The sequence below is a fragment of the Phoca vitulina genome, unplaced genomic scaffold (assembly GCF_004348235.1).
Source record: "Phoca vitulina isolate PV1807 unplaced genomic scaffold, GSC_HSeal_1.0 scaffold33, whole genome shotgun sequence".
NCBI lineage: Eukaryota > Metazoa > Chordata > Mammalia > Carnivora > Phocidae > Phoca > Phoca vitulina.
This window is the reverse complement of record NW_022589736.1, coordinates 6207441-6279529: the sequence shown is the minus strand read 5'-3', so window position 1 is coordinate 6279529 and position 72089 is coordinate 6207441. Positions and strand designations below refer to the sequence as shown.

The 72089-nt window shown below is 42.5% G+C and overlaps 1 long non-coding RNA gene across 1 annotated transcript; it reads right to left on the bottom strand.

Annotated features, from left to right (window-relative positions):
• Positions 1 to 21436: 21436 nt before the first annotated feature.
• Positions 21437 to 43573, bottom strand: LOC116645359. Its single transcript, XR_004301949.1, has 5 exons — positions 43501 to 43573; positions 43371 to 43406; positions 24199 to 24318; positions 22967 to 23052; positions 21437 to 21554 (listed from the first exon to the last, which is right to left on the bottom strand). It is a non-coding gene; the product is annotated as an uncharacterized LOC116645359 (long non-coding RNA).
• Positions 43574 to 72089: the final 28516 nt, after the last annotated feature.

The following is a 72089-nucleotide window of genomic DNA, read 5'->3' as shown; positions in this document are numbered from 1 at the left end:
ATTCTGTCTCTCCTGGACTCAGTTTGAATGTCGTTGCAGGTCATGACTCATACATTCCTTAGGAACTTGTTTTTCATGATGATGCAGATTCTAGGCAGGTAGAGAGAAAGGCAGCTAGACCTGGAAGAATAATTGACCTTTAGCTCCAGTCTTCATGAGTCACTGTGGAACTCCCAGTGGTGACATCCTGGTAGATCTCTGAATATTTAGGTAAATAATATCATTCTTCAAATATGGCAGAAATTCCTAAACTGAGACCACACTCCATACAATGACCCACAGGAATGTTTTCACCTGTGCCCCTCCGAGGATGACTTGCAGAGCTGCCTGGTTGATTCCCACCGTGCCTAAGATGAGGTTTCACATAGGGTAGGAAACTAATATACATTCCTCAACCATACTTTAATCGGATGGTGCTGAACAGATCACTTCTAACTTCAGTTTTTGGTCTGAGTGCCAGTCCATTTGTCACATGGGTCTTACTTTCACCTAACACTCAACATGCATTATTTACTTGTATCCAAATTCATGTCATCTTTGCTCAGATATCTCACAGGGAGTTAAAAGATCATGGGCCCGTAACTTGAACTTCTCATATCTGCAAAATAATGCCACTTCTCAGTCTTCTCATCTCGGCAAGTAGCACACCTGCGCCCACCTGTTCAGGGAAGAAAACCAGCCAGCTTTGAGGGTGGCCACTTCTCAGACTCCACACTCATTGGCGAGAACCATCAAGACAATCTTCTATGTGTATGTGGAATGGGAATATTTCTCACTGCCTAGGGCCACCATTCGGGGACAAGCCTGTGCCATCTCTGACTTAACTTCTGCAGGGGTGGCTCAGAGCTAGAATTCCTGCTTCCATCTGGGCCCTACAATCCCCACACCCCTTGACACCTATAGAGCCCCATAAAATACAAACAGAGAGGTCACCTCCTCAGAGAATCTCCCTGCCTCTCCTCTTAGGTATGCTCACCTCTCTCCCTCCATACCCTGTTATTCACTGATTGGGCTGTGTCCATTTTCAGTGACATGCAGTGCTTCCAATATTACATACGAAGGCAGAGACTTCATCCGACTTGCCTGCCACTACACCCCCAATAGCTGTCATGCCACTACACCCCCAATAGCTGTCATGTAGCCACCACTTAACAAATATTTATTGAGTTAACAAATGATGTAACTCCTTCTAAACTGGGTTCATCTTTGTGACCCAACAGTCTCGGGCCCTGCCAGCACCCACACAAACCCTGCCACATAGATCATGGTGCTGTCCGCGAATGCCAGCAGCTTGACCTGTCTGGTGGCTCTGCGCACATTTGTACTTCCCCGAGAATGGTTTTCTCTTCTCTCTAGAAATCCATCTCCTCTGCCCTCCACCCAGACCCCACTCTAATTCCACTTCTATGGGAAAATCCTTCACCAATCATACTGGGCCACGGAGATTCTGTCCTTCTCTGACATCTTCCCCTCTATTAAAATCCCCTATTTCTGCTCATGAGTCACATGATATTTTAATTCAGTGTTCTTTAAAAACTATTTTCTACTAAGCCTGAATCGTCAGTAAAAGCTGCGTCAAAGGCTGGAGCCCATTCATCCACTTCTAAGAAATCCAGGAGAAAAGTATTTATGGTGAAGAGTTATTAATTACTTTAAAGTAGCAGAAATCCCTCCCTGTCTTTTAAATACTCAGAAGTTAACTGGAGACCAGGGAGCTGTCATTACAAAGGTGTCTGAAGCAGCATGATATTGCTGTCATTTAAGAATTTCTTTCTACTTCTGTTTTGCTATGAACCATAGAGAGGAATCAGGGGAAATAACAAGAGAAGGGACTTTCCACGAAGAGGGTTTTTAGAAAAGGCTCAGGCCCTCCTTCTCCTTGCCCAGTGACCCCTAATGGCCCCTGCCCTTTGCCAACACTGACTGGAAAGTGCGTTTCCACTTCAGAAAGTCACTGAAGGCACTCATGGCTTGTTGGATAAACTGGAGCTTATGATGATTTTACAATATACAGATTCCTAAACCCAGAGAAGTGTTCCACTAGTCTCAACATATGCTTGGAGTATCTGAATACATTCTCAAATTGAAAAAAAAAAAAAAAAACCAACAACACAACAAAACAGCAATGAAAAGTAAAGCTACTGTGCATTGCTATAAATTAATTCTAAAACAGTGGGACCATCTGTTCAAGATTTTGATGCCATGCAACTCAAGAGTAGACAATAAGCCAAAAAGTCCAGGACATCCAACTAGCAGGTTGGGGGTGGTGAAATAAAATCCAGAGTTTGGTATTGACACATGAACTTGAAGATGCCCGTGCGGTGGAAATTCCAGGTAAGTAGCTAAATATACCAAATTGGAATTCAGGGCACATTTGGGTACTGACAAAAAATGGAAGGACTGTCAATCTTATATGGTATCTAAGACCATGGGGAATGATGGCAGGGTAGGTGGGAAAGGCTTAACAAACACAAGATAAAGGAAGAAAGCAATTCCAGAGGAGGGAAGGGCAATCTGATTCCATTTACAGTAGGTGAAGGAAAGTTGGGGGCAAAGGAGAAGACATCATGCAAGAGTCTAGCTCAATTGACCCTCTGAATGTAAGTGATGTTTACATTCCTTAATGTGAGTAAGCCATCTTTTCTCTAGAAGGTGCTTGAGCAAATAGTTTAACATGGTTCTCCTCTTTCAAGACAAACATCTGCCAGTGTTAAAACTCTATTGATCATACAGACACCTGTTGGTTTGTTTGCTTCCAAAATGGGAATGGGTTCACCAGCAATACCCACCTTGTTCTTCAGGAATTTGTACCCTAACCCTATGAAGAGATGAGTGCCTACAAAATCATTTCAAATCTCGCCACTTTTTTCCTACCAAAATTTAAGCCCCATTCCTGAGGAAAATTGGTCTTTACAAAAATCTTCTAGGCTTCCCAAATCTAGGACTCATTGCCTCAAGTGTACCGAGCTGTTGGCTGCTAAGCAGGCTGATAGGCAAAACAATAACACGTTCTGTAACTTGAATTTTTTATTAGCCTACTGGCCATCCAGTTGAGTCAATATTCAAGTTCCCATAGTATACACATCATTTTAAGTACATGCCAACCCAATTTCCATATGTAACATTTTCTTCTTTTCTTCCTCAATCACTGCTATCTTCTAAAGGAAATTTAGTCAACACTAATAAAAATGGAAATCTCCTTTGGAAGAGAGATGAAAGATTTTTCACAGGGGTTTAAATTAAAATTAATAATCAATTAACTAGAGACTATGTAGTGATGTGAAGTCACTCAAGTTTGTAGATATGAGACAATGCATGGAAAGTGCAGACCTCAGAAGTGTAAAATAGGACATACAGGTACAATAGTTAGATGGGGGCATGTGTGGGCTTTGTGGGCCCTGATGTCCATACAGTTTAGGGGTCCATTTTATAGACAAGAATACAAAATACAGATATCAAAAGTCAGGATGTATTTGGAAAAACAAAATGAAATAAATGATAGATGTTGTAATACTGACAAATACCATGATCATCACAATTCCAGGAGAACACATAATATTGGATTAATTAGCTACCCAACATATCTAACACACTTTCATACATTTTCCCCTCCGTATTCTTTGACTGCCTCATCATTGGCAATGATTTTGTGACATCATCCTCCAGAAGTGGAAGGATAATTCGGTCTTCTCTTCAGCAAAACAAGACCAGTTTTGTTTTTGTTTTTTGTTTTTTATCAGTCATACCTGGAAGAATCCCTTCCAGCTTCACAACTCTTTGTTGATGAAATCAGGAAATGTTTTAGATTTCTTGTCAAACTTGAGAAACCTCTATCGACTTCTTTCATCTATAAACTCTAAAAATGGCATCTTATGTTTTCCTGCAGAGTAACTAATTGTAAATCACTACCTGATACTTCTGTTAGAAACTTACCTCCTCCTTTTAGTACATTTCTGTTTCAATATGACAAAAAAATGTTATACAACCTACTTCTCAGCATGAGAATCATCTCCACTGATGTCACTGCTCGTATTTATTGTTTTTGTTTAATATTCTATTGATTTTTGTCTCAATCCCCCCACCCCAGTCCTTTTGACTAGATGACTAGAAAAGGTACCTTTTAGATTCACAAAACCAGAAGTTGGGAATTTCTTGCTTCATTGAAACATTCTAAAATGGCTTTCCAAATTGCTATTAAAATGGCATATTCCCAACTTAACTTCCCTTTAACCCAGTCTCAAAAATTCCTTTAGCCTCCCACCACCAGCTGACACCACAAAACTACAACAGGAGACACTGGAGGCAGAAGAGACAGTGGTCTTCACCAGTGTGGTTACATCCCTTTAGAAAAATATTCATAAGATATGACAACATTGTCATTGCAGAGGTCTGAAGTTTCTCTAGCTGCATGGAAAATGCACAGATTCCCTTTCACAAAACACAGAAAATTTAAATTACCAAATTTCTTCTACCTAGAGACAAGGAAGGCTTGAAAGATGCCACAGAACTCCATTGAAATTCTGGATCCTTACCACTTCTTTTTTAGACCTACAGTAAATCAAGCCAACTGCCACATTACTCATCAGAAAAGGATCATTTACATGACATGCAGTTTTAGAAGCACCTTTCCTCCAGCATTTTCCAAATTTGCATTATTTGTGGCTTAAAGCAAATGCATAATTCACTCATATACTGATTCACCCATTTTTTCCTTCTCTATGCCTTACTTGCACTAGATTCTGGCAGACGGAAACAAAGACAGGACATGCTTTCTCCCTGAGGGTCAGACTTTAGCCAGGGTGACAGGAAAGTCAACCATGGACAAAACATCAGAACAGGTGTGTAGAGGAGTCAGCACGGCACAAGTCATGTACAAGTGGAGTCTTGGGGGAGGGTGTCCACCCTGGGCCTGTCACCCAAAGTAAGATGTCTAAGCCATGCACTAACAGACAAAAAAGACAACGATAGTCAAACAGTAGGATGTGAGGGCAGGGAAGGGATAATTGCTGAAAGCCTTATAGGAGGAACAACATTAATAGTTGGTGTTTATCATATAACTGATTTATTGGGTAATTTGCCCACCATCACATGCTAGTAAACCACACAGCCAGGACAAAAACCAGACAGGCTGGCTAGAGAGCCATTTCACTGCTTCTCAGAAATACAGGTAATGCTAATAACAGGAGTAGTGGCAATATAGCTATAGATAAACTTCTATTTCACTCCATTTTTTCTTCTATAGAAATTTATAATACCATTGTATTCGACATGGATGGAGCTAGAGGGTATTATGCTAAGCAAAATAAGTCAGTCAGAGAAAGACAAATACCATATGATTTCACTCATATGAATGTGGAATTTAAGAAGCAAAACAGATGAACATATTGGAGGGGGGAAAGGAAAAGAAAAAAGAGAGAGGGAAACAAACCATAAGAGACTCTTAAATATAGAGAACAAACTGAGGGTTGATGGAAGGAGGTGGGTGGGGGATGGGCTAGATGTGTGATGGGTATTACGGAGAAACTTGTTGTGATGAGCACTGAGTGTTATATGTAAGTGATGAATCACTAAATTCTATACCTGAAACCAATTTCACCATATATGTTAACTAACTAGAATTTAAATAAAAACTTGAAATTAAAAAAAGAAGTGCTAAAGAATAATAATACCAATAATACCATTGTATTACCTAACAATTTTTACTTTTCTCAAAGATACATTATCTCCTTTGAGGTAAATTATGACAATCTTGTAAGAAGATATAACAATGAATTTTTTGATCTGCTTCTAGACAAGAAATAAAACTCTTGGCAAGAAAAGTATCCTACACCAAGTGGTATCAGAAAAACCACACCCAGGTCCTCAAGCTTCTTGATTCTTAGCCAATTTGTCAAACTCATTTTTCTGGTTATCCACTTCCGTGTACCATATTACCCCAATACTCAGGGGCTGAAAGTGAGCATTTCATCTTGCTCACTTATTTTTTGGGTCACCAATTTGGAAAAGGCTTGGTTGGGTATTTCTAGCTCAAGGTCTCTCCTGTGGCAGCAGTCAGATCGAGGATGGAGCCAGAAAAGCTGATGGAACATCAGGGCTGGCCAGACCCCTCCCTAGTCTGTCTCTGTCTCTGTATCTTCCCCTTTCCACCCCTCTTCATATAGCTCAGGGTCTCCCCATGTGGTCTCTCAAAGCAGATATTCCAGAGAGCAGGTGGAAACTTCCTTATCTTTTCTGTGCTAGCCCCAGATGCCACATAGCATCATTTCTGCATTTTCTGTTGGTTATGAGTGAGACGTCAACCCTTTCCAATTCAACAGGAAAAGATGTGGTCCCACCTACCTATTTCCACCACCCCAGTGCAACACCTCTCTAGGTTCCAGTTGGGGTGGTTTCATCAATCCTAAGGCTTTGAAGAGAAGGAAAAGAGAGAAAAAAGAGAAGGAGGGAATGATAGGAAGGTAAGAAATGAGATAAAACAAAGGGAGAAAGCAGGAATGGAGGAATGGGTCAACTGTCCAAAGGAAGTGGTGTACACTGAAAAGGTGAAACAGCTACTGACGGACAACCCCAGTGGACACCATCTGCAGGTCACTTGATTTCATTTTCACTTATCTTTATGGTGTCAAGTGGTAGCAACAAATTATGTAATTTATATTTCCCTTTTAGAAATTTCTGTTCAGGAAGTGCCTGGGAAGCTCAGTCAGTTGAGCATCTGCCTTCAGCTCAGGTCATGATCTCAGGGTCCTGGGATCAGGTCCTGCATCAGGTTCCCTGCTTGGTGGGGAGTCTGCTTCTCCCTCTCTCTGCTCATGCTCTCTCTCTGTCTCTCTCAAATAAATAAATAAAATCTAAAACCAACCAAACAAACAAAAAATTCTGTTCCTAAATGTCATTTCAATAGTGAACAAAAGTCAACAAACCTTTTTTTTTTTTTTACAAATTTTTCTACTATTTTTTTCTCGAATTTACTACACTTGTAAAAATTCCTGAAAGTAGAACTAGAACCAATAATCCTAAAATTTGTATGGAACCACAAAAGACCTCAAATACCCAAAACAATCTCGAAAAAGAAAAGAAAAGCTGAAAACATCACAGTTCTGGACTTCAAGTTATATTACAAAGCTGTAGTGATCAAAACAGTGTTGGACTGTTTGGGCATAAAATTGGACACATAGATCGATAGAACAGAATAGAAAACCCAGAAATAAACCCACAATTATATGGTCAATTAATCTTCACCAAAGCAGGAAAGAATATGCAATGGGAAAAAGACAGTCGCTTCAACGAACAGTGTGGGGAAAACTGGACAGCCACATGCAAAAGAATGAAACCAGATCACTCTCTTTCACCATACACAAAAATGAATTCAAATGGATTAAAGACTTAAATGTGAGATCTGAAACCATCAAAATCCTAGAAGAGAACACAGGCAGTGACTTCTCTGGCATTGGCCATAGCAACCTCTTTCTAGCTATGTCTCCTGAGGCAAGCGAAACAAAAGCAAAAATAACTATTGGGTCTATGCAAAAATAAAAAGCTTCTGCACAGTGAAGGAAACAGTCAATGAAACTAAAAGACAACTTTCCGAATGGGAGAAGATATTTGCAAATGACATATCTGATAAAGAATAGTATCCAAGATATATAAAGAACTTATACAGCTCAACACCCAAACAATAAATAATGTCATTAAAAAATGGGCAGAAGACATGAACAGACATTTCTCTAAAGAGGATATACAGATGGACACCAGACACATGAAAAGATGCTCAACATCACTGATCATCAGGGAAATGCAAATCAAAACTGCAATGAAATATCACCTCACACTTGTCAGAATGGCTAAAACCAACAACACAAGAAACAACAGGTGTTGGTGAGGATCTGGAGAAAGGGGAACACTTTGCACTGTTGGTGAGAATGCAAACTGGTGTAACCACTCTGGAAAACAGTATGGAGTTTCCTCAAGAAGTTAAAAATAGAACTACCCTATGATCTGGCAATCACACTACTGGGTACCTACCCAAAGAAAATGAAAACACTAATTAGAAGGGATATGTGTACCCTTATGTTTATAGCAGCATTATCAACAATAACCAAATTATGGAAGCAGTCCAAGTGTCCATCAACTGATGAATGGATAAAGAAAATGTGGTATATATACAATGGAATATTACTCAGCCATATAAAAGAACGAAATCTTGTCATTGCAATGGTATAAATGGAGCTAGAGAGTATTATGCTACGTAAAATAAATCAGTCAGAGAAAGGCAAATACCATGTGATTTCACTGTAAATACCATATGTGGAATTTAAGAAACAAAACAAATGAAAAAGGAAAAAACAGAGAGAGACACAAACCAAGAAACAGATTCTTAACTACAGAGAACACAGTGATGGTCACCAGAGAGGAGGTGGGTGGGGTGGTGGGGGAAATAGGTGATGGGGGTTAAAGAGCACACTCAAGATGAGGAATAAATAAATAAATAAATAAATAAATAAATAAATAAGATTTTTTTTTAAAGACCCTATAAGTGAATCACTTCACCTTTAGTCCAGATCTGAAAATCAGTAAATATGACTTACAACCAACTCTTCCCCATGTTTTCACAGTAATTCCTTACAAATTTTTAATTTTAGGTACAGCAATATCTCAACAGAAAGCCAGCTGGTGGGCGCTGCAGGATGGGCTTGGCCTGTGCAAAGGAGTGGGACAAGCAACCCTAACATGCTGATTTCTGAGGTGGAAACACTCCACTGCCAGAATGCACCATCAGATTGGGTGAATCCTTGTTTCAGGCAAGAACAAAGTCGTAAAAGAATGTTATTTCTCTTTGAAATACTAAGATAGGCATCAAAAAAGGTAGTTCAAATGGATGACTTGTTCTCTTATGTAGGATAATTGGTTGGTATCAATTCAGTTGGCAGGAAGAAATATGCAAGTACTGATTAAGCTACTCCATTTTTATGATTCTACCCAAAACCATCAACCAAAAATGAATTAGGGCACAAATTAGCAAGGGAATCACACGAATCATGTTTTCCCCCACCCTTGTTATAAATGAATTTTGCAAACTATATATTTTAAATATTTGAAAACTCATCAATACGTGTATGTATTCTATTCTACAGAAATCCTTTTAAAAACCTGAAAGCATCATTATTCTTATTTATGTTGTGTTACAGGCAGCAGTCTCCATGTGAGAAGAGAAAACCCTCCAATGGGTAAGTGATAATCCCTGGAGAAAGCAGGAACTGAAAAGAAGCATACCTTTTGCAAACTGCTTTAGCAAAAATGACAATGTCAGTTAACATATCAAATGGCATTTCTGAAATGTCAGAAGGAAGGGGAAATGTCTTTGCCCATGGAATTGAGAAATAACACAGCAGAGCGGAGGAGCTTGGCAGGAAAGATCCATGAGGAAGCCACTGGGCCATTCTGGAAATGCGAGGGCCTAGACGTTGCTAGAAGGGTTTAGCAGTTCATACCTGCTCCAGCAGAGTGTCCCTCGAGGGAGGTGGTGCTGGAGGGCAGTTCTAGGAGTTCTCCTGGGGTCCCTGATGGAACTCTGGAGCACAGCGAGAGACAGGCCGTTGAGAGCACATGAAGAGGAACCGCCTCCCTGGAAACCTGAAACCTTTATGCAGATGTAGAGGCCTGGGACAACCAAACAGGTGTCAAGTAAATCCACGCAGGGACTCGCACTCCAGCAACTAATTCCTCATCAGCACTTCACGTGGGCTGAAGAAAGCAGTGACAATGGATCAGCTTGTTTTCACTACCTGTTAGCAACCCAGTCTAGAGCTTACCAGACAAAGACGCTTGAATGACAACTTGTATTTTTCATTCCAAACCTGAAAACTGGCAAGTAAACTTTATCTCACACCATCGAAGAATGATTCACAGGACAGCACACTGAAGACAGTGGAACAAATATGGTAGAGGTTATATAAAAATCCAGTCAGTCCTTTGAAAATCATAATCGGGGCGCCTGGGTGGCTCAGTCGTTAAGTGTCTGCCTTCGGCTCAGGTCATGATCCCAGGGTCCTGGGATCGAGTCCCACATCGGGCTCCCTGCTCTGCAGGAAGCCTGCTTCTCCCTCTCCCACTCCCCCTGCTTGTGTTCCTGCTCTCGCTATGTCTCTCTCTGTCAAGAAAATAAATAAAATCTTTAAAAAAAAAAAAAAAAAAAGAAAATCATAATCGTCTCCAAACCCAGAAACCACTCACTAGTGATTTCTCTCCCTGCCTTGTCTTCAAATATTCAGTCATTGTCTTTAAAGACATTCAGCTGGAAAATTCCAGTGGGCAGGACAGATCTGCCCACATGTTTATTGGAATTGACAATAATGGAAGAGATTTCAAACTGTAAAGCCCATAACTTACCAAGGAGGCAGTATCTTTAATGGAGAGGGAGATTGGAAGCCAGGAGCCCTGGACTGCATTTGGGCTCTATCAGTTACTAACCATGTGGCCTGGGGCAAGTTTCTCACCCCCATGAGTTTCCCATCTATAAACTAGAGATGATAAATCCTCCTTTCACTCAGAGTTGCCCTGAGATTGCAATAAGTTCATACCTGGGGAAAAAAAATCCATTGTAAAATGCAAAGTCCCATGTAAATATCATCGGCCTGACATGGACATAATGACTTCTAGCAACGAGTTCCTCTGTCAGGTGTGAAAGGCAATGCCAACAATCCCAGCTTGCTGCTAGGAGAAGACAAGGGAAGGAATCATATTTAACTGTGACAGGGTTAAGGGAAATCAATGCTATTAATAAAATACTATTTGCCACTTAATAGGATTATATCTACCAAAACTCCCAAAGCTAAGATTTGATGAATAAAATGCTATGAAGAGTAGAAGTTGCAAATAAAAATGCCTCCATGGACCAAGAAAGCCACATAAGAAGAAACGTGGGCTGGGAGTAAGAAACACAGACACAAAAACACAGGAACAACTGGAAAGAAGCACTTGGTCTCAGCAGGTGCAGCTCTAGGGTGTGCTAGAGACCTTGGGGAAATGGGGGCAGATATCCCTTAATGAAGGCAGGGTTGCGTCAGGGAAATTTGCATCTAGTCTTGCTGGATTTCCCTCATTTTGGAGGAGAGGATGGAAATCTAAAGGTGTTACAGAATCTTCCCATTTTTTTAAAGTTGGCTCATATTTTGCTCCAAAAAATACCACATAGATCAAAATGGGAGCCCAGGAAACACATGTGCCATTAGGTCTGCTTGCCAATAGCACCGTCTGAAGTGAGAAGACAAGAGGCAGAAAGTGGAGGGGTTGGAGGTTGAGCAGATACCTGATTGATGTCAAAATTCATTGAAATTGTTAATTTGCTAATGTGGAATGTGGACGCTCTCAAAGAAGGCAGTCATAAGAAAAGTGAAAGTTGATGTCATGGCCAGGTCATTTGTGGGAAATGACCACTGAGATCATCTGGCCTCATGTGAAACTGACCTTTTCATTTTTTCCCCCTCATGCTGAACATTCCTGAGGCCAACATGCTGGAGACGAAACCAAAACATCCCCCTCCGGCCAGAGAGCCCTTGATTACAAACAGGGTGCACATGATGGATGGCCAGGGACAAGGTGGCTTGGTGGTAAAAGCTTGTCCCAAGTCGATCAGCTGAGTGCAGGAAACAGCACCGCACCCTTTAGAACACAGACTACTAGAGAAACGTGAAGCCTGAAATTCAACTCAGTCCTGTAGCTTTTATAGAAGTATTTTTATGACATCTTAGATAACACACAAAAGGAACAATATGTACAAAAACAAGCACCACCATTTAAAAAAAAATAAATAAATAAAGGCAGCCTCCTGGAAACAAAGACTAGTTTTGATCTTGGAAAGAAATTCTCATTAGTTTGTTCACTGCATGAGAATCTTAATTTCTCAAGCCAATAGGTCCCAAACAACTTAGGCATCTACAGCTGAATAACATTATAGAAAATTGAATTTATCAACCTGTTTTAATTTAAAATTGGACATAGAACTAGGTTGTATATGTTGGGGGGCAGGGGGACTAACAAGCAATTAGAAGCTATTAGTCCGGACTTTTTATTAGTTATAGACTTATTGGTATTTTTGTTTCATGATAAAAAAATATATACATTTTGGTTGGTCCAAAATAACCGATTCAATCAGTAAACTCACAGGATACAAAATCAACGTACAGAAATCCGTTGCATGTCTACACACTGATAATGAAGCAGCACAAAGAGAAATTAAAAAAAACAATCCACTTACAACCGCACCCAAAATAATAAGATACCTAGAAATAAACCTAATCAAAGAAGTGAAAGACCTGTACTCTGAAAACTATAAAACTATAAAACACTGATGAAATTGAAGAGGACACACACCCACACACACACACACAAATGGAAAGGTATTCCATGCTCATGGATTGGAAGAACAATATTGTTAAAATGTCCACAGTACCCAAAGCAATCTACACATTTAATACAATCCCTATCAAAATACCAACAGCATTTTTCAGAGAACTAGAACAAACAATCCTAAAATATGTATGGAACCACAAAAGACCTCAAATACCCAAAACAATCTTGAAAAAGAAAAGAAAAGCTGAAAACATCACAGTTCTGGACTTCAAGTTATATTACAAAGCTGTAGTGATCAAAACAGTGTTGGACTGTTTGGGCATAAAAATGGACACATAGATCAATAGAACAGAATAGAAAACCCAGAAATAAACCCACAATTATATGGTCAATTAATCTTCACCAAAGCAGGAAAGAATATGCAATGGGAAAAAGACAGTCTCTTCAACAAACAGTGTGGGGAAAACTGGACAGCCACATGCTGAAGAATGAAACCAGATCACTCTCTTTCACCATACACAAAAATGAATTCAAATGGATTAAAGACTTAAATGTGAGATCTGAAACCATCAAAATCCTAGAAGAGAACACAGGCAGTGACTTCTCTGGCATTGGCCATAGCAACCTCTTTCTAGCTATGTCTCCTGAGGCAAGGGAAACAAAAGCAAAAATGAACTATCGGGACTACATCAAAATAAAAAGCTTCTGCACAGTGAAGGAAACAATCAACAAAATGAAAAGACAACCTACTGATTGGAAGAAGTTATTTGCATATGACATATCCAATAAGGGGTTAACATATAAAGAACTTATACAACTCAACACAAAAGAAAACTAAACATAACATTAAAAATGGGCAGAGGACCTGAACAGATATTTTTCCAAAGACATCCAGATGGCTAACAGACACATGAAAAGATGCTCAGCATCACTGATCATCAGGGAAATGCAAATCAAAACTGCAATGAAATACCACCTCACACCTGTCAGAATGGCTAAAACCAACAACACAAGAAACAGCAGGTGTTGGTGAGGATCTGGAGAAAAGGGAAACCTTGTGCACTGTTGATGGGAATGCAAACTGGTGCAACCACTCTGGAAAACAGTATGGAGGTTCCTTAAAAAGTTAAAAATAGAACTACCTCATGATCCAGCAATCACACTACTGGGTATTTACCCAAAGAATACAAGAACACTAATTCAAAAGGATACATGCACTCCTATGTTTATAGCAACATTATTTATAATAGCCAAGATATGGAAGCAGCCCAAGTGTCCAACTATTGACGAATGGATAAAGAAGAGGTGGTGTACATATACAATGAAATATTATTGGGCTATAAAAAAGATTGAAATCTTGCCATTTGCAATAACATGGATGGAGCTAGAAAGTATTATGCTAAGTGAAGTAATTCAGTCAGAGAAAGACAAATACCATATTTTTTCACTCATATGTGGAATTTAAAAAGCAAAACAAACAAGCAAAGGAAAAAAAAATGAGAAACACAAACCAAGAAACAGATTCTTAACTACAGAGAACACACTGATGGTCACCAGAGGGTGGGCGTGGGAGGATGGGGGAAATGGGTGATGGCAATTAAGGAGAGCACTTGTGATGAGCATGGGGTGATGTATGGAAGTGTTGAATCACTATATTGTACACCTGAAACTAATATAAACACTGTATGTTAATGAACTGGAATTTAAATAAAAACTTAAAATTAAAAAAAAACTGATTCGATTGACAATACTAGTAAACCAAGAATTTTCTTACATAGCTTCAGTGAGATCAGCTATGGATCCAGCAATAAAAAAGGAATTATGATATTTTTTCCTCTTACCAAAAGAAATTCAGTATTTCAGATTGCAGATATACATTCACAGTATATGCATATTTTTCCATCCCTTTGTCCACCCATAAACTCGCTGACCACTGTGCTGCTGGGTTCATCAATGTCATAGTGTACATTGAGAGTGTCTTAGCACCTTTGGTCTCAAAGCAGAGAACTATGCTGGGAGATAAGTTCCCTGGAAAACAGCTCCCTATCTTGTTGCTCCAATTTGCTCACTTACTTAAGTCACACATATTTATAGAGCAATCAACGTGCCAAGCACAATGATAAGCACAGAGCCTGCAAAGCAGGCCACCCATGACCTTGCCCACAGGGACATATGCACTCTGCCTGGCTCTCTGACTGTCGTTAAGTAGCTGCTTACTTGGTTAATTCCGGGAGGATTGAATAAAAATATGGCTGGATCCTTAGTGACTAGCAGATGCATGTGTCATCCATTTGATAAATAAGTGAATCAGTAGCACTGGGAACAGAATGGGGAGGGCTGGGGACATTTCCAAGTGTTTGAGGAGACAGGTATGCATCTGGGGCAACCCCAGGCCTTGGAGATTCGTCCAACCCAATCCCAGAACTTCCATGACAATACGGACCTCAGACAGGGACATGTGAAGCTCAGATTTGCCAGGAAATTCTCCTTCCTGGGAAGGATGGATTTGTTTTAATTTATTACTTGACCCACCTGCCTTGAGTTCACAGGAGTCTCAGGAAATGTCTGGAAATTTGAGACAATGGACAAAATAAGATGGGAAGCAGCAAACCCCTTGGAGGATGGGACAATTGTCTGGCCATAATGGCTCCCCAGCAAATAATGTGAGGTGTTTCGCTGATTGTCTGGTTCCCCCAGGTAGTTCTGAGGACTGGATTGCCCCCATAATAAAGGAAGGCACCCTGGAATTTACAGATAAGCAGAAGGGGGCTGAGTCCCCTCCGGCCCCATACAGTTCATTGTACATTAACTAGTAAAAATGAGTCATTTCATTCCCCAATTATGTACTCAAGGAGGAACTTTGTTCTGATTCCTCATCTGTTGCTGGACTTTGTTATTAAAACGAGGTGACCCTGTTTACATCTTTAGTCACATTGCTTTCTATCTTGCCTTTCAAACGCCGTGCACAGTTCATTGCAGCTCAGAGTTCCCTGTGACGTCACTAATAACCGACCTATTTATCTGTACCCTCCGCTGCTCATCTGAAAGTTGAGGCTTAAAGAGAGGACCAGAAATCATTATACAATTAGTAATCGGAAAAACCCAGAGAGAGATAGAGAGAGAGATGGGGGAAAATCCTCTGTGAACCATGCGACAGGGAGAAATCCCTTGGAAAGTTAGAAAATGCCTTCTGTAGAGCTGGTTGGGTATCTCTGTGTGTGGTCAGAAAGGGCCTGCAGTCAAGAACCTCCCAGGCAAGTTACTTCAGGATCAGGGTGGGCTTTACCCACCAGTCAACCCAAACAGGACCTCCTCTGCAACAATCTCCCATTAACCATTCACACCCCAAGGTCAAATTCTTCTTCTGGGTCTCTGGAAGTTCCTCATTTCCAAGCAATTACAAAGGGGACCCCTGTGTCTCCTGAGGGCAGGCAGTTCCAGGCACTGTCCTCATCACTAAAGAGAAAGGAATCTCGGGTCACTGAAATCTCTGAAAAACAAAAGCAACACTAATTTTTGGAAAACGCCTGTACCAAGGTACATAAAGATAAATATGACAGAAAAAAAAAATCAGTAGGTATTTCAAGAAAAACGAAAAGAGTCTAAGACCCTTTTCCGCAAGGAATTGCAAAGAAGGCAGACGGCTGAGGTTCCTGGTCTCCTGGTCGCTGCCGAACTCTGTGCAGGACGCGGTCCTACCGCAGGAGGGGCGGGGCTTCCAGGTAGCCTAACCTGGCGGTCCTGCGCTTGGGCAGGTATAGGCACAGGGTCTTCAGGCTCTGCCCCTGATGAGGGGTGACAATCCCAAGCAGTCCTCCTGAGCCCGGAAAGGAGTCAGTCCCTGCAGGTGGCCGTCAGTCAGCCACCTCCTGGTCACCGGCCAAGCCCCCAGCCTCACGGCAGGACGCTCCTGTTAGCTTCCTTCCCCGCTCCCTTGTTCCATTCTATATCTGGTTCTTCCTTCTCTGCCCCTCCTGAACCCAATTATTTGGACTTTCCCCACGTTACATAGTCTCTGATCTTTCCCTGATTTGCATGCATATTAGAACCACATTCCAACATTGCAGCCATTTTTATTAAAGAATATCAGGGATTCCTTTGCAAGACAATCACCTTAGAAAATCAAAGACTTACTGTGAATTGAAGAAAATCCATCTAAAACCATCTTTTGCATCCTCAAAGCTAAACCCCTTGTCAATCCTTCCAAACCCCAGACCAGTGTTACACCCCTCAGCCAAAACAGTGTTAATAAACTGCCATTCATGTGGAAAGACTTATTCTATTTCTTGTTTAACATCAGGGACATCTCATAGACCACCAGGCATTTTGTCAGAAAGCAGCTGCAGGATTCAAAGTGGGAGCAGTGACTGGTCCTTATGATTTTTATTTTTTTTATTTTTTTTATTTTTTTAAAGATTTTATTTATTTTTTTGACAGAGACAGCGAGAGCAGGAATGCAAGCAGGGGGGAGTGGGAGAGGCAGAAGCAGGCTTCCTGCCGAGCAGGGAACCCGACGTGGGGCTCGATCCCAGGACCCTGGGATCATGACCTGAGCCGAAGGCAGACGCTTAACGACTGAGCCACCCAGGTGCCCCCCTTATGATTTTTATTAAGGGAAAACGAATCAGTGTGTGTGTTGACATTGCTCCCCATGAAAATGTTCACAGTCTAAGTGGACATCAGCCGAGCATCTCATCTCCACTCCTGCCCGGCTCTGTGATGCCGAGTTGACTGGCACGCCGCAGCCTGGGCAGACCTGGCCAGAGAGGCACTCGCCGGAGCTCACAGGCTTGGAGAAGAATGAGACCCCCGACCCCCAGGCTTCCTGTGGGCTGCCTCTGGGCTTCTTGACTTCTGTCTCTACAGCTATGGTACCAACAATGATGCTTCTCGAGCAGCCTCTGGGCCCAGCGTGGAGTCTCCCAGCCTTTGGAACCATGACACCAGCCCCAGTCCCACAGACACCCTTCTGGAGACCTGGGTCCGGGCTCCAGGAGCCCCGACTCGGAGCTCTTCCCTTCATTCCCTTGGCCCTGGGGGTGCGACAGCTCCCTACGGGGACCTCAGTTCTGTGGTTTTCCCTCTCAATTGCCCCGTTGGCCATCTTATCATGGTGCCAGCCCTTCATGGTGCATACTCGCTGTCCAAATAATTGGAATGCTATCTGCCTCCGAGTGGATCCTTTAAAGATACCTTAAAAACTATGATTACCATTCAGAAAAGCCATTGTTTGAGAAGTGGGGTCCCAGGCTTCATGCACAAAATTTTCTCTCAAAATTGTCCTTAACCAACAGCTTCATGAAGTACATGGCCAAAAAATGGACTGACCAATAAAATCCACAGCAGAATGTTCCTAACTGACCAGTCAAATTCCCATTGAGTGGATGCCGGCCGCACTGCCCGGCTGCCCCCTCAGCACCACCCCCAGCCCCAGGCTGGCCCTCCTGGAATGGCCCTCCGCTAGTGAGAGCCAAGAGGCTCCAGATACACCAGCCCCTGGGAGCAGCCAGGATCCAATGACGGGCCCATGCGGGCCACAAAGTGGTGCACCCGTAGTTTGTCTGGAAACATCTCTGAGGTGCCGTGCCTGTTTCAGAGCAACTCGTGGGATCCGCTGAGCTCCCCCGCCCCCCCCCCCAGTGCAGTAACTGCATTGTGGATCACCTCTCCCCTGCCTGCCCTGCCTCACTCACCCCCTACTAGGTGCTGCTCATCTCTTCACAAGCCTGTCTCCTAGTCAGCTTCCTTTGGACTAGTGTCCCCAGGGCTTGGCACTTCTTGGCTAACGACCTCAAGGAGGCTCTGTGGTAATCCTCGTTAGACAAAGGCTAACGCCAAACCTAAATGCTGCTCCTCAGACCGGGGTTCCCTCTCCAGGAGAAAGACAATGACAGGGGTCATCAAAACGACCAAGAAAGCACAGGGAGCACTGAGGGAGGGGAGCCTCAGGGCTGTCAACCATCGCGAAGACTCACACAAGCAAAATGTGACTGAAGAGCAAACAATCTATAAGACTTCGAATAAAAATACAGATGTTTGATGTTAAAAGTTATCAGAAGAACAGACAGAAGTCCTGAGGGCATCCCCACAGTCTCCACCTGCCACACAGCAGGACCACAGACAGGGAAAAGGTCCGGGTGGGGACACGGAAGGACGGAGGACAGGAAGGTGGGACCCGAGGAGGAGCGCTAGACGGAAATGCTGTCACGTTATTCTAGATTTATAAGCTGTCTACAGAAGAAACAGCCCTACGGATTGGTGCCAGGGACCGAGCGTTTGTGTCTCCCCAAAATGACTTTGGTGAAGCCCCGACCTGCAGTATGCTCGCATTTGGAGATAGGCTCTTTATGGAAGCAAATTTAAATGAGGTTATATGGGCAGGGCCCCAGTCCACGAAGAGGAACATAGAGCCACACTCATGCTCTCTGAGCACACATGGAAGAAAGGCCAGGTGAGGGCACAGAAGACAGCCGACTGTGAACCAGACCCCGAATCTGCCCGTGCTCTGATCTCGGACTTCCCGCCTCCAGAACTATGAGAAAACAAATTTGTTGTTCAGACCACCTGATCTGTGGTGTTTTATGGCAGCCAACGTGGCTAAAACCATTGGTTGAATGGTTACTGCTGGAATTCTGTTGATAGAGTGAAACCCAGAGTTTAAAAATTATTTAACGTCCAAGCTGTCTTGGACTTTATCTTAAAATTCCTGATCTTCACAACCCTTTCTGAACGAAGAGTACCTGACGGATGACTCCGTTCTTTCTAGAATTTGAGATCCTCACGTGACTTAGAAGCTTCAGGCTGGCTAAATGTTTGCCAACATTACAGGATCAAACTGTAGTAAGTTTATAATCAGCTTTGGCAAAATAAGAAGCAGCTCATTAAACTTTTGTAAATGACTAATGGTCTCAATGGCAGTTATAGGAAACATGATTCATTTTCCAATAATCACTAACATGTATTGATTACTGTGTATAAGGCACGGCACTAATCACTTAATGTACACTGTTATGCTTATTCCTACAATAGCCTTTTGGAATAGGTACTATTATATCCCGATTACAAAGATGAGTAAATAATCTGAGGCACAAAGAATCGAGGGAACTTTCTCCTAATCAAACAGCTCAGGAAGTGTTGAGCCTGGATTCAAACCCGGGCATCTGACAGCTGAGTTAGTGTCCTTAATCATGTTCCTGGGATGTCTCCAGCTGGAACATTGGATGTTCCAATGAGTCTCCCCAGCTTCTCCTTCCAATGCTGCTGTGCATTTTCCTGATAATTATCATGATGTATTTATATAGGGAAAACACTCTGAGCATTACCTTGCATAAATAAACTATGGAAAAGCCCCACAAAATAATGGAGAATTTCTTTGTGAGTGCCCCTTCATGATTACCCAGAACAAGCAGAAAAGAATGGCTTAATAACCTCCCTAAGTGAAAACCATCCATCCAACGGAATGTTTGGTTTTGGTGATTTGGAATGGTGGCTTGGCTTCACTTCCAACTTCTTCCTAAGTTTTCCTTCTTCTTTGTTCTGGAAAACAGTACTTCTGTGATAGTACCATGTAACAAAAGCAATCATACAACTGGATACAATTGATTTTTAATCAATACGCTTAGAGGAAAAATATACATGCCTTTCACATAGAAGTATATACACTCATTTGTATGTGTATGTTATGGGCATAGATTCTGTTTTTCTCCATTGAGATACTCTGCTCTTTTATTTGAAAAAATTTCTTGGGGTGCCTGGGTGGCTCAGTTGGTCCTGGGATTGAGCCCTGAGCAGGGAGCCTGCTTCTCCCTCTCCCTCTGTCCCTGCCCCCCACTGATGCTCTCTCTCTCTCTCTGTCGCTCTGCTCTCTCTTTCTCAAATAAATAAATAAAATATTTAAAAAAAAAGAAAAAGTTTCTTTATGTACCCTAATCTTCCATATGCCAGTCTATGATCAGACCACCCTAAGAAGGGTAATCTGTTTGAATTGGACATTCAAATTATAGTAATTATAGGCTTTTAGAGAATATTTGCATTATTTCCTTCTACTGTACTGTCAGGATTTCCCCTCAATTATCTGAAATCATCATCTATGAAAGGACCCTCCTTCGAAGAAAAAGATTATGTATATACATGTGTAAAACATTCTATCTTAACACAGGCATAGAGAGTTGGGGACAGTGTGTTCTGTTGTCGTCCTGCTTGTTATAAACAATGAAATGAGATTATGAATAGTGAGATAAGAGCCAGGAATAATAGCAGTACGTAATATTCATTGAACCCTTGGCATGTGCCAGGTAGTAAGTGCTTAATTGTCATGAGCTCTTATGCTCCTCATGGTGTGGGTATGAGACTGTTTTCATGCACATTTTTTATATGTTTATGTGATTTTTCATTGACAGGGTATTTTCCGGGGCAGGCAAGCCACTGTGGGAAAGCGGCTGCCTTCTTTCCCAAAGGGAATTGATTTTGTTACACTTGTATTGTTATTTTGGAGAAGGGCAAACAGATTCGTCATGATTTATTATGAGGTCAATGTCAGTTGGGTGAATATATTTAGCATATGAATAAAAGTGAAAATAATTCTGTTTGCATATATTTATTAGAAACCATAATCCACTGGTTCTTAGAAGCTCATACAGTCCTTGACAATGAGATCATAAGCAAGGAAAACGCGAGTGACAAAATCCCCTAGAAAGCCCTGGTGGATTTTTTTTAGATCTTTCAGATACAATTTCCTTTTAAAATATAATCTCAGAGAAGAGTGAAATGCCATTAAAAGGTTCCTTTTCAAGAAACTGTGCTATTAACATATAATAAGTAAAATGCCAACAGGGTTCTGACATACAAGAGAACAGAAACCAAACATAATATTGTCTAAGAAAACTTCACTGGATATGTTACACTGTCAGCATAACAAAAAGAAATGAGAACACACTTTCTCAGAGAATTTTGAAACAATAATTATATTGTAATTTTTGATGGTTACATAAAACAGTCAGCTTCTAAACTCATTCATAAGTAAATCCCTGATCAGGGTATTAAATGATTTCTGATAACCAATTCTGATAAATGTTATGTATTTTTCCTGATAGAACTGAATCGTGTTGATCCTTAGGCTCATAGGAGATTCAAATCCGCTGAACAAAATTTGGTTGATGACAGTTTGAATTGATGCAATTTTGCGTCTTCCCGGGTTCGTTTCACTTCTGCAAAACAGAAGGGTGCCACATTTGTTCACTGAAAAGGACCCAGGAGATTCCAGGCAGCCCAGCCTCTCCGTCTTACAAGAAGACGTTCAGAGAAAATAGATGATTTGGATCCTGTCCTAGAATAAGAACCCCAAATAGACCCAGGCCAAAGTAGTTTGAGGACCCAATGGTATGGGAACTGGCCCCTAACTAGGGTCTTAACAAATTTGAGAAAAGCTCCAATGTGGGGAGTTTAGATCCTTCTCATTCAAAGTGAGGTTCCCGGACCAGCCAGTTGGGTGTCACCTGAAACCTGTCAGCCATGCAGAAACTCGGGCCCCACCCAGACCTGCTGAACCCAAATCTGCATTTCTGCAAGGTCCCCAGATGCCCTGCTGTGCCTGGAGGCCAAGGGACGCTGGGGTAAGGTTTGCTGCAGGGATGGAGGGCCGGAAGGACCCCTTCTCTGGGGGTTCCCTTACCGCAGATCTGCTGCTCACCGGGCACGCACACTGAGGAGGCACGCTCTGGCAAGTCTGAATGTTTACCTCCGCTGAGCAGAAAACCTAAAGCTACCTGCTGCAGATAGACCAGAGACAGGATGGCGGTGGGGAAAGGCTGACGAAGCCCCATGGCCAGTGCTGAGCCCCCACAGCTACCTCCCCTGCTTCAGGCTCTCTCTGACCCCACACTTCAAATTATCAAAAGGAAGAAGGGAAAATGAGTAACGTGTAACAAGTTTACGCTTAGCAAGTGTTACCATGCTAATCTCCCCACAACGCTGTGGAGTGGGTGGTATTTTCCCAATTTTACAGATGAGGAAGGTAGGGGCTCAGAGAAGCCCGGTAACAGGGACCGCAAATCTGGCAGCGAGGAGACACTTGAGCTGGGATCCACTCACTCAGAGGTCTGACTGTCCCAGACTGACACCCCAGGGCGCAGCAGGTCCAAACTGTGACATCAACTTCGGCTCATCATGGACTCCTCAAAGCAGAGCAAACTATTTCCCATTTATAAATTATTATATGCCCCCGCCATATCAATTCCTTTTCATGCGAACATCAGGAAGGGAAAGTCATTTAAATATGTTCTTAAAGGATGACAGAATCAAACAGAAAGTGAGAGGCAGGCCTCGGAAGTGCCTGGTTAAGTGGGGCAGAGCGCAGGACGCCAAGACCCAGACCTGCAGGGCCCGGCAGCCCACTTCAAACGTCTGACTGGAAAATTGTCAGTAGAGCACCTCTCACTTCTGTTAAGTAAAAGAACTAGCCCCACATTGGCGATCTTCTCCTTCAGTGCTCATGGGAGCCTCAGGAGCTGGAGCAAAGGCATAGTCCCATTTCTGCAAAGAGTCCAAAAGATCTGCTCCCAAGAGAAGAAATGAAGGGTAACGGTAGGCAAATGTAAAGACAGAAAGCACAAAAACCTACTCGCTTGTCTCTCTCTTTTTTTCAATCGGAGAAAAAGGAAGTAGTAAAATTCCCTTGAAGTCTATTTTGCAGCTGTTCCTCCAGGGCTACAAAATAAAAGGCAAAACGCATAGAAATTACTTAAAATGCAAAAATGGCAAAGGGAAATATTGCTGCGGGTAGGTTATAAATGACTTCAGAGATTTGGGGAAGCTAAATCACCCAGGCCAACTGAAAAACCGTCACTTTAATCTGAAGATGGTAAACCTCTCCCTGGATATTGCTCATGTATCGGAACACCCTCTTATTAAATTACAGTGTTTTATAACTAGCGAATAAAATTGGTATCATGTTTACTATGCAAAATCCCCACTATTTTTCAAATGGATGTGTGTTTTAATATGAAATTGAAATTTAATATCAAAAGCACCAGGCAATAAAACCAACCCACCTAGTTTCAAACCCTGCTTAAATTATTTTTTGAATTTTGTATCTAATAACATAGTACAATAACACTGAAACAAGATTAACACTGTGATACTATTTGTTTAGGAAACCTAGAGTGTTGCTATGGAAACAGACATTCTGCATAACTATGGAAACAGTGACAGTATTGTAAATAAACATACTGGAAAGGGAACCATGTAAACTTAACATACAAATTCTAAGAAGAATAGAGAGTGAGGAGGTGGAGGGACGAGGAATTCTTTTTTTTTTTTTTTTTTTGGTAAAACAAGCATACTTACATATTTTTTATCTCCTGGTAGGACTTTTAAGCTAAGTTTTCAAAACCTTGATTGTGGTTTCTATAATCTTCTGTTAGTTCCTTTTTCCTCATTAACTGTGCAAATCGTAACCTATGGGTATTTTTTTTTTATATATATTTTTGTAACCTATTTATACTTAATGATAAAATGCACTGAAACCTGTGTTTGACTCAACTTTACTTTGGTAACATTTTAGAAGCCAAATGACTTTTCCTAAAAATGTTAGAATGGAAAAAAAATGCAGAAAGCATATGTTTAACTTATTGCATTCTGAGGTCCTAAAATAATGCTTTTTAAGGCCCTGTACATAATATTTAACTCCCTCAATTTTTTTTTTTAATTTGGCTATTAAGAGAAAATTAGGTTTTTTTTAATGCTATGACTGTTTGAAACCATTGTTGGAATACACATTTTTTTCCTTCCTTTATGATTGAGTCCCAGGCTACCTCCCGTCCTAATGGAAGGTTGTGACCGTGTGTCACTCACCTTTTCAACTCTCCTGATATCGAGTAGACCACAACACGCCCAGGAAGTGCTCACACACTGTGGCATGAATGGATCCATAAAGTTATAAAAGCAATGGGATATTGCACGACAATATATCACCTGAAAAAGAACAGAATGCCCCACGATGCCAACTCCCTGGTAGTGATTTGGCAAGTTTGCTGGGTCGTGAACATGCGGAAACTGACCTGATCTCATTTAACAGGCAAGTGATGGTGATAACAGGAGCCCCATAAAGTAAGGGGAGCATCTTGGAGAGAGGGAAGGAAGTTGGGGCGGAGCCATGAACCCATGAATGCAGGTAGAAGGCACAGTCCTTGTTCACTGAGACCACCAGGTATCCCTGCACTGTCCTTACCTGTGTGCTTCCCACTGTTGCCACTGAGAGGTCAGATGGTGTCGAATATAACCATCCTCCTGGAGCCCAAGGTCACGCTCACGCCCACACGGTTAGTTTCCAATTCTTGAGATTTGGGCAGATGAATACGTCATGTGCAAACACCTACTACGTATCCTGCCATGTTTTTAAAACCCTACGATAATGTTTTTTTTGCTTGTTTTAATTTGGAATTGTCATTTTTGAAGATCCCTAAGAGGGCAGCAAATAAATAAAGGTTTTAGATAAGCACTTTGGACCAGATCATTGGTTTTCAAATTATGTTTCAGGGAAAGGGAGGGCTGGGGGGCTCTCTGCATCACCTACAAACTGCCTCCTTCAAACTGCGCCTCGAAGGACCGTCTCCGTGGCTCACAGAAAATATCAAACAAAAATAAGCTTGAAAACCACCAGACAGAAAATTCCTTCCAGCTTCAGACTTCTGTGATTCTCTGGTTACTTCTCAATATAGAATCATAGAACAACCACTAAAAAAGTGGTTTTAGTCCAAGAAGCTCTTTAAAATAGAGCCAAGAGTCCGTTCCCTGGGACAACATAGTTAACAACATCAGACATCTACAGCGTATCTACCAGGTGCCAAGAGCACTGCATGGTGGGGACAAATAATAGTGAGCAAGGCCCCCGTGTTGGTGCTGGGAACCCCCATGAGCTGCCGAGAGTCAGCGCCGAGTCTGTGGGCGAAAGCCTGTGAAGGTACAGGGGGCGGACGCTCGGGAGGACCCCCGCCTATTTCAGGCTCTGCCGTTGCCATCCTGAGTTCTTAATTATTTTATCTTTGAACTCCTGCTCTTCAGTGAGGTCTGATGGGATACTGAAGCACAAACAGGAGCAGACGCAGGGTGGGAGAAGCACTGAGGGCCTTATGCACAAAGGTATGACGTTAGTGAGCTCAGGCTATAGTAACAACAGACCACAGACAGGAGGTTTATAAACAACAGACATGCATTCCTCACAGCTCTGGAGGCTGGAGGTCCCAGATCAAGGTGCCGGCAGATCACAGGTCAGGTGACTGCATAGAGCTCTCTTGGCCTGCCCATAGCCTTCTCAATGAGGGCGGGGAGGGAGCTATCCGCTGTCCCCTCCCGTCCTATCAGGGCACCACTCTATGCCCTCACGGAAACCTGACTTACTTGGTTACTCCAAAGACAGACACACTGTTGGTTACAACTTCAATACAGGAATTTTGAAGGGACACGATTTGATCCATAATAATATATTATCCTTGCTTTGTTTTTTATGGTTAAAACACATGGGAACCACCACCAAAGAGCAATTGTTGGTTAAACTGGTACAACCACTTATTGGAAAATTACATGCTCATTCTATATTACATTGTTCAAGTTTCTTTCATAACGCAGAAAAGGTCTTGTTCGTATGATAAGTGGGAGAAGTCATAAAGTAGTGTGTATGTACACAGTATATGGACCACCTGGTAAAGAGAGACAACTCTGCCTAGAAAAACGTTAGTCGGTATATTTGAGTATGTTTTAGGAGTGATTGTGTACACCGATAGATAACTAATACAGATGACAGACAACTAAACACTGAAAGAAATCCATTCTCCTAGAGGATCTTCAAATGTAATCATCATAAGCCCATTGCTGCCCACACACCAAAAACAGGGGAATAAAGGTCATTCATTTTAAAGCATGCTCTGGATGTTTGGATGTAATTATAATGCCCACCCTGTGGCTGTTCCACCAGAACAACAAAGGATGCATGCACTGCTCTGTGGGTCTGGTCCCCGGAACAACATCCACCATCACTGTCCGTGTGATATGGCAAAACCAGTTGGCGAGGCCCGTCACAGGTAAACAGTGACAGAACTGAAGAAAACAAAGACAAAAGCCCCGGGAGAGGAGCTATGGAATCAGAAAGGCCTCTCTGCCTTTTCCTGGGTGTGACCATGGCTAAGTTCTTAAACACCTCTTATCCAGAGGTGACCCACTTATACACAATAAGGATACCGATGCCTAATTGTCTTGATAGTTTTGATGATTCCATGAGAAAGGCCATAATAGAAGCTGCTACGTACCAAACATTTTAGGTAAGAGCTGTACGGCCTTATTTCTTTCCACATACATGAGCTGTCTGGAATCATGCTTGCCACATGGTAGGTAATCAATAAACCCTGGGCCCCATCTTCTCCCAACATAGGAGGTTTATGCGTGTTCATGTGTCGGTGATCTCATTTACGTGCCCTAATACAAAATCCGTTACTTCCCCTTTGTGATTATGGCGGACATCTTCTTGTAGCTGTGCTCTACCTAGAAGAAAATAATTCATCCTTTGTGATTTCAAAGTAATAAACATTACAATGAATCATACTAATGAATATTTAAAAGTTACTGTTACCCAGTGTGGCTTTACTTCCGAAGCCTACTCACTCAGGCGGGGTCATAAAGAGGGGAAGGACCACTTCATTTTCCCCATGAGGACCTCACTGAAGCCCCCAGGTCTCCGATTAGCTCAGGGGTCTCAAAAGCGGGGTGCACGTGCCCCAAAGCCTGCAGGAAGTGATGAATCACAGTACAAGGACATCTGTTAGAACCTCCACTTGCATATATGCTTGTCTGATTCACAGTTTCACTTGATGTTTCTGTGTATCTTTTTTAATGCTCCAAATATATTAGAAGACTTCCACATCTATAACTTACAAATTAAAAAATTAGTGACTTTGGATATTTATGATTGAAAACTTTTTACTGATGGGTGTGTCACCCCAAAGTGTTTAGAAACCTCTGCTTAGAGTGTTAAAATTAGAACTGCAACTGTCGCTTAGCATTTATATGAACTGAGACTGATTATGTCACCCAATTCACAGTAAGTTTGTTTCACAGAATTACAAGAAAAGAAAGTGGCTGGATTTATTTTTTTAAAGATTTTATTTATTTATTTGAGAGAGAGAAAGACTGCACAAGCAAGGGAAGTGGCAGAGGGAAAGGGAGAAGCAGGCTCCCCACTGAGCAGGGAGCCCGATGCAGGGCTCCATCCCAGGACCCTGAGATCATGACCTGAGCCGAAGGCAGACACTTAACCAACTGAGCCACCCAGGTGCTCCAGAAAGTGGCTGGATTTAAAGGCGATTTCCCAATTACTGGTAAGGCTGCTGCTTGCTTTTTCGGATAAGATATTCCTATATAAATGACCATGAGGTGAAAACACTTCCAAGATGAATATCAAAACATGATTTGCACTATGATTTGCAATTGTTCCCATTGTTGCTGTTCATGGAGGAGAGCCTTGAGTTTCTTGACGGAGCTCCAGAACAGCCAAGGGTCGCATGTCCTCAGTGTCTAAAATATCCGATGACATGACACCAAAAAGACAGGCACCAAAAGCAAAAACAAAGTGGGACTACATCACACTAAAAGGTTTCTTCAACAGAATGAAAAGACAACCTATAGAACGCAAGAAAATATTTGCAAATTATATGTGTGAGAGGGCATTAATATTCAAAGCAGATAAAGAACTCTTATTGAGTTATAAGCTATTGAGTTAGAGCTAACTAACTAACTAACTAACTAACTAAATAACCCCATTAAAAAGTAGTCAAGGGACCGGAATAGACATTTTTTTTTTTCCCAAAAAAGACTTACCAATGGTCAATAGGTAAATGAAAATGTGCTCAGCGTCACCAATCATCAGGGAAATGCAAATCAAAACTGCAATGAGAGATCACCTAACACCTGTTGGAGAGACTATTATCAAAAAGACATGAAATAACTGTTGGGGAGGATGTGGAAAAAAAGGAATCCTCTGCTGGTGAAAATGTAGATTGGTACAGACACTATGGAAAACACTATGGAAGTTCCTTAAAAAATTAAAAACAGAACTATTGTATGATCCAGCTATCCCACTTCTGGATATACATGCAAAGGAAATTAAACCACTATCTCTGAAGAGTTTATGCATACCCGTGTTTGATGGGGCATCATTCATAATAGCTAAGGCCATGGGAGCAACCTAAGTTTTCACCAATGGATGAATAGATAAAGAAAATACGGCATTTACATGCAATAGAATACTATTTCAGCTATAAAAACCGAAATTCTGCCACAACATGGATGAACCTGGAGGACAGTATGCTAAGTGAAATAAGCCAGACACAAGAAGATGGATATTGTCTGATCTCACTTATATGTGGAGTCTAAAAATGTCAAAGTCCCAGAAGCAGAGAGTGGAGGGGTGGCTATTAGGGGCTGATGTGGGGAAACGGGGACATGTTCAAAGGGTACAAACGTTCAGTTACAAGATGAATGAATTCTGGGGATCTGATGTACAGCATGGTGGCTACAGTTAATAATACTGGTTTGTATGCTTGAAATTTGCCAAGAGGGTCAATTTTAAGTGTTCTTACCACACACCACACACACACAGTAACTATGTGAGGTGATGGATACCTTATTCAGTTAATTAATCATTAGTTAATTAATTAATGATTGTGGCAATCATTCTTCAATGTATACATATGTCAAACCATCATGGTGTACATCTTAAATATACACAACTTTTTTTGTCATTTTTCCTGCTTTTTAAAAAAGTTTCATTCCAGTATCATTAACATACAGCATTATCTTATGTTCAGGTGTACAATATAGTGATTCAACAATTCTGTACATTACTCAGTGCTCATCAAGATAAGTGTCCTCTTAATCCTCATCACCTACTTCCCCCCTACCGACCCCCACATCCCCTCTGGTGACCAGCAGTGTGTTCTCTAGAGAGAAGAGTCTGTTTTTGTTTCTTTTTCTTTGTTCATTTGTTTTGTTTCTTAAATTCCACATGTGAGTGAAATCATATAAACATACATACTTTTTGGGGCGCCTGGGTGGCTCAGTCGTTAAGCGTCTGCCTTCGGCTCAGGTCATGATCCCAGGGTCCTGGGATCAAGCCCCGAACCGGGCTCCCTGCTCTGTGGGAGCATGCTTCTCCCTCTCCCACTCCCCCCTGCTTGTGTTCCTTCTCTGGCTGTGTCTCTCTGTCAAATAAATAAATAAAATCTTTTAAAAAAATACATACTTTTATCTGTCAATTACACTTCAATAAAACTGGGGGGGAATGAAATAAAATTTGTCATGTATTTCTGAGACAAAGGTGAACAGGAGTATGGTGCTTATCATGAGAAACAGTGTTCCTCTTTAATTTGTATCAAGATACCTATTCCTACTGAATTGCAAATACTCCTACTAAAACAAGACAAATATTGATGGACTGAGTGGTTATTGCCAAAATGTTGAATCACACATTGGGGAAAACCAGTTCTGAACGGGTAATCATTTGCTGTTGTGCAGGATATCTCCTACAGTTATATGTTGGTTTCATTAGTTTGAGGATCTACCTGCAAATTAAGCAGATTCTTATTTTATCGGATCTCCATCCAGTTACTCCGATGCCCATTTTAAAATGTGACATCAACCTTTCTGTCTATATTTTTAATTACTGCGATCACAACAGAATTACTTGCTTTTAACTTTTAACTCAGTAAGTGACGGTATAAAATGGATATCCTTAATCAGCACACCTGACCTAGAGGAAACTCCTCTTTTCTTCCTGAAGCAGACAGAGATGTAGAAGATAGTCATGCAAGTGTGGTCCTTGCCGCAGAATGCCATCTCGGGGGTCCAGCGGTCACAGCAAACAAGAAGTTTAAAGAAGAGCGAATTATTGGCAGTGTGTTTCACAATTACAGAATATCTAAGCAGAAATCTTGCCAAGCATTAGGGGTAACTAATTACTTTTGTGGCCTGTTGCAACTTCTGAAGTTTCAGGATGAGTCACATTTCCATTGTGGTCTTACCCTACGGTCTGGTATCACTACCTTTGATATTTAGACTTACATATTGGGAATTTCCTTAGAGGAAAATAAAACTCTAGTGCTGTTGTATTCTGTGCAGTAAAAGTAGATTTGAATGAGCTTTTGGAAGGATGGCGTGGACTGTAATCGGTCATAGCCAATATGGCAAGCGGTTATTCCCATTGATAGAAAGTTGGCTGATAGAAAAAGCTCTGGGGGCGCCTGGGTGGCTCCGTCAGTTAAGCGTCTGCCTTCGGCTCAGGTCATGATCCCAGGGTCCTGCGATCAAGCCCCGCGTTGGGCTCCCTGCTCAGCGGGAAGCCTGCTTCTCCCTCTCCCACTCCCCCTGCTTGTGTTCCCTCTCTCGCTGTGTCTCTCTCTGTCAAATAAATAAATAAAATCTTTAAAAAAAAAAAGCTCTGAAAAGCAGGTCAAAGCTATATTTAAAGAAAACCCAAGTCAATTATTAAATAATTTTTTTCACATGACTTGTGATCGAATATTGAAGATGTATTTGAATTTAAATAAGCTCTACAAATGCCAGTAAGTGTTCTCATCTTTATGAATAAAATCTACTTTTCTTTCATGATTTCATTTTCTTTTCATGATTATAAATGATAAAGTCATCTGCATGCAGTAAGGACGTTCCCCTGGGTATTTCCTGCTTGGTACTTTTACATTTTTACACTCATTACAGAGTCACGTGGAAATAACAAAATAAAACTTTGCATTTTTGCTTTTCTGTGGATGTTTAAATTAGGATATAATGTAGAATAAATACACATCCTCCTGGAAAGTTTGAGTGTGATAAATGACCTCCTCCACATGAAAGCACCTTGCCTACGTGTGGGTACTTTTTACCTCGCTTGGGTCTTTTCCCCTTCCCGGTGAGGACACACGATGGGGTTTGCCAACACAGAGGTGGGGCCTTGGTTTTTGTCCCCGGTGTTCATCTCCAAAACCATGGGCTCTGCTTCCTTGCTCTGGACTGCACACACCATTGCCTTGCTCATACACACTACAGCGTGGTACTCCTTGGAGGTGTCAGTCTCTGCTTCTCTCCTGTCATCTGAATTCTAACAGCATGTACTTTGTGAATTGCTCCCGTGGCCTTCACACCATGATTTGCCTCCTGTTGTTGCTAAGTGTTTCATGGGGACCGCTCACTCAGCTCGCTGTAAGCTCTTGATGGGATGGGATTTTCTCAGATATGACTCTGGTTCTGTGTCTGCCCAGTGAGTTAGTTTGCTGGGGCCCCCTGAACAAAGACCCACACACTGGGTGGCAGAAACAACAGAAATGTGTTGTCTTGCAGTTCTGGAGCCCAGAAGTCTGAGACCCAGGGCTAGTTCCTACTGAGGCTCTGAGGGAAGATCTGGTCCCTGCCTCTTTCCATTTTCTGGTGGTTTCTTGGCAACCTCTGGCACTCTTTACCTCACCCCCAGGTCAGACTTCACCTCCACAGGGCCCTCTTCCTCTTTGTGTGCCCCCTTCTTAATAAGGACACCACTCAGATTGGATTAGGGATCACACTGATGGCACCTTTTAACTTAGTTCCCTCGAAAAGACCCTACCTCCGAATAAAGGCACACTCTCAGGTAGTGGGATTAGGACTTCAACCTAAGAATTTGACACAATTCAGCCCATTACACCGAGTAAAGTGTGTGCCTGGGAGATGTCCCCAGATCCCACAGGTCACTGAATTCACACCCATAGAGCCCTTGCTGACGGAGATGGCAACATTTCAAAGGCAAACCAGGACAGGAAACGTGTCTCAACAGGGCTCCAATTGTTAGAAAATGCTAGCTTGTTGGCATGTTTTGTTTGTAACTTGGGGGTTCACCTAACCCACTTTCTTGTCTCCCTCCTTCCACGTCCCTCAGGACGGCAGAGGTAGGAAGCTCCGCCTTCCCTTCAGCCTCATCAGTCTGACTTCTAACCGATGGACGTGCTTCTTGCTTTGCTTCCATTTTTAAATCTCGGACTGTTTTAGCTGCTGAGTCTAGCAAATCTAACCCTGGAGTTGACCCAAGAGAATGCACTTCGACTTCTAGTTCTTCCTCAAAGTCGTCGTATCAGGCAGAATAAAATCAAGTCTTTGTTTTTTTAGTTCCATTTTTTTTTTTCATCTAAGAGTTAATGAGTTCACCTGGGTTTAAGGAGATTTGTAATGGATTTTCAAATCCTTGCTATTATTATTTTTATTATAATGTGGGATTATTAATACCAAGCTAAAAATGTCACTCAATATGCAAAACGAGGTGATAAGTACCACTTGGCTTTTAAGAAGTACATTATATAAGCAGTCCATTATGAGAATAATCTCAGGTTATAGCCAGCTCTCAAAAGACCTGGCAAATAAGGTTTTAAAATCAAGACACTTGCAGGCCATTAAAACAACTAAATTGGTAAAATATACTAGAATCCCAGCATAATCAGCATCCCTTAGAGAATAGTGACAAATTGTATTAATATTGTATTTCCCAAAAAAGTAAAATAACAAGACTCAGTTGAGGTTGAAAGTACTACATCCGGCGATATCAATGCAGAAGTACACAGCATCTGTGCATGGTACTCAGGTGTCAGGCTGGAGGGGACCCCGGGTCCCTAAAGTCCGTGTCAACACCTGATGGCTTTTTCCCGATATTCCCAACAAGTGTCAAAGTGCCGATCATCAGGCAGGGCTGTCCTCGCGGCACGGGAGATGACAGCAGGCACTTCCATCTGCAAAGAAGCCGCAGGCTCCGATTATCAGGAGGGGTCTGTGGGAAATCGGGAAGGGCCGGGAGGGAACCTACAGAACTAACAGAAGCCCGGTGACCGCGAGGCACTGAGGGTAGAGGGTGTGAGTGAGGGGCAGGTGCAGGCCCTGCATGCAGCATTGTCGCCCACACAGGACGGTGACGGCTGATAGATGAGCTGCTTGGGAGGGGAGAACAAAAATCTCTGGACTCGCTGACTTACTGTAAGTCCCGTGGCACTGTTATTTGCCTCAATTAACTCCAATCAGGAGGACGCAATGAAAGGGATGGAAAATGACTTCTGACCTACACTATGTCCCAAAGTGCTCATGCCTCATGAATGTGGGAGCAATTTCCCATTGAGTGAAAGGTAACATGTGCAAGCAGATATGGGAGGATGCGAGCTAATCCACTGCAAGGACAAGAAAGTAACAAGAGCAGTACAAAAATAAATAAAATAAAATAAAATAAAACAAAACAAAATAAAATATGCATGACTTTTTGCATTCAAAAGTGTGTTTCCTCCTGCAATAATATGAAGAAAGTCTTGTGTGTATGTGCGTGTGTGTGTGATCCATCTATATGTAATCCAAAAAAATGTGCTCATTTCATTTTAACCTTAATTTTTCATTATCTAATAGAGTCACACAGTTTAATATTCAAAAGAAATCATGAGAAGGAGTCAGGAAATTCTTCTTTCGGAAATGTTGTCAGATGGAATTCATTACACAAGATGGTCAGGCTCATGACTTTAGAACCACACTTCAATTTTTTGCTTGTTTGTTTTTACGAGGAGCAACATTCCCCAGATTAATCACCAGCTACCACTAAGAATCATCCAAACACTGTGCCTCAACAAAGGCAATTATATTCACAGACCTTAGGGCTGGAAGGAATTTGAATGACATCCACAAGGAGAACTCCAAACTCTTTTGAGCAAGGAGCATATCCCTGGTCCAGGATTCAAATTTTCTGGAGTTTTCTGCACAAGTTTAAAGATTCAGGCAAAAGCTGTCATGAGACTTACAAATTTAGCTTTCGGAAAAAATCAGTCATGCCATTAATTCAATTAACTGTCACTGGCATTGCATTATCCACTGAATTACTGATTTTTTGGATGACCATTTTAATTGCTGAAATAAAAGTAAAAAATACTGTGTGGCTTTTTATATGCTCCGGGGAAATGAAGTGCCAAGACAATTATTCAGACAATTCATGTCAAAATAGTATTCTGACCTAAATTGTTGGCTTTATCATGGCTTACAACAGTGGAAAATTGTGGCAGATATCCACCTGAATTAATTTGTAAAATTTTGCTCCTCAGTGTGTAATGTGCAAGCATAGTGGTCCCTTTGTCATACACTTTGTCTTTCTTCTTCTCTGTGTTCAATGAAATCCCACAAAGGAAAAAGAATCATTCCTAAGGGTCATTTAGAAATGTGTTTTCACTGAAGAACAAGGGAACTGGGTGGGGTGGTGGGGGAGGATATATATTATATATGTATATAAATACTTTTAAAAACAAAATTCATCTTAACTGACTTCTAGAAAGGCTAAATACAAATTGTATGAGTTTTTAATGCCTTAAAAGACCCTATTGCAGGCACTTAAATACCATTATTTTTAATAAATGTAATTTTATTTCTGCTGTAAGTCCCTGGCAAAACCAGGAGAGAATTTTGCAGAGGAAATTTTGTCCCTGCTATCTGAACTACATTATATGGTGAAACTTTTGTTAAGACTGGAAGGCTAAGTAACTTTAAAGGCCACCTTGATCTCTACAACTTTGTGCTTCATGGACTTTGACATCAGACAGAACCGAATTCAAATCCAGACTTGGCGGCTTTCAGTATAACACTGAAAAAGTTTCTAAACCTCCCTTAGCTTCATTTTATTCATCAGTAAAATGAGATGAATAGTATGTACCTTAGTGCAGAGACTCAATTCAATTAGGAGTAGGATTAAATGGGAGAAGGGGATAACATGAAAATGAGAATAACTCCTTTCGTGGAAAAATTAAATTATATAAGGGAATTCTGATGAATCACAACATAAGGGGGCCTTCTGGCCAGCCACTTGTATCCACCAGCATCAGCTGGGTCCTGCTGCAGTAACAAAGAGCCCCCAGTCTGTGAGGCTAGGCACACAAGCATTTGGTTTTTCACTTTTTGGTCCCATTGATGTTTGAGTTCCGGACTGCCCTTCAGCTGAGGGGATGGAACACGCCTTTGGAACTTGACCGCCTGGGTTTGCACACCTGACCCACCATTCTTCTGTTCTGTGACCTTGGAAATTGACTTAACTTCTCTGAATCTGGTTATATTATCTATAACGTGGGGAAAATAAAAGAATTTACCCTCGGATGTTGGTTGGGAGGAAGAAAATAAGTACTGAGTGCATAAAGCACTAGGATCAGTGGCTGGCACAGTGCAAATGCTATATGCATGTTAGCTCTTTCTATTCTTTTCCTTTACAACAATACAGCATATGTCTTTTAATCACAAAAATGACTTTCTCTTAATACATTTATTCAGGACCTTTGGACTACACATAAGGGTAGACTTGTGACAGTGGGAATATCAACTCTCAACTTCAAAGGGAGTTTTCTGAAGAGCGTAAATACATTTAATTTCTCTGCCAGACTCCATGCAAAGAGAAAGAGGATTGGCACTGGATCAGGCCCCCGTGGCATCCAGTCTCAGCTCTGCTACTGACCAGGGGGGCCGCATTAGGCAGATCAGGAAATTCCTCTCTCATTCTGTGTCCTCGTCCATAAGCAAGGGTAGGATAACACTGCCTCGTAAAGCAGGCAGTTAAAGAATAAATCTGAAATTGCGTGTAAAGTGCTTATTGTCACGCCTGGAACACAGTAAGTCCTCAACAAATGTAGACATTATTAGTATTATTAGCATCCACATTATTGAAATCTATCCCTCCATTCAAGACCCTGATCAAGAGATCCATTTTACAAAACATTCTCCAAAAACCTGTATTAATTCCTGATTCTCTGATTGCTCACTTACTTGATAGTGTGTCCTAGAGTTGGGTCCCTTATTATTGATTGATAGCCTGTGGTAATAAATGTATTGTTTCTTTATCTTAAATGGATCAGCCAGGATATAATCTTCTTAAGGAGAAACCCAACAGCACACATGGTAAACAGACTATAGGTGTTAAGACAGTAGCTGCAGGGTTTGTTGGTCTTTGTTTTTTTTTTCCTAATTGACAAGCCCTTTTCGTGGATCTAATGCTGTGCAATCGAAAACAACAATGTCAACAACAGTAATAATAGCTTGTATTCTTGAGTGCTGGCTCTGTGCCTGGGATCTCACAGTCCTTGCAATTCATCCCAGCAGCAACGCAGAAAAGCTGGTGTGTATCAGTTATCTCTTTCTACGGCGAATTTAGTGGCTTAAGCCAACAATGCCTGGGTCTTTAAAGCATATCCGTGGGTTTGTTACTTAAAGCTTCTGCAGGTCTAGACTGCCCTTACACAAGCCGCTGCCCTTAGTTTGCAGGTTGGCAAGACGTTGGACTCCACTGGAACAGCTAGGCTCCGTGCCTCTCTTTCCAGAAGGGCGCTCCTGCCAAGCCTCTTCACAGAACGGAAGCTCCGTGCATCACCCTCGCCCCTGCACAAGCTTACACTGTGCTTGTGGTGTTCTGTTGGCTGGTTTCATGTGCTTTGATGTTTGGTTGGCCAAAGAAAGTCTGGATGAAGCCTAGATTCAATGCATAAGAGGAATTCATACAAAAGGAGTGATGCACCGGGCGATTCCTGCAGACGTCTACCGAGTGCGCAATCTCATTTTACCAACACAGAATCCGAGGATTATGGGCATTAAGTATCTTTCCTAGATCATACAGCTATCGGGTGATAGCACAGAATTTGAGCCCAACGTGGCTCATTTCATTTTATTCTTAGTTCTAGTTTAACTAGCAATCAATTGACTTTTTTTTTTCTATTGGAATTTTGTTTGGATGAAGTCAACAAAGTAATGAGATAAACCCACAACTTGACTTTCCACAATGCCTCTCATACCACATACATGAAAGACGCTATGGCACAGAGCTGGATTTGCTACCCAAAAACCACTGAAGTCACCGTCCTTTGCTTCCTGCACTGTAGAGATCAGAAAGCTGATCCCAAGCCTCCTTTGTGCTGGGGTGCAGACATGTGGCAAAGTTCTGGATTATGAGAGGTGGGTAGATTTTCCTGGGAGGACTAGACTTTCCAAATATGTTTAAAAAAAAAAAGATAAAGATAAAAGATAAAAAAGAAAGTTTCTTCAGGAGAAAGCTTTGGACTCTTCTCCTTTTCTTTTTAACAGCTTTATTGAGTTATAATTGATAACTCAATTAGAGAATTGATTACCATCGGGGTAATGGACATAGTTATCACCTCCAAAGTTCCCTGGTGTCCTGGCTCATTCTTTCTTTCCTTTCTTCCCTCCTTCCTCCCTTCCTCCCTCCCTCCCTCCCTCGGTCTCTTTCTTTCTTTCTTTCTTCCTTCCTTTCTTCCTTCCTTCCTTCCCTCCTCCCTCCCTCCGTCTTTCTTTCTTTCTTTCTCTTCTTTCTTCCTTCCTTCCTTCCTTTCTTTCTTTCTTTATTTTTTCTTTCTTTCTTTCTTTCTTCCTTCCTTCCTTCCTTTCTTTCTTTCTTTCTTTTTTCTTTCTTTCTTTCTTTCTTTCTTTCTTTCTTTCTTTCTTTCTTTCTTCCTTCCTTCCTTCCTTCCTTTCTTTCCTGCTTTCTTTTTTCTTTCTTTCTTTCTTCCTTCCTTTCTTTTTCTTTCTTTCTTCCTTCCTTCCTTCCTTCCTTTCTTTCTTTCTTTCTTTCTTTCTTTCTTTCTTTCTTTCTTTCTTTCTTTCTTTCCTTTCCCTCCCTCTCTCCCTACCTCCCTTCCTTTTTCCTTCCTTCCTACCTTCCTACCTTCCTTCCTTCCTTCTTTCCTTCCTTCCTTCTCTCTTATTGTTAGAAGACCACTTAATGGAGATCTACCTCTGACATTCTCCAGTGCACAACACAGTCTTGCTAACTATGCACGATGTTACGCAGCAGATCCTGGAGCTCACTTATCTTACATAACTGAAACGTTATGCCTGTTGAACAACAATCTCCCCCCTTTTTCTAAACCTGAATGTGGAGCTGCCTGCACTGGCAGCAAGTGTCCTAGAACCTGGAGAATAAAAAATACAAAGCAGAGATGATGGATCACAAACCATGGAACGATACAAGGTCTTTGAAGATGTTACTAAGAGGCTGCATTAGCCCCAAATCCTCCTTCTTGGCCCTTATTTTTATGTGAACTAAATACAGTGTCAATCGTGACTATCTCTATGAATTGTACTCTCTGTAACTTGCACCTGAATATAATCCCACCTGCGGGAAGATGTGTAGAGTCATTTCAAGAGAGCGAAGTTGACAACGCAGAAGTTTTTCAAGCAATTAACTAAAGAAACAATCCGAGCAAAACTTTTATAATGTCAACAATCTTGATCATTTGGCAAGTGCCAATTTGGCCTTGCTGAGGAAGGACACGGTTGCCAAAATTACTGAAACAATTAAGTCATTATTTTCCTCTCCTTTGCTTCTGGAGCCCGAGCTGAAGGCATCAGAGAGCAGGGCTGCCCACGGAGCTTGCCATGCGGCCTTTAAACCCGCATGTTGCAATTTAATGAAATAATGTCAGAACAGTTTAAAAATATATATATTTGCAGAGCTCAGATAGAAACCCACTAACATCATGGATAGTAAATTTCTGAACATTACTGTTGAATAAGCAAAATATCGCTAATACGTCGTCTGAAAGAAAAATCATTTTTATAATTTAATAGAAAGATAACTCTTGATTCAATGACCTACATCAAGTAGGTCAAATTAAGCACAGGGTCATTTTAGGTCAGAAGTGCAAATTAAAGCACTTTCAGATTATTTTACGACATACACACTCTCCCTAGGAGAACAATTAAAAAGTGTTAATTCCTGGTCACTTCAGCAGGAATAGCTTTATTTTCTGATCAAGTGCAGGTTATCGCTGTTAATTGAAAATCTTGCTTTTGCACTAAATCGTGCGGCCGCAACTGAAGAGTTCGGCTCCTTTCTTTGAAATTAATTTCATGCAGAATGAAGAAAGGAACACCAGGAGAGTAGAAAGAAATCATTTTTGCTTCAACCGGTATTTTCTCCTTTTTTACTAAGAAGAGATTAAATAATTTTAAAGAAAGGGTGCAGGATGAAGCACCCTAGTCAAGTACCAGAGAATTTAATGGGATTTTGATTTTATTGATAAAACACCTTCCGTTCGAAGACAATTAAAGCACGCCTCTTGTAGGATTTGGCACGTACTGCTTTATGTTATGTCCGTGAGCCAGTTAAAGGGCAGAAGTAACTCTCCGGATCATTCCAGGAGAAAATAAACAGCTCTCAGCTCTCTAAATAGCCAGAAGTGTGTGCAGAATATTCTCAATATTTCTCTGCCTATCCTGAAACCAAAGTAAAAACGAACGATTTCAGCCTACCAGGTACAACTTGGCTCATCATCTGGCAGACCGGTTGATCAACAAATATTCCTTTTCATAGCGTGAGGGATGTATTTGGCTGGTACCCGAGGGGGACAAATACGTGCACGACCCCTTACTGGAATCCTAACAGCGAGGCTTCTACTTCAAGGGGGCGTGTAAGAACGCACGTTCCGTGGGAGACCCCAGAGCACCAGGGAGCAGAGATTCAGAGGGAGAACCATGACCAGGGCCCTCCTTCTATGGCTGGTCGAAGACGCCTTGTCTTAGTTAGCTTGGGCCACCATAACAGAACACCACAGAAGGGCTGCTTAAACCACAAACAGTTCTCACACCTCTGGAGGCCACGAGTCCGAGATCAAGGTGCTGGCATGGCCAGGTTCTGGGGGGAGATGTCTTCCTGACTTGCAGACCACCACCTTCTCACTGTGTCTTCACATGAAGGAGGGGGAGAGAGAGAGAGACAGAACATGCTGCTGTCTCTTCCTCTTCTTACCAGGACACCAGTCTTATGGGATCAGGACCCCACCCTGATGACCTTGTTTAACCTCAGTTACCTCCTTAGAGAGCCCATCTGCAAATACAGTCATGCTGGGAGTCAGGGCTGCAACAGGTACATTTGGGAGGGACATAATTCAATCCATAGCAGTCCCATGGGCTGGAGGAGGCCCGAGCTGGGCTGCATGATGGTGAGGCTGGGACACCTCCTTCACAGGTACGAGGCCCAGGCCCTTGAGAGGCCATGACTGTCACCTGGCAGGGTGTAAATCCATCGGAGTCTGACTCCACTGGCCCCACCCCCAAAATTTGTTCTCGTGCCCTCGACAGGCCTTTGCTTTCCGTCCAAACAATTAAAAGTGACCCCCAAAATGATAAAATAGATGGAAGTTAGACTCTCTGTCTTCACACACACGTGATTTCCAAAGACGGCATGGTTAGCTAAAAGCTACTAGAAATGACGTTTCTGTTGTCGTTCTTTATTATCTGATGGCTCCACATAAGAGATCTCCTACAGAGGCTGACGTCCACACCGAAGACAGAGGGATTCTTCCCCTCAGCTCCCTGCTGCAATAACACGCTCAGAAGAGCAGGGATTCGGGCATGTTTGCTCATAGTGTAACCCAAGCTCTTAACATGTAGCCCCTGGCACTCGTCTCCTGCACTCCGGTTGGCGGGACGGATGATGGGCTGCACCACAGCGGGTGCGTTCCTGAGCACCTTCTGATTCTTGTCACCTAGGAAGAGCATTGTCTGCCCTTACACGTAAAACGGCTTTGCATGTTGAGTTAAAATGGATGTGTGCAGGCGGCTCTTGGCCCATCGTGGCCAACAGGGAAACACCAGTGCTCAGATACTCATTGAGTAAAATAAGCGAGAAGTGAGTCAGTGGGATTTGAATACCCTGAGACAAGTGGGAAAGACTTTTCTGAGAAAAGTGACATTTTCGAAGCAGCATTTGAAGACCCATCTGGCCGTCATGTGAAGCATTCACGAGAACTGGAGGGAGGCATGTGGCCCAAGGAAGAAGAAGTTGGAAGTACAGATGGGCCTGACATAGGGAGGGCCAAAAATAGGACCGTGGCCGTGGGGACGGACAGGCGGGGAAGGACAGATCTGAGGGTCGCCGGGAAGGCAAAGGCTCTTTAGGTCTTTGGAAGGGGAAAGTGGTGGGGTCAGGAAAGGAAGAGAATGTGCTCTGGGGACCTCAGGCTTATGAGTTTGGGAGACAGAGGTCACCATTCACTGGAGGAGAGGAGTTAGGGCTTAGCTGCCGCCTTGGCACTTCCCACCACAGAAAGTCTGATTCCTAGAGGCTTCCACCACTTGCTGAGGCCACATAGCACAGAGAGGGTTAAGAGGGAGGGATGGGGCAAATAAGGCAGAGGAGGGAGTCCGGACTCCATCTGGGCGGACCAGGCACCAGGACATGACCCATTCTGTGCTGCCTTATAAGTCAGACCCTGAGAATCTGGAGGAGGAGAGACCTGCACAGGCCAGCACGGTCCCTGAGCCCTGCCCTGACTTCCGTTCTGAGCGGCCAACTGAGGCCGCACCAGCCTCCTTCTGGGCTTTGCTTTGACATTCCCTTCTAAACAACTTTCAAACCCATTTATTTATCCCTTTGGGTTAAAAGGAACTCTTGTCTGAAAGCAGATCAAAGTAGAGCTGTCCAATTTATAAAACAGATCAATGAGGGAGGGGGAGTTGGCACATGCCGCATCCCACCCACCAGGCTAGCTCTTAACCCTCCCTGCAGACCAACTCGATGCCTCCGCAGATTCTCAGATTCCAAATGCAGAACCATACCATTGTCGTCTGTTCGCGAGGAAGGAGAGAAATACAACGCAACAGATCTCCTCCGGGCCCTGAAGTATTTGAGATTACCCCCACCCCAACCCCCCGACCCAATATTTAGATCGAGTTCATTGGGAGAATTAATTGCAAAACATAGGAAGTAACTTCAAAAACAGCGTGGACTTCCAGGGACTAAAAATTCCAATAGCCTTTTACTAGGAAGCCAAGAGGAGGAAAGAACCACTAATAAAAATGCTTGTTAGGAGAGCCCACATGGACATCCTGCAACAAGGTCTCTGTCCCCTGGGCAGACATTTGGAGCTGCTCTTCCAGGCAAGGCAGTGGGCTCTGCTGTGACCCAACAGTTCCCTTTTGCACAGCGGTTGGCCAGCATTCTGGAATGTAGTCTATGGCTATTCAATGAATTCTTTCCTCTGAGCAAACAAACCAGCTGTAGAGGTACTGTACACATGGTCACTTATTCCCATTAGCAACCCCAAACAAGCAGACGGCCTTACCCAAACAGTAGAAAAGGCTAGGTTATTTTTAAATGTGCTCAATTTAATGTGTTTCACAATTTGTGATTTCCCAACCACAAAAAGAATTGTACAACTGTTAAAGTTACACGAGAATTCAGAAGAAGGCATACCAAGTAGGGGAAAGAGACAACAGAGGGCAATTCACACGTTATAAATGAATGAAAATAACAAAATCCTATTTAGAGAGTCTACTTCCATTTTTGTAAAGTCCTAGTAAGATCTAGTCGAGGAAGAAAAGAGTTATGAGTTTGGGTGAGGAATGCACTCATTCTCCCAATGTTTTTTTCCCAACAGGCTTCTTGTGTTTTTTAAAATAAGTACGCTCCAAACTAACTTTGAGGAATGTGTTTGTAAAGGCAGCCTTGATTTTAAAGCCCAGGAGATTACAGCAAGATTGCAGAGAGGAGGTTGGTTTCCCAGAATGGCAGTGCGTGCTGAGTCGGTTCAAGTCAGCAGGACATGGCTGGAAATCCCACAGTCCCCAGTCCCGGTACAACGGAGGCTTCCCTAGATACAGAGGGGCATCCAGCGTGCTCGCCCACAGATATCCCACCCAGATGTGCAGCATTGCCAGTAAACACATATCTGGTGGGAAATAAAAAGAAACTTTGCTTTAAGTCCACATTTTTATTTTCAATGTTCAATCATCTTTACACCTGATTTCCACGAGCTCTTTCTTCTGAATATTGTCCGAAATCAGCAGTCCTCACGTAGTCAAGGTTAGAAATGGACCTGGCTTTTAACATCTGACAGGATTTCGTAATAAAATTTCCCTTTCAATAGACCTGATAACCAACAAGCCAATGTCACGGTCAGCCTGGCTTTAAAAAGACTCACCACGCATTACCTGAAGGAAACATCACTTACCTGGGAGATAGTCATTTCTCAAACAGTCCCTTTCATCTGTAAATGAGGAAATGAGTCAGCTTTACTAAGTGTTACTTCATCATTGGTGTTGTGTTATTCAGCAGGACTAGGAACACATTTTGTTACTCACACAGGCTTGGTTTCACCAAGCGTCCAGGTCCTGCTGTTACCTCGTCTTCAAACAACTCCAGGTTCTGTTAGAGATCTTAACTGTCTTTCTGATTGGAAAAGCGCCTGGCCGGTCACAAGATTGCATGACTCATTGCAACTGCTCAACTTTAGCTAAGCACAGAGCTGAAAGAACAAAATCAGCTCTGTGATGTCATCCCTTCACTATGTATCTTTAACATAGTTTAGATACAGAGGTTGTTGAGTAAGACACAAAGCTTTCAAATGAGAAGAATGTGTCTCAAATGCTTAGGAGAGCAAACATTCTGGGGTTATGTTTGATTACAAACACGGAGACCTGCTCCAGGAATCTGGGTGTGTGGTCTTGGCTGATAGAAAGTATTCCACATGGTCTGCTAACTGGTCACCTGGCTTGGTCAAAGTTTAACCCAACTGAAATGTGTGGAGCTTCAATAACCATTCTGTCTTCAGAACAGACAGACGCGTCCTCATTTAGGATTATTTGAAGCCTTCAAAAAATAATGAGAGTTCCTAAATGTGTCTCAAAATCAAGGAAAATAGAAAGTGTTTGTCTGAAAGTTTGGGGATTGTCAGTAACTTCTCTTTTTTTCTATTCATTTACAATTATTTAATGAGCAGGCATTGCTTTTATCGTGACAAAAATTCAGTGGAAAGAAATGTTTCCAGCTTCCTCAGAGTTCACTCCGTAAGACGAAAAAAAAAAAAAAAAACCCAAAAGCCAAAACAAACGGAGTTAAATAAATTGACAGCTACCTCATATCTTGTTGATACCTTTCACGATGATGTTAGTAAACCCGCATGACCCAAAATGAGATCACTGTTTACCTAGCTACATTACGGGTCCCAGCAGAGCCCGCGTGAAAGGGGCTCCCAGAGCCCTCAGCTATTGTAACGCCAGGAGCAATCTCTTCTAAGAACTTGAACCACTCCTTTTGGTAAAAGCCAGCCAAGACAAAGGAAGTATTTTTAATTAAGCTGATGATACCACTTCCTCGGGATGGCTTCAGTGGAAAATTGGAGAACAAAAGCAGGGCAAAGAACGCTGCATTTGGGTAAGGTTTGGTATCATGTGAAAAGTTAAGTTTCTTTCAAATTTAGCACATCATTGTTTAGCTTCCTTTTTTCCCCCCAGCATTGTCTGTGTGCTGGGGGGAGGTCCTATGAAAATACAGAAGCTTTGTCAGACTCTAAAGAGGAAGTCAAGTATTGTGATAAGATGGCATATCGCGCTCCCTGACCCCCAACGCATACAGCTTGTTTTTGAAGAAACTTGCTTCCCTAGCCATGGTCCCGCTGGTTTCGTGAAGGCTGTAGGGTTAAAATCCTGTATGCCTGTCACTGAATTGTTCTTGAAAATATCACTTATGTGAGAACCTTTCAACGCTTAATTCTGCAAACAACAAGGCTGGTGTCCGGAACTCTGGATGTCTGTGCCCACATCTGGGGTTCTCCTGGCCATGCACCTCCCTGCTGGGAGTGCCCGTGCGGTGCCTCATCTCACTGTCATCCGTCCTCCCTGTGTCCGTGGCCTAGTATTGATCATTTTAACCTCAAGTGATCACTAGGAGATATATCTCATCAGAACCAAAGACTGGCATCTTTAAAGGCCAGAACCAAATTTACAGTCAGTAACAAAAATAAATATATGGACCCCAAAAAGTGATTCTTAAATAGATTGTTTCCCCTGGACATCCTTCTAGACAGGTTTCAGTAGTTAGTAATGACCAGATAACATGTTCTTCAATGATTTGGATTACTCTGAAAAACTAGAAAAGTGGTGCCGTGGCTCTCTTATCGAAACTTATCTTCTCCTCGGAAAAACTTCGTTTTGAGGGTGAAACTGACAATGTGACTTTATTTTTTCTCGCATCTTGTTTAAAATTTCTCTCTTATGCCAGGCTCACATACCAAGATTTTCCCCACAATGTCACGATTCATGTCTTATTTTAGCCAGGCTGCAAAAGGACTGCATCAGTCAGAAGTGCTCCTCTCCTTTAGATGCTGAGAAATCCTGGACACCCCAACCACGTGGGGCTGCCCCTACTCCCTCACACTGAAGTCAGGCGTGCACACCAAGTATCCTTATCTTCACCGAGGCAGGTGATACACTCATTCGAACCAGAGAAGCTCCCAAGTGCATTACCATTTCAACCAGGAGATGGAGGAGAAAAGTATGGGACTCTCACACAAGGAAGCAGGAAGCCCTCCCACAGCTTCCTCTGCCCCTTGAACAAACACATACATACTTTCTGAATCAAAATAAAATTATTGATCTGAGACATGACTTTTCCAGATTAGTAATTTTACATATATATGAAATGGCTTTCATGGTTATAAAATTTAAATGACATGTACTATGTTTTCAATAATTTGATTCCAGCAAATTGGAAACCTGCTCCAATAGAGCAAACCCGTTGAAAGACAGTGATCTTGTAGAAAACATAAAATTCCTCATGGCCATAGTAGCCAGTAAAACTGGATGGCCAAGAAGAGGGAACGTGATTGTCGTCATGGCGACATTCCTCTGGTTTTATTGCCCCTCAGTAAAACCATACCTATGACACAATCCCAGCTGAAACTTTCTCCCTGGCCCCTGGCCACTCCCACCAGCATCTTTCCCTTGACAAGTGCTGGTATTTTTAGTTGTTCAATAAAAGTAGGTGCAAGATATTGAAATATCTTGCTCAGTTTTTGTTTATTGCATAACTAAAAGCAAGATATTTAAGATTTATATATACATAATTATATATACGCATTTAGCTGACATTTTGGGTCACATTCTCAAAGTATTTGGTATGCCAATTATATGAATGAGTGAGAATTAAAGAAAAAATGAGAGAAAGGAAAAAGAAAGAGATTCACCCCCCAAACAAGTAAAAAGAGAGGTTAATGGCTACAGGGAATTCCAGTTAACAAATACTCAAAAAATTAAATCACTATTTCATAAAAGCTACTGATATAGTTCATTTCTACTCAGTAGGAAATTGTTTGATTCAGTAAATTTGAAGTGAAATTACCTAGAATCTCTATGGCAACTTTTCTAGATTCAGGCCACCTTATATTTTTTATTATCATTGTTTCAGTTAGTATGGAACAGAGAAAAGTTTATATATATATACACACATATATACACACATATATTTATTATTATATTAATACTGTATTAATATTATATTAATATTATATTTAGTATACAAATATATACTTACTACATGTATTTTATGATATATAAAATATATGTAAAGTTATATCTACCTTATATATTATATATATTATACATAGTTACAGTTATAGACAGTTACATAGTCACACACACATACACATAAAGAGAGAGATGTTGAGTTCTTCTCCCTGTCTTGAGTTAAAGATAGTAGCATAACTATCATTCTGTATTTCAAGAAACACCATTCTGTCATGCTACGACACCAGTTAAATATTGTGTAATTATTTTTTCAGTAGACTTGACACATCTGATGATTATTGATCTCTTTCCAAATATCTTAACATCAAGATCAAACAGAGCTGCAGAGAAGCAATGATCCAATTTTGGTCTGATATAGGGCTGACTCTTATCCAGTCATTTTGATATTACATCAGTAAGTTGACACCAAGCAACACTGTACATTTTTGGTTTTTGGAGCATGTGGAGCTCATATAACTAAGGACTCTGAGTTTTCTATAAATTAGAACCCAGGTGAAGAAATAACCAAGACAAGAACAATCAGTGTCTTCATGTAGTTACTCCCAAGCAACGATTGTGTGCAGTTTTGTACCCAGGGCAGAGAAGGTCCAAATTTATGAATCAATTGGGAGTTGTAAAAAGTTAAGTGACAGAAAACATGCTTTTCTACACCTCACCTTCTTATGAAGTTTCTTAGTGGGGTTAAAAAATATTGATATTAGGGGCGCCTGGGTGGCAGAGTCAGTTAAGCATCTGACTCTGGGTTTCGGCTCAGGTCGTGATCTCAGAGTCCTGGGATTGAGTGTCGGGCTCCACGCTCAGCATGGAGTCTGCTCGAGATTCTCTCCCTCTCCCTCTGCCCCTCCCACTCCTGCTTACTCTCACTCTCAAATAAAGAAATCTTTTAAAAAATTGATATGAATAAATACAGTACATGAGGTAGATTTGTCCTAGAACTCATGACATCCATGAAACTGAGTTATCCAGTCACATGGCTGGCTTAACAATCATTAGTTCATGTTGAAATAACACACTCACCATGTCCCATTTCTAATTAAAAAAAAAGATCCTATTTGTTATTTGATCTATCTAGTGACTACATCTGGTGAGGATATTATGACACTGCTGAAGAATTTTAGTGCCATCACACACCTTAAAGCAATCTAGTATTCCATCACTGAGCTAGAGGCTCTAAACTGAAGATTCTCGGTTATGTGAAGAACTAGCCCAGTTTTTAAAAAGGAAATAGATTGATAGTCTATTTGGGCAGCCATGTCATCTCAGATACAAATCCAGGGCAGCTGACGGTGGATGAGGGGCAATGAGGGGGAACAAGGCGAAGCCGTGGCCGTACTGAATGCCTTGGGCATGAGCTCAACCTTCATTCATGAGTTCATCAAGAGAGACATCCTCAGGTGACTTAGAACCCCCAGTACTTAAATATTCTTCATACGTAAGTAGTCTGCTCGAAGGGTTAATTGAAGAATCTGATTTGACAATCTCAGACTGCATATGCAAATTTCAATGGGAAATCGAGTGTCACATAAGGAGGTAATTCTCCTCCATAGGGACTTATAAAAATGAAATACCCGGTTCTTTCAAGTGTTGGCCATATTTGATCTGAATTAAGCTAAAATCTTTCTATGTTACAAAAAGTTAGATGAGCAGATAAAGGAATCTATCTTAGAAGCATCACTCTATGAGAACGTGAACTGAAGAGTTAACACTGGCCGGTAAATACTGGGTTATGCAATTCAAAAACCCTGCTGATTAGCACAGGCCCATCTCACCCAACAAGAAAATAAGTGACCTGGAGGGAAGAAGAAATTTTGAGAATAATGAAAATATTATTTAAAATTTTTCAGATTGCTAATGTCTATAAGGATAACTGGAATTTCTATTGAAATGTTTGCAAGGGCAGGTCAGTGGGGAGAAAAACGTGCTTAAAAATCATATATAAAAATAAATACATGAAAAATAAAAAAATTAAAAATCATATGCAGTGTTTGAGACATTATCTCAGACATGTTTCTATGTCAAGAATTAGGAGTCCCTACTAATTTCCAATGAACAATAAGATCTGTTAATTGAATGTTTTTGTAAACCAGAAATCACAGTAATTATTTATTTGGCATATCTAAAATAATTCCCCAGAGCTCAGTTCAATTCGATTCAACAGCTATAGCTAGCCCAATACCAGAGTTGATTATTCTGAGTGTTTCATTAACCCAGATATGTCTCAAGAAATGAAGGAGAAGGGAGAAAAAAATGTCTACAACTAACCCTCCAGGGACTGATTAGATAGTAATGTGTTAAGATTACCAAGTAAAACAGTTATTATACTATTGAAAACGATAAATCTGCCTAATGTACTGAACATTCCACTTAAAAAAAAACACACTAGCAAAGAAGCAATAAGAAGAAAGGTATTTTGTAAATGACATCATAACTATTTTCCAACCTTGGGCATCATGCAGCTTAAAATCCAGGGACCACTATGGATGAAAACATTCAGACAATTCTGTATCCAAAGTCATTATAAGGAGACAATACTGGCAAACAAAAATTAAAATGTGAGTTCTATAGGACCTTCAACACAATCACCTAGAGACCTTGTAAAAAAGCAGACTTCTAGGCCTTTTCCCAAAATGTCATCAAGTATATCTCTGTGTGCACCTTAACCTCCCAGGTGACTGGGAGTTTGAAGACCACACAGTGGGATTTCCCTGCAAGATCCCCAAGCTCCATGTCCACCTGTGTTTCCTCTGAAACAAGTGTGTGTGTATGTGTGTGTGTGTGTGTACTTATTCTCTAAAAATGTTCTGTGTATACATACCAAAAAGTTAATAATTTTATTCCTAATCTTTGTGAATTTTTTTTTTTAAGTAGGCTCCATGACCAGCATGGAGTCCAATGTGGGGTTGACTCACGACCCTGAGATCAAGACCTGAGATGAGATTAAGAGTCAGATGTTTATTTTTTTTTTTAAAGATTTTATTTATTTATTTGAGAGAGAGAATGAGATAGAGGGAGCATGAGAGGGGGGAGGGTCAGAGGGAGAAGCAGACTCCCCGCCGAGCAGGGAGCCCGATGTGGGACTCGATCCCGGGACTCCAGGATCATGACCTGAGCCGAAGGCAGTCGCTTAACCAACTGAGCCACCCAGGCGCCCAAGAGTCAGATGTTTAACCGACTGAGCCACCCACAGGCACCCCAGTTTTTGTGACCTTTCAAATAACACAGTGTTATTACTATGTATTATTACTATTACTTAACTTAACTTAAATAATACATCATTATTATTATGTTATGATTATCATGCACACATACAAAGATGGATGGATGGATGGATGGATGATGGATGGGTAGATAGGATAGATAAAGATATAGATAGACACAGAGATATAATATGATATAGATATAAGTAATTATAATTTTCAGATTATAATCTTCCTGGAGGTGGATTTTACTTCTGTCTTGCCATCCTATTCCCAACATCTAGCAAAATGCCTGGCATGTGGCCAATAATCATTCAGAATCTTGCAGTGAATAGTAATATATATATAGTACTGTTATACATTTCAACTATTCTGACAGTGAGATTCAAGCTGCTCTGGAATCTCCCTAGAACAACATCTAGAAAACCCACTACCCAGTGCATTCCTGAGGGACTTTCTGAATTATCAACCTGTACTCCCGTTCCTCATTGGCTGAGGCATGATGGACTCTCCTGGATGGGCTGGGGGTTTGGGAACAGGGCTTCACCGAGGGGTATCTGGTATATCAGCTCCCCCTGACTGCAACCCTGAGATCCACACAATCGATCTCAGCTCTTCATTTGCTTCTGCACCAAATCCAATTGCCGTGGTGTCAGCCTCATGGACTAGTGCCCGACTGGCCAGGACAATGACCAAAACCCCCAAATCTCTTGGGCTCCACCAGCTCCGCTCTGCAGAGGGCAGAGTTTCAGACTATGCTAATATGATCAGGAGCAGAGGAGAGTCCACGGTAGGGGACCAAGTGTGAATTCAAGGGTTGGTTCCTGAGAACAATGATTAGCAGTTAGGACCGAAATCTTGGTGTTGGACAGAACATGTTTTATGGAGCAATAGTATGCTGAAATTTATCCTTCTAAAACCAACAGCATTTTGGCATTTTGGAATTAAAAAACTAATAAAAAAATAAAATAAATAAATCAACAGCATTTTGCCCAGCAACCACCCAATTCATTGGCCCTTTCGGTGAACAATGACGTGCTACCTTTCTGCTCCAGGCACCATGAGCATTGCAGACAGAATCACTGCCAAGACCGCAGCCCTACTTTCCCTGCCTGGCGGGAAACTGTAGCCCTCGGAATAATTCCAGCCTGCTGCCTATTTTTATATGGCCGTGATCTCAGAATAATGTTCACATTTTTACACGGCTGAAAAAATCCAAAGAGGATCAGTATTTCTAAAAATCTGTTGAGATATAACTGACATATGACATCGCATCAGTTGCATGTGGACAGCACGATGATTCTATATTTGTGGGAATTGTGAAGTGATGGCTGCAGTAAGCCTAGTTAATGTCCATCAGTAGGCATAGTCACAAATTTTTGTATTGTAATGAGAACTTTTAAGATTTATTCTCTTAGAAACTTTCAAACATGCAGCACAGTATTATTCGCTCTAACCACCATGCTGTACAGTCCATCCCCAGGATATAGGGGTGTGTGTGTGTATATATATCTGCTAGTTTGTATTTTTGCCTACTCTCCATCCCCCATCTCTGGCAACCACCAATCTGTTCTCTGTATCTGTGAGCGTAGGTTTTTACAATTTTTAAAATTTTTTTTAGATTCTTCATAAGAGAGACCATACTGTATTTGCCTTTCTCTGTCTGACTTATTTTGTTGAGCATTATACCCTCAAGCTCCAACCCTGTTGTTGCAAATGGCAGAATCTCCTTCTTTTTTATGTCTGCTCCCAGCCCTGCTGGCCTTTGGCACCTCCCCCAGACTAATCTTACTTTGTTTGGATTTCCTCTGCTGGTCAGGCCATTTTAAGCACACCCTTCCATGTTGAATGAAGGAATGTATTAAAATGTACATATTCAGGACCTTAATTCTCTCAGTCCATTTGGGTAAATACTGACAAAATTGTCATAACACAATATAAGCATTCTGAACATACTAGGAGCCCAATGTACTCTTATTAGACCAATGTCGCCATTGCCTTCAGGCCCATGGACATTATCTGCCTCTGGCTTCCCTCGGGCCCCTAATAATCAGCATGGGGGATTTAGGACACATTGTGTTTAGAAGGAGTAATTTTTAAAGCAGAATAAAATGCAGGAATGGCTCTGCTCCAAGAGGACAAAGGAATTGTTCTAGAAGGGAATATTATCCCACAATCAGGCCCCTTATGCCGTTTGCCCAGCCTAACCCAAGAGTGTGGATGACTTGGTGGGCTTCTAAGGAGACCCCGTGTGACTCCGCTGTCCGCGAGCCAAAGGTCTACAGAAAACTCCCAGAGAATCGCTGAGGTGTGGGAAAGGTCAAGAAACCACTCCAGGGCACTATTAAACTAATAAGGATGATTGAAACCACTCGCACATGCTAGAAACAAACCATCAGTCATAAAATTTTTGCCATTAAAAAATAAAGCAGGTATGTCACAGAAAATTTTCTCAAGTGTTAGGATTTAGGTTTATGTGTAAACCTTCTTGGATCATTCGGACATGGTGAGTTTTATTACTGTTAATTTTGGGGGGATGACAGGTCAACCAAATACAGGAATGACTGTGTGCCGGGCACTGTTCTCATTGTTTTAGATGTATTAACTCACTTCATCCTTACAAGAACCCTAGGAGGTGGGTACCATTATCTTGGGTAAGTAAACTGAAGCCGAGAGAGATGAAGTAGAAACTGGTGAAGTAGGAATTGGGAACAAACTTCTTGGCTTGAGATCCTTCCCCTCTCCACACCAGGGTGGCTCTCGACAAATAGTAGAAATGGTTGGGATTGCCAGCCTATGACGTCATGAAGTCCATGTGCTTAACGCAGGATTGGTGATTTGTCAATCATACAGGGAAACTGGTCAAGGAAAACCCAGTCAACATTGTTGAGTCCATGTGAGATTTGTGAATGCATGGGTCTGTATGTGCATTTTTTCCTTGTTGGGGAAGAATAGAATACCAGATTATTTAGGTCAGCTGTTAAAACATTCAAACAATAATAGCAAAGAACCGTGCAGCCCTTTTACATTACTAAACCTAAATCCTCGCAGGTTTTGGGGAAATGGTGTAGCTATTTACAGCCAGCTAGACTTTGTCCCAAAGATAAACGTTAAGTATGTCTGTAAGATAACATGCAAATGGAAGTACGATATTCCATGTCAGTATGAATATTACGGAGCTAATGCATCATGAAAACCTTACTTGGTCTGGCAAGACTGGCTTCTTTGAGACCAGCATTCTGTAATTTATAAACTTCTAGTCCCAATTGTAATCTATAAACTCTTATTCCCAATTGTAAGAGCACAGGAAAATTTGACAAGCTGACTGACTCCAGTTTCCAAGTTCAGAGAGTTGGATCACATCCAGAAAATGTGGAAATGCCGTTCTCCATGAAGCTGAGATTGAAGACATTCCTACCTAGACACAACACTCACACGATGAAAAACATGGCATAATTTCAGTTCTAATCTATCCGTAGATATAAATGCTTTACAATAATATATGGATATGCACACAAATAGATGCTTTAAAAACTAGCTATGAGTTTTCTAGAAAGTATTTGGGTATAGTGGAAATATAAGACCAACAAGTAATGCCACAAGATAGCCTACATAAACTGGTAAGGAAAAATTAGTGCCACGTCATAATCTACATACACCGATGAGCTCATAGCTGACATGTGGGAAGTCTGATGAAGATGTGAAAGTCTCTAAGTCACATAACTTTTAAGGACCTCATGCGTTCCACCATATACACGAAAACCCGTTAGGACCCTTCAGAGAGCATCAGTAAGTCTCACATGCTTTCTTGCCCCAATGTCTGCCCAGGTGCTGTTCCGTTCTAGCCAACATCACCGATTATTTAAGTACACTTAAATTAAGGTACAAAGCAATAACTCCACAAAACTGAACCAGACTGCAGGGGTTTTGAGCTGGAAGTTCCCGCACAGAACACGGAGTCGAGCCTCTGAGTGTATCTACCGTTATCAGAGCATCGAATCTCCGCCCTATTGTCTTCAATCAATAACCTGCAAACTTGCTTTTGCAAATAGGAATTGCAGTTGTCAGTAAAATTGGTTCCTCCTGCCAACAGTCCATATAATTTCTGTCTGCCTTTGACAGGCAGCTCTCTAATGAACTAACTAGTTTCATTTTAATTAGAAAGTATGATTCCATAATTAAACAATCTCCAAAAAATGACTTGAGAAATCAGAAAGCAGTTTGGTTTAAAACAAAACAAAACAAAACACAAAACTCTGTACGCGTTATGTACCTGAGGAAGGAAGGAGTCATTTATTTTAATTTGGTTCTCCTCAGAACTTAAACAGTCACAACTGAGTTGAAGTAATTTTCAACCCTCTTAGAGAGAAAAAACTTGACAAATGGTTTAATATTACTCAGTAAGTCAGTGTATTTAGAGAGCTATTAACATCTGTTAACAGAGTTAATAAATTAATGCATTTATTAAGAGATTTAATAAATAACTGGAAACTTGGTAATTATTAATTTGAACAAATTTTAAAATTCACTTTACAGATGCAAGGCTTACATTAGAATAACTAACAAAGATTTAATTACACACATGTACATTTTCATACAACAAAATTTTATTAAGTAGATAAAACACTCACAAGAGGAAAATAAGTAAGAAGTGTTATGCCCCATCATGGAAAATTTTCAACTAAGTATTATAGATGTTGAAGATAGGCTCAGTTCATTAAAATTTTATTCATTTGGATTTTTTAAAAAGGTGTTTAATGGTAAATGGCATGATTAATCAACCAACTCCATACAGAATCAAAGCAATTTTTACTATTTTGTCCACGTATTGCCCAAAACTTTTGACTAAATATATCAATTGTGTTGTCATTCTATACCTCGGTGGGGTGCTCTTAAACTTTTGGTTTTATTCATTCTCCTGAAGACCATCAACTCTGGTTCTTTTCAATATATTAAATTTAATCTGAGAGCAGGAAGATTTTTTGAGGGTCCATATGGAAAAGCACTGTGTGTTTACACAGATTTGATGAAACAAAGATGAATAAACCCAATCACTTCCTTCCAAGAGATTATAATTCAGTCCACAGAAATCAACAGCTCTGATATAAAATAGATTTTGATGATACTCCACACCGGGATCTCATAGTGTTGCTAATGTAAACCTTTAAATCTAAAACGTTTTTCAGATATGGTCAAGGAATGATAAGACCTGGCTTTATACATAACAAAAACTTGTTTGTCCTCTATCAAACAAGTAGAGAAGAGCCTCCAGCTACTAGACACTGTCTTTGGCATACACCGTGTCGGGGGATAGACCTAGTCCTCCCATGTGGGGCTGAGTATGGGACAGAGTTGAAGATGAGGGGATTGACTCATGTTCCAACACCTCCTTCTCCACCCAAACCGAGAAACAGGGACCCAGTTTTCTTCCTGGGCATCCCGTCCGTGTATTGCACACAAAAGAGATCCAGCCCTGGGGGGCAGGGGGTTCTTCAAAAACGTCTGCGCCAGCCGTTCCCAAATCCTCCCTTCTCTGTGGGCTCCCTGCCAAACTCAAGTGTTCCTGGTTCACTTCAAGGGCTATCTGGAAATTGCAAGGGATCCTCTAGCCTGGGGTCTCAACCACCGCGATGAAGCAGAAGCACACCCTTCAGTTAGACATTTATTTTCTTTGGGTTGAAGGTGCTTTACCACCTCCTTCATCTGATGACAGTGATAATTTACTAACACAACACTGACAAGAGAAGCAGCTAAGGGTGAGCACCTGTTCATCCCGGGCAGAGAACCGGGGCACTTTACATGGATGGTCTCTTGTCCTCACCGCACCGCCCATGAGGGAAGGAGTCCTGTCATTGTAAGTGGGAAAGTGCAGTTTAGATAGATTATATCAGGTGCCCTCGATGGCACAAGGAGTAAGAGACGCACAGTCCCCATCTGGGCGGCCTGTTCCCAGATGTCGGCATGTTAGTGTGACTCTCAATCAGACACTGGGCTGAAGCTCTGGAAGGACACTGAACACAGAACAGGTGCTCAGGAAAGTCTGATCCCATTTGAACCAGGGACTGCTGCGTGGCATTCGGGACAAACAAGAGGCCTCCTAGCTGGTGTCGGGTGTGAAGCAGGGCAGGGATATTTGAGAGAACACACCCCCACTCACCCTGAGAGACTGTGCTCGACCCTCGGAAGGAATTACATCTCCCCTGATAAGCACATGGAAGACTAGGGGTTTCGTTTCCATCTGGTCTGGCTCTCCCTTGTCAGGAAGGTGCTGGAATGCCTGCCTAACTGCCCCGCTCATCTCTTCCCCACTTCCCTACAAACCTTTATTTTTCTGCCTCTGAAAAGATTCGCCTCTCCCAGCGGGGTTCCCGGGACACGTCTCCTCTCGAGCCCAGGACCAGCGGGCCATCATCTTCAAAAAAATCTCTTTTTCCTTGGGCTGCCTGGGTGGTTCAGTTGGTTGGGCATCTGCCTTCGGCTCAGGTCGTGATCCCAGGGTCCTGGGATCGAGCCCCGCATCGGGCTCCTTGCTCCTCTGGGAGTCTGCTTCTCCCTCTCCCTCTGCCGCTCCCCCTGCTTGTGCTCTCTCTCTTTCTGACAAATAAATAAAACCTTAAAAAAAAAAAAAACTCTTTTCCATCAATTTCAAATGATGCTTCACACTTTGATAAACAGGCTTAAAAAAAAAAAAATCCTAAACGAGACCTCAGGCTCTGGAATATTTGCCAGTGTCTAGGGAAGAAAAACCAGCAGGAAGAGCTGGTCAGCAATCCACAACATGTCCGTAAGCTGTGTTCTTGTCTACCTGGTGACTGGTGTAATAATTTCCATCTCTTTCATTCCATGGGATATTAATATTTAATCAAGGGGAAGCAGTAAACAAGAAGACACAGTACTTGGGTTTTGTCTTCATCGTGAAAATTTTGTCCAACCTTAGGACACTTTAAAATCTGAGTGTCCATCTTCATTCATGAAATGGGAGTTATGATGCATGAACATCCTCACAGTGATTTCTGGAAAATGAGTAGTTTATATAAAAGTTACAAAAATGCAAACACTTTCACCAGACTGTTACAAGTGAAAGTTCCTTCCTTCCTTTTAGTTTTTGAGGAAATTGACTTAGGATTAAAAACTCTCTCCCACATTCACACTGTCCCACGCATTTGCTACGTGGGAACCCCATGAGCCTCTGCCCGACAGAACTGGCCATTCTGTGCTGATGGCGTGCAGTGACTCTTCAAATGCACACAAGAAATCTAAGACCATCCCAACCCTGATGTCTCCCAAGGATACATTTAATTCCGGTTACATTGGATATAAAAGCAGGTAAGGAACGCAATTTTTCATATCCAGAGTTCTTTGTGCGGTTCCATAAACTCTGGGCAGAATCACTCGGTCACCAGAGAGAGGGGCGCACACCTCACTTTCTGGGACAGAGGGGTGCACATCTCGGCATGTTGACGGTGGACTTGCTGGAACCTGATGACTCCACGAATCCGAAGAAATGGCTCTTTTGCAGCCAAGGTAATTTCTCTCCATCAAAACAACCCATTGAAGGTATTTCATTAATGTAATGCTGAATGCGATTCAGAAAATGTTCATGCAGACATTGTTTCATTCAAAAATGGGAAATCACCTTCCTTCCACCATTCAAGCCGATGATGCCTTATCCCAGCCTCTCTTTTCCACATGTTTCCATGTTGCTGCCAACCCATGTCAGGTTCAAATTCATTTAACTTCTCGAAAGAAAGCTGATCTGAGACAGAAGGGTCACGTTTGCAATCTAGAGTCGATCTTTCCAAATCAATGGCATGAACCAAACTGTACACCTTTTCCTCAATGTTTTCTCCCCCTCCACTTCTGCCTCCTGAAGCATCACCATCAGCTGGAGTTCTATGCACAGAACACATTAATAGCCAATCCTCACATCTTTATTTAGGAGGCAAATAAACTCTCTACAGATATGATTTTAAATAGAAATTGCTTATAAATGTTGTTTGCATTTTACAGAAAGAGCTTTCCTTGTGTGGGGAGGGAGTTATTTCTATTGTACAAGTTCAAACACTCAGTCACTTTGAAAACAGATTAAAATCTAATCTCCCTAATGGGAAATTTGATGACCTGACCGGGACACTCTGCTGTCTTTATGTTTGGCTCACAACTGTTATCTGCCTTCTTTTTTGAATTCTGCCGCCAGAACCTTCTGAGCTCCATCCAAAGTTTGGAATTTCAAATGAATGTGTGGTGTACTTCTTGAGTGTGTTAGGACCCGTTTTCTGGAACCCTCTGTCAGTTGGCTTACATGCTTATTTGAAATCAATAATAGAAAAACAAATGATTGGCATATTAGTATTGTTCAAGTTCGCTCCTATTAGAATCCTAATCTAAACCATGGGGATTTAAAGGTGCTTGTATAGACAGCCAGTCTGAATGCCATAATACAATTGTTAAAAAAAAAAAAAACAAAAAAAACCTCTTTGCCTCTTTGATCACGTAAATTTTAGCATTTTCCGCTGCCCCATTGCATGCTGGCACTCATTGTGCTAAATGGTTGCTATGTTCTAGGCATTTTCCCAGTTTTGTTTCTAACTTTGGATTTTATCCACGTTTTACTGAGAGGAAATGCTTGGAGACATGACCTGGCATGCGGTAGGTCACACAGAACGTGAGGCGCTGCAGACCCAGGACTCGAAACACGCCTCAATCCAAACCCCTCCCAGCGGGTATGACATCACTGCCTCCTATCGCATGGCAGTGAACTCCAGGAGATGCTAAGAGAGGTCACTATTATTTTTTGAAGTGTCCCTGGGTCCACCAAATCTGGGAAACACACCCTGAAACAATGTTCAGTAGACTTTTTCAGCGGTAGGAAGTCTTAGCCCTGACAGTATGCCCACAGCATTGTGAACGCCCCAGACAGGAGCACGGTCTGGAGTTCCTGAGCTTGCGTGTCCCCCACAGAGGGGACTAACTGTGAGATGCCCTGAGGAGGATGTTCTCTGTAGACGTGCCCGTCCTTGCAAGCCGGGCCCACAGAGCACCGAGAGACATCCACAGCCTCACAACCAGGCTCCTGGACTTGATTAAGCTGACCACCATGAAGCCATGCATTATTCACTTGAGCAGGAGAGGGAGAAGCAGACTCCCCGCTGAGCAGGGAGCCCGATGCGGGGCTCAATCCCAGGACCCTGAGATCATGACCTGAGCCGAAGGCAGATGCTTCACCAACTGAGCCACCCACGTGCCCGTGGAGCACCTCTTCTTTGGGAGCTCGGCCTCCAAGGCTTTCTTCACACTTTGCATCTTCAGCCGATCTCAGTCCACAGGGAACACGGGCAGGGAGACAGAGGCCCTGCTGGCAAGTGCTGGGAGCACAACAGAGCAAACCTTCCAGAAGCTTCCACGTGGGCATCACCCATGCAGGCAAAGGGCTACATGGGAGGCTGCCTCAATTTTATTTATTTATTTACTTATTTTTTGCTTTGTTTTTTGAGGAGAAACTATTGTTCTAACTGTGTGCTCGGCTGAATGCAGTCAGATTAGACTACCTTCTCACTGAGAAATTACGGGAGCCGTGGTGATGTGAAGATGGGTTTCTGCCTCACGGTCAAGCCACCGTGGCGACCTTCCTAATACCCCCTCTCTAAGCTTCTAGCAATATGAGATGCACCCCCTTTTAAAGCCAACATGCATTGACTCTTAGATTTTATAAATAGAAACTTAAAAACCTTTGATACCAGGTTTGCAAATGTAACTTTTTCTTAATGATACCGTTTTGTTTCTTGATGACAATGTTTGGGGCTTGAAAGGCACTGCTGGAGTCCTGGAGTTTCTCTCGCTTCCGTTTCAACTCTGATCCTGCTGTGAAAGGGAAAGGCGACTGGTGCAGAAACAGTGCGTGTCATTCAGTCAAAGGCCAAAGGACTCAGTAGTAATGAAGAGAAAACGGACGCAGGGGTGTGGGGGTGTCCCGACCACGAACCCCAGAGGAGCGTCTGTTCCTCCAACACGTTGGTATAGTCTACACTGCGACATTACAGCTGTGCCTAGTCGCTGTTTTTGAAGTCCTTTCAAAATCGATTCCTGCTTATGCTTATGAATTCAGTCACTGGTCCATCTTTATTGCAAGGGAAGATCGATAGCCATGCTTCCCGAATAGCTCTGCTTCGGGTGCGTCTACGAGGCTGCAGGGCAGAGTTACTCCACGGGCTCCAGAGCTGCGCGTCCAGCAGCGGGTGTGTTTGCTTTCCACGAGCACACCGGAGCCCCGTGAGCTTACTGCAGAGCTTCCTGATTCTACCTCTTCTCCCACCACACAAGTGCGCACCCACGCACACATGCACTCACATGCACACGTTTGCAAATCCATACTCGCACAATACACATATGCACCCACACATGCCCACAGAGACACACGAACACACATACACCCCCCACACAGAGACATGCAAATGCATATACACATATGCATACACACACACAGAGACCCAGCCACAGTCACACTTACACACACATGCATATGTGAACACACGCACACACACAGACACACAATCCATATGCACAGACACAGAGACACACGTGCACACAGAGACGTGTGCATATATACATACACACATTTGCACACGCGTGCAAATACACACATGTGCACGCACACAGAGATGGGGGGTGGGAGGCGAGCAAGGAATCTCACCTTTCTTCTCTCTCCCTACCTCACACTCCAGTCAGCATTACTCAGCCCCTGGCCCAAGAGGGATCCCCAGCAGATGTCAAGCCAGTCACCCTGTCACTAGCATGTTGGAACAGAAGTCAGACAAGCCTGGCCAGGAATGAAGAGCCGGGATCAGGCATCAGATAAACGCCACCATTGAGCTTTCTCACCCAGACCCCAGGGCTCCTCCCCATGGAGACCTGCCTGGATTTTATAAGAAGCTCCGTCTTGAGTAACGAAAAGCAAAGACGTGTTAATAAGGTGACTTCGCTGAGGCTGGTACCCTGGAGCATGACTAGGGTCACCCAGACCTGGCCCGAGCTCTCCCCCCACGGGCAAAGGCTGTGTCCCTGCCGGGAGATGATGGGCTCTTCCAGCTTGAGTCTGTTTCCTCATGCATGACGGGGCGGGGGGTGGGGGGGCAGGAGCTCCTGCCCTCCTTGCTGCCCTGCACAGCCCTGCTCCCCACTGGCTGGCACGTCTCCAGCGCCCACCTTCCAGCCCGCTCCTGCAGCCACCTCCTCTGTGACACTCTTTCTCTCCCGCTCACAGACGCCTCGCCGGTGAGGGCCACACTGAGTTCTAACGTGCGCGTGGAGGTGGGCAGGGTGGAGAGGAGAAGAAACTGTCAAGCAGCACTGAGCTCCTAAGGAAGGGACAGTGCTTTCTGAGACAGAGTCACAGAATTACCCCTCCCGCGGCCAGCTCAAGCCACAGACGTTCTTAAAACTTTTGTAAATGCCCTACGATTACATGTGGTCGCTGACAGATTCCCCTTTTCTCCTCTTCCTCCTTACTGTCATCAAAATAACAGCAGCGGGTTTCAAGCATCCTTTAATTTATTTGTCAGGGTCCTGTTAGGGCGGGAGCTGGTGACATCGGGCCTGAGGGGTTCTGTCTGACTTTTCATAGGTTCTGTGACACCCAAGCCTCCAGGGAAGCGTTATCTGGAGCCAAAGCTGGCCGGGTCCGGGGTGAAGGCACATTCTTCCAGCCAACGCTGGGGTCAAGCCTCAGAAATACTTTTGAAAGTGAATCTGGCCTACATAACCTGGGCCCAGGCTCTTGAGAGAGTCAGCAACCCTTCCGAATATTCTGGTTTCACGAGTGGCTTTCTAATTCCCACTGACTCATTACAGAGATTTCCAAATCTGAGACCATAGGGAGATATCTAAGTAAGCTCTCCCACCACCTAATATTCTAGCCTGGTCTCGGGCTACATTGCAACTGGAAATACCAGAAGCCATCGTCGTTGGTGGGACCCCTAGGAGTAATGGAAGACACCTCACGGCCAGTGTATTCATAACCAGAGCCAAGAGCTTGAGCCAGTCCCCTGGCCAATGGTTTATATCCGTGCCCAGCGGAGGCTCTCGTCCACCAGTGACCGGCAAGTCATGGAGAGGAGGCAAAAGTGAGAATCAAAACCAAATGCCCTGGGGGCGCCCGGCGGGTGCAGATGCGACTCTTGATCTCAGGGTCATGAGTCCAAGCCCCACATCAGGCGTAGAGCTTACTTAAACCAACGAACAAACAACAACAACAGAACACCACGCGCCGTGGCCCCTCCTACACGAGGAGCTGTGTCCCTGTGTGTGACTTTCAGTTGTGAGCAAGCCCGATGTGACCTCTGCCACGCGTGACTCACGTATTTCTGAAAGAGTCAAGTTAACCCACAACCTCTATCTCTGTACTTCAGCAGCCTCTTCTTACACACACTCGGGGACGCACCTGAACGGTCGGCAGCCTCACCACCAATGTGGTCCCGAGCACGAGGCTGACATGAGGTGGCCGCTTGGGACCTCAGTCCTCTCTGAGAATCCCTGTTCATATAAATCTACTTCATTGATAGCTGACTTGCTATAATCTTCCTATCATTAAATGATTCTATTCAATGCTTTTAAGTTTTTTTTAAGTAATCCCCACCCCAGGTTAAGGACATTTTTCTCTCTGGAGATGCTATAAAAATGGGCAGTGTCTTCATTCCACTCCAGAACACTGTGCCAGTTTGCAGTTTTCTCCGATATTCGATCTGCATCATTCAAACACTTGCTTTAAGATAAATGGAATTGTCCTGACGTAGCCTGAGGTTAATGGTCTGCTAAAGTCCAATTGCTCAGGCTATATTCCAACATTTTTCATAATCCTGTGGCACGTACTCTGCAACCTCATCTTTCCCCCAAGTGACAGATACCTTATTTTCAGAGCAGAGACTCCCCCATGACTTCATGGCTGGGGAATTCTGTTCCTAGGCTCTGGACATACCATTCCAGCCATGAGTCTTTTCCCATCAATCCTAAATAAAGGTGTACTCACAGTCAGATTTCCTCTCCCGAGTTATTTTTTGTTGCTTGGGGATCGAACACCAACAAGGTGATGGGAACCACCCACGATGACATACAAAAATACAGTATATTTAAATTATTTTATAACTTTCCCGTAGGTCTTTGTTGTACGCATATGCCATTCACCTACTATTTTTTTTTAACTACAGCTTTTTTCCTTAAAGAAGACTCAGCCTCCATATCCCAGACCCTGCTGTCATACCAAGTAAATATTCATCTTATACCTAAACAAACAAACAAAAAAGTCATAAACAAAAATACTGAGTTTTTAGCCAAAATGCCTTCTGAGAGGTTGGAGATCTCTGGTGAAAGTAGGCTCTGAGGAAGGCATGAGAGCTATACTTCAGACTCTTTCTGGAAATATTTCCACCTTAGCTGAACAATTACAGTTTTTATGTAACAGTGTTCGGAATTGTAACTCTGACCCCCAAAAATCTGAATATACTAGATGAGTATTTTGGATACTGTTCCAATGTAGAATACTTAAGTATACAAAATTGTAACCTGGATCCCAGGACCATTAGATAGATTTATAGAGTCATCGAGACAATAATATTAAGCATATATATCAAAAAATTCCTTTCTTAATATACTAAAATCAAAAGGAAATCACCTTTTCTTCCAATAACGCATAGCAAGTAGAATATATGTTTTAAAGCTATTTGTACTGTGTGCCATTCAGAGAAGAGAGAATTAGTACATGAAATTGATCTAGCCCCATAGCCATACTTCACTAGCCACTGGCCCCAAGGAAGTCACTTAAACTTCATTTAAGTTCTGTATCCTCTTCTGTCTTAAGGAGACATGAATACCTCTTAAAAGTCCACACTGCGCTTGGGCATATCAGTGAGATAAAGAGCCTGACAGCACCTTGATCATTGTATTCCAACATTGCACTTTCATTCCTAAAAATCTTTATGTCATACCTAGAAAAAAGAAATCAATATGGAAAATATGAACCGAAGAACCAAAGTTATTCCCTTTGAGATGTCGAGACTTTCCTAACTTAAGTTAGTGCCAATCAAATGGGTTACAGACGAAAGATTAAGTCGCAGTATCTGTTAAGGCTCTTCATCACGACCTAATTTCTCAATTATGTGGCTGGCTCTTATCACCAGGATGCCTCCACTTTTCATCTAGACTTTCCTTCTCTTTGAAGATCACAGGGAGCAGCTCTAGCTTGATCTTGTGCGCGTTGGACCAACTATCTAATCAGTGAGACTGATAGGCCTCCATCACCACCTTGATAAACTGGAGGGGAGAAGAGCTGAATTTCCCAGAAACCAAGTCTGATTAAAATAAAAGTGCTTAGCATTCCTCTGCTTTACACAAAGGCCCACACAAAAGAAACGGTGTTTTTAGAAAGAGAAGTAACATCATGCCAGGCTATTGGGAAAGGGAATCATATGCTCGGTGTGCTCCCTACAATATGATATTATTCTTGATTGACGTGATTTTCTTTCCTATGTCTCAGTCTTAACAATGTCACGAGTAAAGTTCTTGTAGTTGTAATTCATAGTGAACGCTGGGTTTATCTTAATTGACCAAATGTAGATCAAGGAAAAGAGATGCTGCTTGAGAGAGAGATGAACAGGAAATTCAGATAATGCCACACCAGAAGTACGCAGAGGGAATTCAAACAACCTCGCCTCATAGAGAAAACCTGATGTGTTCAAAGCAAGACAATGCCTTATTTGTTTGTTTGTTTTGAGGTGGGGGGAAAGGCCGGTATATTTTCAGTTAGTTCCAACAGTTTGCATCTCTACCGTCTCTGAGGGCGAGTCTTAGAAACAAGAGGTCATCCTCGTAAGCCGAGAGCTAGATGACACACACAGATGCTTCTTAGATACCTCCCGTGGAATTCATGAAATAAATGCATAGTTTCTGTAAAGTACAATAAATGCTGAAGGCAACACAAAATTGTAGGATCGCCACTTTCCTAAATATTACAAGGTCATATGCTTTAAACTAAAAACCACTGCGGTGATTTATCTGCATGTGAGTTTGAACGCATTTGCTGTATGACTCATGCATCTCTGAATGTGTGCTTCCTGACTCTGTGTATTCATGTGCATTTCGTTGTGAGCCTTCAAAAAGGAAGCTGACTTAGAAAAACAGCAGGTCAGCATCCGTACTTCAGAGTATTTGAATGCATTGTTGGGCAGTGTTCAAAGATTAGTCATGAGAAAAACATCTTCATCTTATTTATTGAATGTATAGGATAAAATGTCCATTTCACAAATTCCCCACAGTGGTATTTAGAAGAATACGCCAGCTCATGAGGCAGAATTCCTGTGTTGACCCAGGATCTATGGAGAGCCTAAGCCCAAATCAGCCCCCTCCAGACTCTGGTCCATGGTGAGGTTGGGGCACAATATCAGTTCCTTAGCCAGGAATCCAGTTCCTTCTGGTAACCCGATTGCTGGTCTTTCTCTTAAAAAGAAAATTTTCTGCCACGAGAAGTTTGTAGGCATGGCCTAAGGATTGACGGTGATTTTAGATGGGAATGCATAATGCCAACATCTATGAATGATATGAATTGAAGTGGCAATGGAATATTGTTTCAACCTTAAAAAGAAGGAAATCCTGCCATTTGCAACAATGTGGACGGACTTGGAAGACATTATGCCTCGTGAGATAAGCCAGACACAGAAAGACAAATACTGACTGAATCATCTCACTCATATGTGGAAATGGGAAAGATCTGGGGATCTCAGGTACAGTGTGGTGACTGTAGTTAACAATACTATCTTGTACACTTGAAAGTTGCTTTGCGAGTAGATCTCAGGTGTCCTCACGATACACACACACACAAACTATGGTAACTATAGGAGGCGGTGGATGTGTTAGCACGATTGTGGTGTTCATCTCACAACATATATCAAAACATCACATCGTGTACCTGAAACATACACAAGTTTTATTTGTCAACCATAACTTCCAACTGAAGCTGGAAAAAATTGAAATACCCTATGCTGGAAATCATTTTTCCAGAGATAAGAAGTTACTGGAACCTATAGGCTTAGCACTCGAGAAGAGAAGTAACGTTGTCATTTTACTGACAGAGAAATAGAAAGGCTCCAAAGAGGTGAAGTTTGTGCTCACTCAGTCACTGATTCATTCACAAGCATGTGCACAACCCACCAGATGCACCTGCACATCTGGGGGACACAGAAATAGCAATGGGGGCCCTGGAAGGCTCTAACCCCAGGGGTCCTACCTTCCTGACCTCAAATTTCCGATGACGCCCCACAACCCGGAGGGTGTCAGAATGAGTCTTGCAGATGTGCATTTGAGGAGATAGATTTGAAGCACCCGAACTTGGAGTATGTGAGGCAGGGACCATGCTCCTGAAGGACGAGGACTTTCTCATCCCAGCTGCCCACGGCCTGCCTGGGTTAGACCCCAGCCTGTCAGGGGGGCAATCCCTGCTTTTTCCACCCACCTCCCTCCAAAGCCAACTTCCCAAGTGTAGTTGTGTGAACAGGAAGGCAGCAGAAGAGATGAAAACCTGTGGCCAAAAGGACTGCGTCCCCGCCCGCCCACCGTGTAAGCCGCATCTCATTCAATCACCAGGATAAGCGCAAGAAACAGGCACTGGTTTTTAAATCAGTGTTACCGACCTGTGATTTGCATATACTAAGGTGCACCCGTTGTGGGGTTCAGTGTATTGACTATTAACTACTGCATACACCTGTGTGACCACACCCACAACCACATAGAGCATCTCCGCGGACACATCTGCACACCCCTCTTCTTGAAATGGAATCACACAGTGTGTCTCTTTTGGGTCTGGTTTCTTTTGCTCAGCGCCTGGTAGGTTTTGTTTCACTCACATGGCACATTCTGGGTAATTTCCCCACCAGATAGTTCTGCTTCAGCAAACAGATACTGAAAACTTTAACGAAATTCAAATTCCATTCATGATTTAAAAAAAAATTATTTAACCTACTAGACACTGGAAAAAGTTTCCAGTTTAACTTGTGGGAAACCATCAATGGGTCATCTTCTAGCATCTTCACACAAATGTATAACACTTGACGTCAGAAATCACCATATAAATTTTAACAATATAATACCTGCTGAAAAACGTTAAGTTTCTGATTATATACAACCTGGCACTCTTTTTTATTAAGTTCAAAGAAAACTGACAAATTAAAACGTATGCTTTTTAGAAATACATGTATATGGAATGGAATGGTATCAAAATCAGAGGAAGGAGCTAATGATGATAGGATTCAGCACCACCTTGCCCTGGGTGGAAGGAAGTTTGTGAACCAGGAAGGTTTTCGCTCCCACGTCACAGAGGGAAAGCCACCTGCTGATGGTTTAAGTGTCAGAGCAAGATCATCAAATGCACATTTGCAGACGGTCAAATTCTTACTTAGAAATGCAGTGTGCTCACATGTGTGCATGTATGCGTTCATACACACACACCTCTATGGGAAAAAGCAGGCTCGTCTATTGAGGCTCCGAGTAACTATGGAAAGAAGCAGGCATATCTCGAGGCAGGAATCATTGGGTTTCTGAACAGGATGCATTCTGTAAACCCCGTGGGCTCTGAGGGAGGGACGCTCCCTGGGCAGCGCACGACTTCTGGAACCCCAGCTCCAATCTCTCATGAGGCAAGCAGCTCTTCCTGCCTGTCAGCTCTGTATCTTCCAACAGAAACTCCTGTTAGCTAGTCTGTTGGCTTATTTTGATGTACTTCGAGCAGTTTCTTTTCTTTGCCACCAAATACCCCCAGACCAAGCCCACGTGCCCCACTGACAACATGATTTCCCTAGCTGAGAAATGATGCCACGGCACGTCTGGAGCTATGCTGGATGCTCTCCTCTGGCAAGGGAATATTCGGTATCTCTTTTGGGTCTGGTTTCTTTTGCGCAAGGACGTCTTGCGGTGTATTATACCTTCTCCATCCCTCCATCCCTCTCCCCTCCCTCCAACCCCACTAATGCTGCGGGTTCAGGTTGCTGATGGAAGCTATGACCTCTGAAGCCAGGCAGTGGGCATCTGAGTGGGCCTTTCTTGGTAACTCCAGAAGGAGCACAGCCCTGCAGAGAATTCTGTGGAAAAGTCCCAAAGATCGGTGGCTCCAGCGGCAGGAGCCGTCCGTGTACTCACGTCACAAAGCCTGCTCGCTGCCTCACTCCCGTCAGCCCTGGAAGCTCCAGGTCACCCCGAGCAGCTTATGACTTCTCCCATATGCTTTGAACCACAGGTCACCAGCCCATTGCCCCTGCAGTTTGCTATGCCAGAGCGAAGTGTGGAAGGTTACGTCAGATGAGGGTAACTGACGGGACTTGGGGTCAGCTCCACCCAGAGACGGTCCTTATACATGGTGATGAAGATGAACAAGTTTTTCAAACACAATTAGCTGTGGCTAAGAATATTTCTCAGTACTTGTCAACAAAGCTGCAAGTTTGATAGATTCCAGTCAATTAAGAAGTAAGAGTAACAATTCTGTTCCTTTTAATGGCTGAGTGATACTCCATTGTGTGTATATACCATATCTTTACCCATTCATCTATTGATGGGCCCTTGGGTTGCTTCTGTGTCCTGGTGACAGTAAAAAATGCTGCATAAACATAGGGGTGTCTATCTTTTTTCAAATTAGCGTTCTTGTATTTTGTGGGTAGATACCCAGTAGAGGAATTACTGGATTATGTGGTGATTCTAGTTTTAATTTTTTGAGGAACCTCCATACTGTTCTCCACAGTGGTTGCACCAGTCTGCATTCCCACCAACAGTGCATGAGGGTTCTTTTTTCTCCACATCCTCGCCAACACTCGTTATTTCTTGCCTTTTTGATACTAGCCATTCTGACAGGTGTGAGGTGATGTCTCATTGTGGTTTTGATTTGCATTTCTCTGATTATTAGTGATGTTGAGCATCTTTTCATGTGTCTGTTGGCCATCTGTATGTTTTCTTTGGAAAATTGTCTATGTAGGTCCTCTTCCCATTTTTTAATCAATTGCTTTCTTGGTGTTGAGTTGCATAAGTTACTTTTCTATTTTGGATATTAACCCCTCATTGGCTGTATCATTTGCAAATATCTTGTCCCATTCAATGGGTTGCCTTGTTTTGTTTGATGGTTTCCTTTGCTGTGCAAAAGCTTTTTATTTTGATGTAGTCCCAATAGTTTATTTTTGCTTTTGTTTCCCTTGCCTGAGGAGACATATTCATAAATATGTTGCTAAGGCTGATGTCCAAGAGATTACTGCCTGTGTTTTCTGTCAGGAGTTTCATGGCTTCAGGTCTCACATGTAGGTCCTTAATCTATTTTGAGTTTATTTTTGTGTATGGTATAAGAAAGTGGTCCAGCTTCATTCTTTTGCATGTAGCTGTCCAGTTTTCTCGACACCATCTATTTAAGAGACTGTCTTTTCCCCATTGTATATTCTTGCCTCCTTTGTCATAGATTAATTGACCGTATAAGCATGGGTTTATTTCCACTGATGTATGTGTCTCTCTTGCCATTTGTGACAACACAGGTGGACCTAGAGGGTATTATGCTAAGTGAAATAAGTCAGACGGAGAAAAACAAATACCATATGATTTCATTTATATGAAGAATCTGAAAAACAAAACAAATGAACAAGCAGACTCTTAAATACAGAGAATAAACTGGTGGTTGCCAAAGGGGAGGGAGGTGGGGGGAGGGGGGAGACAGGTGATGGGGATTAAGAGGTACAAACTTCCAGTTATAAAATAAATAAGTCACAGAGATGAAAAGTACCGCATAGGGAATACAAGCAGTAACACTGTAATAGCATTGCATGGTGACTACGTTTATCATGGTGAGCACTGAGTAATATAGAGAATTGTGGGATCACCGTGTTGTACACTTGAAACTATTATAACATTGTCAGTTATACTTCAAAAAAAAAAAAAAAAAAGGTCATAGCAATGACCCAGCGGCCTTCCAGCTGAACATTAGGGCAGTAGCTTTAGGAGTAGGATATGAAGTGAACCTGTGGTGTCTACTTTAGACCTGATAGAACACCATTCTCTACCCTTCTTTTCACTCACTAGACCTTCTCAAGAAAACCAGCCCAGGGCAATCCCTTCTACTTTCTACAAATGGAGCTGCAGAATAGGAAGTAAATGTTTTTTAAGGGATAATAATGAGCTGTAGAATATATTTACCCTGAACATACATATGCCCGAAGAGGAACTTCAGTGGCAATTGTGCCGAAGTTCAGAAGCAAGCTTTCGAGACAGGATGTGTGATATATTGCAAGAATGCTCCCGTGCAGGTGCTTTTTGGATTATGAATTGATGTGCTCCTGGTGTCATGAGCAAGGGTGCTTCCTAGTAGGCGAGGGAGCTTTTCCCTAACCAACTGAAATTTCCATTAATCCATATTCTTTTACTGCCAGGGGAATCTGTTACCTAGTGGTATGTTTACAGTTGGGTCCCCTAATTTCTGTGGGGAACAGTTCCTTTTTCACGTTCAGAGACCTCGAGACCACAGACAAAGGGGGAGGGGTGGTAAAGAATGAAGTCCCCTACATGTTCAGCTTCTGGTTTCCATTCGGGGAGTTTGGACTGGTTCCTGCACTGGGCAAGGAGAGGTTCTAGAAGGGAAGTGATGCCACAGTGGCCTCAGAGACCTTGGAGATCTTATGGGTTGGCAGCTTGGCTTATGGGTGGGACCATGCTTAATGCAAACATGAATGAACCCTTCTTGTTGGTCAGAGGTCCACCCAAACTGCATTTTCCCTTTGGCCTACTTGAGCTCTGTTATTTTTCTTATAGGCTTCCTGGAAAACAGGATTCTTCAGACAGAGGCACCTGCATTTGGTTCCCAAAAGGAAAGCTCAGTGTAAAGCACAGTGTGCTGGTAAAGCTAAGACTCCCCCGTTTTCTCCTTTCTGCTGTCAGAGAAGGACAGAGAGCAATCAACTGCCCTCTGTTTCAAACCTTCTTTAAAACCCAGGACAGGAGCTGGGCGTGGAACCCTCTCCCACTTCAATGCCTACATCCCCATAGATAAATGAGTCTAGGTCATCATGAAAATTTTCTCCAGAGCTAATCTATGGGAGGACCCATTTATATTTGCAGTCAGAACATCCCACACAAAATTTAATTGCAATTAGCAAATGCTGACCCCCAATCTGCCGTGTCAGATCAGGAGTCCAACGTGTGATGATTCTGTGAGCAGAATTCCTACCACTGCTGTATTCTGTTATGTCTAAGCAGGCCAATGAAAACACAAAGTATATGATGTACTATATGTTGGCTAATTGAATTTAAGTTAAAAATATAAAAGGAGAAAAAAAAAGAAAACACAAAGTGTAATGATTTATAAATATGTCAATCTGGTCACTCAAAAAATATATTCTTGAATTTAGGAAGTGCCTAACACAGTAATATTGGGTATTTATTGGGGTTGTTTTAACAACATGGCTCCAAATTCTTTGATCCTCTCCCCCTGTGAAGAGGGTGACGTCTGTGTCCTTTCCCTTTGACTCTGGCTGGATATGTGAGGGCTTCAACCAACAGCTTATGATGGATGTGCTCCCATAGGATTTCTACAGTTAGGTCAGAGAAGCTGAGCAGCTCTGAAATGGTTTGCTTGCGCTGCTCGCCCTGGGAAGCTAGCGCCCTGGGACGCCTGGCGTCCAGCTGCCCGGAGTCTGCCGTTCTGGGAGGCCTGGGAGGTCACCTGTAGGTGCTCCCGTTGGCAGCCCCGGCGGGGCTCCCAGCCCACAGGCAGCACCAGACACCTCCCATGGGACGGGGCCATCTGGAACCTCCAGCCCGGTCGGCCTTCCGGGGACAGCAGCTTGCCAACGTGTTCGACTGCAATTGTATGAGGGACCCCCAGGGAGAACTGCGTGCTCGAGCCATTCCCAAATCTCTCCCACAAAATCACAAGAAAAAATAAAACGGTTGTTTGAAGTTGCTGATGTGTAGGTCACTCGATCCAGAGCAGAGACAGCACAGTCTACATCCTGAACAGAACCAGACCTGGGAGTACAGCAGGTGCATTCTCTTGGTGGAGATGACTCCAGGGCCACAAGGAGAGGGGTCCTGGTGACACCTAGCTCCCTGGGTCTCTTTTAAAGGAACTTGGGAATTGAGGAGGAAGAAAGTAAAGATAACAGATTAGGT